Here is a 70,453-nt window from a genome sequence, read left to right on the forward strand (position 1 = left end):
AGAGCTCTCGCGTTCCATTGATGACGCACAAGTGGGGCGAATTAAAAGACAACTTTCAACAACAGAGACATCGAAATTTAGCGCCAAAAACTTTCGGCTTTTTCTTTATTTTTATTTGTGATGTTTTTTAATTTGTTTTTCTTGTTTTTTTGTGTGAATAATTTTAATTTTTTACTATTTCCTTTTTATTTATCATATTTTTTTAATTGTGGTTTTAATTTGTTTTTTCATCCTTTTTCGTGTTTATTATTTTGGTATTTTTTGACTAATTTTAGAAGGTGAATGTTGATTACTTTGACACACAGAGACACAGAGTGACGTATTATTTTTAACAAATCTTTAAAAAACAACTTCACGGCATTAAGGTGTCCATTCAATACAGGGCGCATAAACTACACTCAATCAACAATCGGTGTTGGTGTTAATCGCTTGTCTAGTGAAAGGTTATTTGTTCAGGATTCACCGAAATCCCGTCGCTCGATGCGCATTGTGACGTCATTCGAAGTCCATTGTGACGCGAATTAAGTAAGCAGATTCCAAAGATTGAAGCAAATGAACTCGTGGTTGAAACACAAAGTGGATTTAATAAATAAATAAAGACCTAAGATTATAAAAGTATAGAAAACAATTAAAATATAAAGATGTATAAATAAAAAGCGAGGAAATGTTGATGTTCAGTTTTTCTTTGTGCTTTGAATATATGAAATGAAAAGGTGATTATCCCTCCTATCGCTTTATTGCCATTTCGGCTTATGTGTTTAATTTTAAGGTATTCTTTAACGTAAAGTGGATTTGCAAACTAAATTATAAAATGTTGAACCCCATTCTTGATTCTTATCTTTCAAGTGAGGCTTGTTATCGATGCAAAACGATATAAGATTAAATGTTTCTACTTCTGAATTGCGGTCTCAACGTTTTCAAACTAAACTAATATAACCGAAAAATATGATTTTTTCGCAAATAATTTTGTACAATTTTTCTCAACAACAATTTCTGGCGCGAAAACAATCCATGGAAAATAAAAATAAACCAAAAAAAAAACTATAAAAAACTTAAAGACGTAAGCTTTCTATGTTTTTACCACTTTTTGCGTGAATAAATATTTGTTATCAGGCCGGAGAGTCGTGTATTTTGCCCAAAAGTTGACATCGTGAAGTCCTGCTTTTAACTAAACTTTCCTGCTTTCTAACAAAATCTACAAAGTTCTACAAATGTGGTTGAAAATGTTGTTTGTCCTTTTAATACAGAAGATGGACGACCCATATTCAGGTTGCATCCGTAAACAGATTTAACTTGATTGAACGCAGCAACGTGAAGAGTGAAAAAGATGCGCCGCTCTGATAAAATAGAATTGTGGCAGCTTTTAATCTTTTAAATAAAAGTTCGCAATGTGTTGTAAAATTTTCCCTAGTGAGAATAGCAAAGCCCATATGAAAGTAGGTAGCATGTATCTTTATTTATTTCAACATGGTAAGAAGGCACTGATTCTAAGCATATATATGTACACATAGGCTACTTAATATTTATGCCTCTGAGAAGCGATACGTTGTACCAAATCGCGGCGGCCCTATAACAGGGAAACTTCGATGTGCAGTTATTAGGGGCCAGGCAAACTAACAACCCACTACTGAGACAACTTTATAACACTTCAAGCTGTTGCCAAAAAATAGTTTTGAAAACGTCCCGACGGCCACACGTTTAAAATCTCCGGTGTAGATCCAACAAGTGTGATGCGGGAAAGTTGAAAACCATGAGAAAAGTGAGCTTGGCAACAAATTATGCAATTTGATAATATCGAGCTTGGACTACAAGGAATAAAATAGACAAGAAAAAAAGATTCATAAATGACATAATTTGGGTCGAAAAAAATATCAATTGAAAATAAAAAAGCAGATATTTCGAACCCAAACTTAAGAAGTTTGGAATCACTGGTTTGCCTCTTTGTCATCATCTAGCGGAAGCATAATTTGACGCAAAAATCTCTTTTGATCGTAATTTCTTTCAACCCTTTTGCAGTGTTTTTTGACTTTTTCACTGCCTCTTTTATAAGTATAACAGAGCAGACCAAACAAAATTAGCATTAATAAGTTTAATTTAATTTATAGAATCCGTGTTTCACTATGGCTTCCGCAATTTTCTCAAATATTGAAAAACGTGCTGAGAACCAATCTCCGTAAATAATTCTAGCTATTTGAAGCTTTTGCAATCGGCAATTGAACCAAATGATTTGACCAAATCAAACCCGACCCAATTGTGGCTTGCGACCCTTCAATTGAAAGACACTGGTGAGCAATCATTTAAGATCCTATTTTCACCCTAAAACCGATTTTTATTATATTTTTTTCACAAAATATCTAGTAGCAGTAAATTAAAATTGGCAGATACAAATTTAAAATTGTACCAACCTGTTTTTAATTGGTCTTTCATTAAAATAAGCATTTGTCTACATTTCATAAAGTCGTGAATATTGTTCTCTAATTTGTCGCCTAAATTCCACGCTTCAATAGTTTTCAGTGAGCCCTTTATTTTTTATTGATCAAATTTGTCAAAAATTTTCCAAAAATTCAGGCGCAGACATTTTTAAACGAATATTTGCGCGAATAAATAACAATATTAAGAACATTGCTAACAGCAAAAACAGCTTTATAATTAGTTAATCCTTCGACAACAAAATGAAATTTCGGCGCTTGTCTAGAATCCTACCACAACGAACATTATTAGGGCTAGGTTGTGAGTTTGGGTTTGGTTAATTAAATCAAGATTATTCAATAATAAATATAATAATACTTGACCCACCCTCACCCAAACACTAAGTGACACCCCAACCCAAATATTATGCGTTGATTTAATAAGTGTTTCAACGCTGTGGTAGAATTCTAGACCAGCGTCCTATTTGAAATGCCAAATTGGAAACTTAGGATATTGCGCTGGGAGATGTTTAGGCAGTTAAATATTTTGCAGCTTTAATAAATGTACCTATAAACTATGGCTAACTTAGACCGAAAACATGACTTAAGTTTTGCACATTTGATCGGCTTATCCTGAAATGTACAGCTACAGTTGCAGCTGAGAGTACAAACGTATTGGAATACATCCCCGTGTAGAAATGAATTGAAATACATCCCATGCCTAGTCTGCATTCTTTGGCAGGTGCTCACCTGAGAATTTTCCAAAATAAATTTGTGTGCACAACTGAATTGGTATGTTGTGCACTCAAGTTTCAACCTAGAATGTGCAAAAACATAATTGCACACACGCACATCTAAAAGTTTGGCGCTGCAGTTTGTGTAACACATGAACTCATGTGGAAAGTATGGCAGATCAGACAAGATCTTGTGGTTGCATGCTAAATTCACTGGGACAGCAATATTTTACGACAAATGACAAACTTACATGATTTTGTGCAAGAAATATTGGACCTTTGATTTTTTGTAGGTTTGGCCTAATAGTTTCTTGGTTGAGAAAACTAAAAACATGATCCATATTTTCAGCATTTCTATGAACACCAGTTGTGTTATTTACCAAATGATCTGCATTGTGTGTTTTTCAAATCTTTATTTATTAACCAACAAAGTGTATTGTTTTTTCTTTCTATTTGCAAAACTTTTACTCAGATTCAACCATCAATAAAAATTTAAAAAATTTAAGCTTCATAAAAATGTGTATAAAGTTAAACATTATTGGTATACATTATAAACCATAAACCAATGGCTATAATTTTTTACAAACATATTTTGAATAAAAATTTAACCTGGTGTATTTTGTTTAAATCCATAAACGCCTTGTCCACTATTTTGATTTGTTTCTGTCAGTAATTTTGTGATAAAACTAGTAATAATATTTAATCGGTGGTATTTTACTTCCTTGTAAAATATAACTCATTTGAAGTTATTGTATTACACAAATAAAAATTTGATGAAGTTAAATCTGGCACTTGGTAACAAAAATCTCTGGATGTAATTTTTAAATTGTGTACATTATTACAATACTGTTATGTAACAATGGAGTTGTGTTGTTTCCAAGGTAACCAACGGTAGCATTATTTGAATGAATTTTCCTGAATGCCAATATGCCCCGCTTACACAGCCTGAGGTAAGTGATTTACTTCCTTGCTTGTTTTTAGTTTTAATAACTTATTAATTCACCCAATACCAGTCATTTCCAACCTATTTTGGCTTTTTTTTTTGAATCATAGGCATAGGGTTATACGAGGGGACCAATTGAGGCAAAATCAGATGTGTAGCGATTATATAATACCTCTTGGCACCCTTGAGCATTATAAATGGCGCCCAGCCTAGACAAATACACAACACTAATATCCAATGTTGTATGTTTCTTGTTCAACTCAACTTGTCAAGTTTTTGTGATTGCTGATGAAAAAACACATGTGGCAAATGTTTTGTTACTTAATAGGTTTTCTTTGTTTTTTGTTGTAATTTTAATAATCATGGATGAAAAGATTTTTCAAATCTTATATTTTTTTTATTTTCGGGTGATGATTTTTTTTTAAATTTAGTTTGAAATTATGACTTGTAACAAAAGTGTAATTGGAATCAAAATAATCCTATATATGTTTGCTATGAAGTAGATCTTGTAGTCTTTTATTTTGGCATACTTTTAATAAATTTAACTTTATTGGATAAATATTTAATACATAAGCATTCAAAGTTTTTTCAGGATTTTCAAAACTGATAAAAACGTTTAGTAGACTGTTTGACCCTGTTCTTGTAAAGTAAAATCACTAAAGTTTTAACGACTCGTCTTATAACTCTTGTTGTTTGTTGTCACAAGAGGTGCTGTCGAGTGTTAGCAGGTAAACAATGCAGTTAAAAATATTTCTGCGGTTTCTAATCACGTAAACTATGTAATGCCCGGGGCAATTAACGCGCTAAACTTTTTGCAGAATTTCTGTTTTTCTGCAGACAGATTTTCTACCGTTATGTGCATTCAAGCAATCACTCTTAATTTGCAAACAGTCTTTGTTTATGGAAGGTTGCCGCATAGTTTTGAAATATTTAAAAGTCTTCGATTTGCAGATTGAAAAATCTTTAAAAGGTGTTTTTTATATAAGTCTTTGAACTTACTTTTTGTGCAGCGTAAAGTTATATGTTTAGAAAATGCAGTAGTAAAAAAAACTTTTTTAACATTTTTTCTGTTGACCAAAGCATTTATACTATTTGTTTTTGAATTCTGTTTAAAACACTTGTTAATTTTTTTTACAACTTCTAAAATACCATAGAGACAGAATTTCCACAAGTCTTTGATTTTATTTTATGACCAGCTTAAGTTATGTGCTAAAAGACACAATTAAAAACTATTAGTTATTGAGTTACGCTTGGCATTTATACTGTTTTTTTTGGAATTGTATTCAAAACATGCCAGTTCACAAAAAAGTGTTTATTTCCTTTTAAAAGTGTTTAATGTTCTGTCATAGAATTATGTGGCAAGCCTGACAGACCAGCTTTTCTTAATTATATTTCCTCCAAAGCAATGCATTTCAATGCACCTTCCACGAGTGTTGAGTGATGCATTACCTGCGCATTTCTGTGGCGCTTAATTCAATTTACAGGAAGCAGCTTGTAACAGTGATTAGCGTTTGACAGAGCACATTGCTCCTTCCACATTCCTACGAATCAATCAACCCAAAAACAATCCTACATTTGTCAACACTTTTGTTACTCTTTGTCACTAAACAAGGTTACTTGATTGTTAGCCTTTGTTAGATCACCAGTAGCCTTTGTTACATGGTCAGTAGCCTTTGTTATTGCATGATAAGTGTTTGTTTAAGGTTAAATCAAGCTGTCTTGTTGAGTTTGGTGTAAACAACTTCATCTTGAGTTCCAGCCCACTTGAGAATCGTTGACGCAGAGCAGACTTGTGCAGCTTTAGTGGCTTCTTGCATTAAGCTTCTGTTTAGTGTTGAAGGTTGGATGCCATGCTTCTGTCAGTAGCAGCTTGCATTTAATGTTCACATTAGTTTAAAGTTTTAGTTAGTGTTTCTATGTCTGGAATTTATAAAATATATATAGGTTAAAGGTTTTATAAACCAATATAAAAACGGGCAAATTTGCAAAACTATACAGAATAAGCATTGTAAATATGGGACACCCTTGGTTACTATCTAAGTGGTTTAATCCAATCCAAATGTGAAAGTTACACCACATGTATTTGTAGTTGGCAATCCTTTGGGATTTAGTTGTAATCTAATTTGTACAACATTAACCAGACAAGTTGCAGCAACTAATCTCATCTGCTGTTAGGTTAAGTAGTTAGGCAACAAACTAGTAGGAAATTGTTTCTTAGCAAGCTATTTTTGCTGTTTCTTGAAAATTAATAGGTTGTCTTTAGAAATTACTGATAACCTAAATATCTTAAAGTTTACTTTTTTATATTTTTATAAATATTTAAAACCAAACAAAGCCATTAATTTAAAAATGCATAGGTTTTGCAATAATTTTTATTGCAGAAAATGGTGGTTTAAAACAATTTGTGTGAATCTTTATTAACAAATATTTATAAAATATCTGGCCATTTGATGATTATATTGTCTGCTAACTTTACAGGAACAACAAATTAGTTGTATCAAAAAATTTATATGTTGAAAAATTTCTATAAAATATCTAAAACCACTAACTGAAAATAAATGCAATATTGTTATGTAATTATCTGGCAAACCGTTTGTGTATCTCAAAACTATGAATTTTTTTTGAGGCTTTTTTATCTTAGCTCAATGTATTTTGTTTTTTTGCTCATTTTTTGTTGTAAGAATAAAATAAGATTGTTTTTAAAGATCTAACCATGACAAACAATGATATTGTTGCTTCTTATAGCTCTCTGCAACTGGTAAGTTTACTCTTGTTGGTTTGTTTTGTTGTTGTTTTTCTTCTTGTTTGTGTTGTTGTTTTTCTTCTTGTTTTTGTTGTTCTTTTTCTTGTAACTTGTCTAACCAGATTGTGGCTGAAATACGTTGCAGATGAAAAAACGTAGCCCGCAATTTTTGTTTTTATTGAGCTTTAACAAAATAAATTTTGCATCAAAAGAGTTGAACATTTGATTTTTCTTCATGACATATGAAATCGTATTTGTTGGCAAAACCACCGACCATCGTGACTGTTTTTTAGAAATTCTAGAATCCACTTGCAATGGTGGACTTTTTTCAATGTTTTTTTTTTTTCATTTTTTTCAATGCCAGATATTTTAAATCATGCGATCCGTTACGTAGTGTACTGTGTATATATTACTATTTACTGTGCTTAATCATGATTTTAGGCAGAAATTTGTTTTAGAGTCAAGAAATTTAGTTGCCACCAGTTGTTATCCCACTGTTTTAAGTTCGCAAATCAAGGCAGGATTCCCTATATTAATCGCATCGGCACCGATACAACCCTAGTGATACTTAACATTGTGCATTTGTCCATCCTGAAATTATCGGACATCTACTTATAAATGCTCTTGATTTAAAATACTTTCAAAATAATGGTAATCCGATATGATAACTTCTCAGTTTCAACAAATTTTGTTGTTTTTATGACAAAGACTCATTAAATCACAAACCATAATTACATACACTGCATGGTTGTTGAATGTAGTCGTCTGATGTCTACTTGCCATTATTAAGCTACAAACCATAATGTTACCATAGCAACAAGCCATACTTTAACTGAAGTTGTGACTCAGCATCCTTGCGGTGACTGATTGTTTTCTTGTTGCTAGGTAACAACTGGTTGTTTCTTGTTGCTAGGTAACAACTTTTTTTTTCTTGTTGCCAGGTAACAACTGGTTGTTTCTTGTTGCTAGGTAACAACTGGTTGTTTCTTGTTGCTAGGTAACAACGTTCCACGAGGACGAGAATGGTTCGAACCACCTGAACGTTTCCGCTTCTGGGACTTCCCCCACTGAGTTGGAGACAGAGGTTTTGGACGCGGATGGACGAGCAGTGAGTTGGACACGCTTCAGCGAGTTTTAAGCATGTGAAGAGTTATTCAAGATGGCATATGTTGTTTCTAAATTCAAGGGTGTTATTTTCTAACCAGTGCAAAAAGCTTATTAGTCACATAAATAATGTCAATCTTGGTTTGTCGCTGTATTGTCTTATTTAAACTCTGAAAACATCTGGGGACGAGCTTTCGAACGGCTGTTTGAGCACTGCAAGTTATTTATGTTGGCATATTTCAAGATTAAACTCGGTCATAAGCTTGAAACTTAAAATTCCAAGGCTTTCTTTAAAAGCATTGCAAAAATGCTTATTAGTTATAATGTGACAGCTACTATGAAGATAGTTATTTGTACTTTATCAACAGGAATGAACTAAATAGAAACAACAAAAATGTGATGTTCCTATTGTTTAGACGCACTCGTACAACTACAAGCGGCCCCGCTGCTGGGGTCGGGTTCCGTGTCGTCGATTATCGAGGACTTTCACCAACCGAGAGATTGTCCTTTGTCTCGTCATAATATGTCTTCTCTTTGCTCTTGTGATGGTTCTAGCTTTTCGAGGAAACGAGCGTGAGTAGATATAAACAAATAGGGAGGTTTTTTTTTTAATAAACACTTACAATTTAATTTTTATATTATCAATATAGTTTTTTTATCTATTGAAACAGGGGGAATTACCAACCTTCGGGGCATAAACCATTTTCATTTTTTGCCTACTGCACAAAATACGGTATAAACTTCCTGATGTTTGCTTTTAAGCTCATCAAATAAATTCCCATAAACTATTCCAGAATTAGATCAGCATAGCAGAGTATGGTTCGCTTGCTACTTGCTTAAATGAGGGCCAGTGCTTGTTTTTTTGAGTAAATGGTTTGCTTAAGATTTCCTGATATAACCCGGAGTCGATGTCAAACGTGAACTGCTGTAAAACCAAAAACTTACAGATGCAATAAAAAGTAACCGACCATAATAAACAAATTTTAACTTATTTATGCTAATGGCTTATGTTTTGAATAAAAATGAATAAGTTGTTTTTTATTGGAATTTTTTTAAAGTGTTTATTCTACCAACAGCTGTTCCAAGTTGTTCACTTGAGGTCACAGATGATACACCATGTGTGACTCGGTCGTGCGTTGAGGTTTCCAGTCGCATTTCACTTTCGATGGATGAGACGACCGATCCGTGCGACGACTTTTACCAGTTTTCGTGCGGAGGTTGGGTGAAGCGGAATCCCCTTCCACCTGGACACGCGAGGTAAACTGATCATGATACATTAAATAAATACATGGGGTTAATTAAAATATACACAATAAAACTACATACGTGCAAATATTTTGACTGAGGCCTCAAAATCTAAAACCTGTTAAACAAACAACCTTAAAGCTATACGCAACAATTTTGTCAGGTAGTCACGCATATTTATTCAAGAATATGTTAACCTTTCGTCAAAAATTACCTTTCCTTAAAAGGTTAACTAATAGTTCAAGGTTAAAGTTCAACAATATAAAAAAGCATGGTTCAGTTTGCATATTTATGCACCAATTTGTTGTGGGTGTCTACTCTTGCTTAAGATTATGATTTTTTATTCTTTATTTTTTTCAGGTGGGGAACTTTCAATGAGCTTTGGCAGAGAAATCAAGCTTTCCTCAAATCAATCTTAGGTTAAAATCACCTTTTTTCAATTATACTAGGGATGTCCGATACTTGACGGTTGAATCAGTTTTGAATCGCAAGAAGTTTTAGAGCAAATTTTGCTCTAACATTAAGTGTAGTTACTTACAGTTGTTCAATCACTATTATTTGATCAATTTAAACATAGAAATTACTGCATTGTATTGCAAATTATCGTTAAAGTTCCTAAATCATTTTATTATCGTATCGGCATCGATACCAGCCTAGCATCGGGCAAGTCACAACACTCCCACTTGGTATAGGGTAGCGGGTGTCGGACATCCCTAGTTAATACTATTATGTTGCTATGTACTATAAATATATACAAAATAAACTTTGGTACTCCACTCGATTACGTTAGGAAAATTACTATCATTTTTTATGAATAAATTAGTTGTTACTGGTAATCAATCTAGGATCCAATTTGTTTGTAACAAATTTGTTTGTAATGTTTTTAATATTATTATGTACTTATGATGTAATAAAGAGTTAAGATTTGTGATAATTAAAACACTACTTGATCTAAAATGAGAAAATGACTTTAGTAAATGAACTGCTTGTTATATTTCAGCATAACATAACATAAGGGCCGATAATTACTGTTACCAATCTAGTTTCCTAATTAAGGATTAATTATTCTTAATTTTAACAAATTCTTGAAATATTAGATTTTAATAGTTTTAGTATTTTAAAAGTTTTCTGGTGTTCGAATTAAGATTACAACTTTTTATTAACTAATTACTCACAAAACTTGTCTTTTGTAATATCCCTGTATCATGTTTTTAATATATCAACAACACTGGTATAATAAGTGACTTTTTTGTGATTAGAAAGCAACTCGACCAAGTCAACAAGCTCCGGTAACATTTCAACGTCGGAGGAAAAAGCGAAGTTGTATTACAAGTCGTGTCTTAACATGGATGGGATCAACAAACTTGGTCCGAAGCCACTCGTTGACTTAATACAGGAGGTGACCAAGTAATAATATCCCCTTGGAATAACATGTTTGTAAAAAAAGTTTACATTGTATAATATCAGTATTGCTGACTTAAAATATGCCCAAAACCACCAATATAAGGTCAACCTTGTGTTGTTTAGTTTGGCGGTTGGGGGATTTGGTCGACGTGGAACGAATCAACTTTCAATTTCAACGATACTTTGTTGAAACTCGCCCCGTTTTCAATCTTTCCGTTCTTCAGCATAAATGTGGGAACAGATTCGAAACATTCAAACACAAATGTCATTATGGTAAGCTGCAAGTAGTTCACATAAAAATAGCTTTAGTAAAAATTAGTTAAAAACAATAGTACAAATTATAAAAGAGTTTAAATAAAAGTTAGTTTATAAAAATTATTTTGAATAAAATTAAAAAAACATAGTTTCAAGGTAAATTTAGTTTAACCACTTACTAAACGTTCCTGAATAATGCAACCTGTTATGTTCTGAAATGTTGGTAAAATGCCCGAAGTAGTGATTTTATAACAGGTGAAAATTATTTGTTATATTGTTTTCCACAATTTAACAAAACAGGTTCAAATAACACCCTTTTTTGTTTAAACAGTGATGTTAAACAGTGGTTGAGTTATTTGTTTTATTGACAGGTTGGTGAGTCAGGGTTGGGCCTTGGTTCAAGAGATCATTACATCAACAAGACTGTTAAAGATGATAAGGTAAAGATAACTGCTGTAAACAAGGGTATAATATAAATAAATTGATCTAATTGTTAAATTGTTATTGCTAAATTTGGTTTAAAAAATTTTTTTTTTTCTAACCGACCCGTCAAGTCCCAAGCCAGCATAGAAATGCTTTACTTAACGTCCGTCATGCCCTCTTATTTGCAGATCCTTGGTGCGTACGCGTTGTACATGACTGAGATCGGGGTTTTGCTTGGTGGTGAAACCAACCACACGAGGCAGCAGATGCTTGAAATCATTGACCTGGAACGAGAGATCGCTGAAATCACTCTACCGTTGGAAGAACTTCGTAACGAGGAGAAAAATTACCACAAGTTCAACTTCAGTGAACTGCAGGTGAATATACAAGTGTCCACAGAAACTAGGATTGTTGAGACATAAGAGGTTCTTAAACTTTTTGATTTTTTGGGGTTCGCGTTGAGACCAGGGTCGGGATATATATTTTTTTGAGGTGACGTAATAAATTGACGTTATGAATCAAGTAGCGTTAGGAAACCTGATGATTCAGTCGAACTCGTGGGGTTGGCCGAACCTTCTGCTCCAATATGCACGAAAAAACATTTTTACTAAAGATACTCCGCACAAACTTTTTGTTGTTTAGGAAGGTAGTTAATAGATGTGAAGAAAACAATAAAATGATTAAAACTATTTCTTTGTTTAATGTATAAACTGTTGCTACCAGGCATAATATTAAATTAAAAAACGATCCTGTGGTAATTGTATTTCTTTTCCAACATTCCAGCGAACTTTCTTCTTTAGGGTAAATGGCGTCCAACGCTCCTACTACAACTTATGGCGACTTTGTAGGTTGCCGAACCGTTGGTGAACAGTTACATTTACCAAAGGAGCTGTTTTATATGAACTATTTGTTACTTTTTTGTTTTTGTAGAAATCAGTTATATTTTGTAATGTCGACCAGCCCGTTTTTTTGCTAAATTGCGTTAAATTGTCAATATCAGGAGTGAAGGGTGATAGTTAGAAGTCAAAGGTCACCCATTGTTGCTCTTTCTTCAGACAATGGCCGACGCGGTTGACTGGGTTCCGCTGTTCGACAAAATGTTTGGAGAAATCGCGAATCTTACAATTTCGGCGAACGAATCGATTATCACAAGCTCGCTGGATTATGTCAAGAAGTTTTCAAGCATTGTGAGAAAAACACCAAAAAGGTGGGGACAATAGTTTGATAATAAGGTAAATAATACAACTATTATATGTAATAAAACTTGCAAGCAATCCCGAAGAAATACAGGGGCGTAGCGTGGGGGGGTATTTAGGAGTCTTGACACCCCCCTTTGAAATCTCAGTAAACAATGATCACAAAAATCAAACCGTAATTGCTGCGATGTTACATCGGAAAACATTGCACCTGGCATTGAAAACACGTCGGCCGCCTAATCAGGTCGGTGATTATCGCCGTTAATCACCGCTTGTTATCGTTGTTTCATTTGGCATTTCGCCTGTCACCGACTCAAGTAATCTGAAACAGGCCTTTTAACGCATATGTATTTTATTGGTAAAACGAACAGACTTCTCAACGACGTAGAGAAAACAGGCGTGTAAACTACATTTACGTGCAATAATTGCCTGTACGCCGTTAAATTTTCCGGACATATTGGCGGCGTCGTCGTAACCTTGACCACGCATATTGTCTGAATTTAAATCCCACCTGTTTAAGCTGTCTAGCGAAAGTTGCTCGATGTTAGAAACATTACTAGTTTCGTCAGCTAAAACGCTAATATAAAAACGAACTTCTTGACTCGTGCAATTATTTTTTGACGAATGACATCGCCGACAACATCAATAATTTCATTCTGGATTTGTGGACTGTAATACATGGCAGCCCGATTGGATTGAGCCAAATAATCTGTGACTGAAGTGTCCCCAGTTCGAAATCTTAAAAGTGCGCAAAAATTTCCTTCGTTTTCTTCAGTTCGAAAGTTTGCAGGAGCAGTTAGCTGACCAGAATCGCGATGCCCGCGAAGGGGAATGCCTTGAATGCCGCAGAATATTATACTCTCTACCACAGAGACAAGAAAGTCATTTTTTAGAGGAAGCAATCGTTGTTGATCTCTATCCATTTGTTCCAAAACGTCTCCCCTCTCTAATACCTGAAGAAATGATTCCGCTTTTACGGTTGCTGTTTTATGATATTCGAGCGACGCGTGATCTTTCAACAACGTAGTCCCTTTTACATATTCTGCCGCACTCCGTGGTGGAGTTTTGACGAGCTGCTTTAGGGATGACCCTCCTGCCTTTTCCGGTGCAACAAAACGCAATGTTTGCAAAATGCACCTTGCACTACATCGCTGTAAACAAGCCAAGGATGCGCTTTAAGCCATGATGCATGGAAGGACACATAACAGATTTGTTTTTTTTCATTCTTTCTAGTCTTGGGAATACGCAAGTTTCGTCTGGCATCCACGGATTTAACAAAAGTTTCCGCTTTGTCTCCCTCGAAATATTAGCTCAAACGAAATTTCCAATGTCATTTGGAGACCCAATTCCAGACGATTGTTGTTGAGGTGACACTATACTCGCTGATTCGATTTGTGTTTTTTTTTTCATGGGTCGTTTCTGGCAATTCTAATCGACCACTGACACTCCTTGTGTCAAAATACGATATGATTTTTCTTACTTTTTGCTTCTTTCTTTCTGGAGATGTCATATTTTTGGATAAAACTCGTGCTTTTACTGACAAACTTTCAAAAACACTGTCCACTAGAACAATATTGCTATCGCTTCACTAACATTTAACTCCTTTCGAATCCACGCTGTGCAATCGATTTATTTTTTATTAATGACCTAGCTACTTCTGCCTCCCTTCACGATGAATCGTCTACATAACATTTTCCGCTGAGGAGATATATTATTAAAACGTCGTCGAACTATAGCTTCCTGCTTAACTGATAATAAATGGCCATCTTACTTGTTTGTTTTCGTTTTGTACAGTTTCAGCTGAATAATTTACTAATTATACCGAGTTTAAAACTAAACTACAAATATCACCAGATTTGTTGATAAGCATCGTTAATTTTGCTGACAACGAAGTGCAACAGTTTGTGATTGACACGTCACAGAGCCTGTTCTGACACCACAATCTAATAATTTTCGCGCACAATTGAAATCACGGGCCAATCGGACGTGAATGAGTCAAATAGACAAATTTAAAAAGCCGTAAGCTCCTAATAATCGCCGTTTTTAGCGTCTAGAATACATGAAACGTAAAATTTTTCGGGCTCCGCCCGTACCCGCTAAGGGTGTTCATACGACGCACGTGTTTGCTTTTGCTGGACGTTAAGTGTTTCTGCTTATTTTTTATGACGTCATTATTCATTGCAGTCAGACGGAAAATAGGGGAATTCCCTAAGTTGGAATTGCGGGACACCCCCCTTTGAAATGGTCACGCTACGCGCCTGGGTATACATTAACTCACTGGTCTCCAAAATCGTATTTTATGTGTTAACTTTAAATGCATGTGTTAATTTAAACTTCCCGTTTTGCTGTGACATGTGTAGCCACAGTTCTTTGGACTCTAATTTAAGCATATTTCACATAAGTCGAAGTTTTTAGGTTTTTCCTGAACAAGATTTTGACAAAATTGTGATAATTGTAGTTTTATGCAACTTTTAACTTGTTTCTAGAGTTTTATCCAACTTTTAACTTGTTGCTAGAGTTTTATCCAACTTTTAACTTGTTGCTAGAGTTTTATGCAACTTTTAACTTGTTGCTAGAGTTTTATCCAACTTTTAACTTGTTTCTAGAGTTTTATCCAACTTTTAACTTATGTCTAGAGTTTTATCCAACTTTTAACTTGTTTCTAGGGTTTTATCTAACTTTTAACTTGTTTCTAGAGTTTTATCCAACTTTTAACTTATTTCTAGAGTTTTATCCAACTTTTAACTTGTTTCTACAGTTTTATCCAACTTTTAACTTGTTGCTAGAGTTTTATCCAATGTTTTAACTTGTTTCTAGAGTTTTATCCAACTTTTAACTTGTTGCTAGAGTTTTATCCAACTTTTAACTTGTTTCTAGAGTTTTATCCAACTTTTAACTTGTTGCTAGAGTTTTATCCAACTTTTAACTTATTTCTAGAGTTTTATCCAACTTTTAACTTGTTGCTACAGTTTTATCCAACTTTTAACTTGTTGCTACAGTTTTATCCAACTTTTAACTTGTTTCTAGAGTTTTATCCAACTTTTAACTTGTTGCTACAGTTTTATCCAACTTTTAACTTGTTGCTAGAGTTTTATCCAACTTTTAACTTGTTTCTAGAGTTTTATCCAACTTTTAACTTGTTGCTACAGTTTTATCCAACTTTTAACTTGTTGCTAGAGTTTTATCCAACTTTTAACTTGTTGCTAGAGTTTTATCCAATCTTTTAACTTGTTTCTACAGTTTTATCCAACTTTTAACTTGTTTCTAGAGTTTTATCCAACTTTTAACTTGTTTCTACAGTTTTATCCAACTTTTAACTTATTTCTACAGTTTTATCCAACTTTTAACTTGTTGCTAGAGTTTTATCCAATCTTTTAACTTGTTGCTAGAGTTTTATCCAACTTTTAACTTGTTTCTAGAGTTTTATCCAACTTTTAACTTGTTGCTACAGTTTTATCCAACTTTTAACTTGTTGCTACAGTTTTATCCAACTTTTAACTTGTTGCTACAGTTTTATCCAACTTTTAACTTGTTTCTAGAGTTTTATCCAACTTTTAACTTGTTTCTAGAGTTTTATCCAACTTTTAACTTGTTTCTACAGTTTTATCCAACTTTTAACTTGTTTCTAGAGTTTTATCCAACTTTTAACTTGTTTCTACAGTTTTATCCAACTTTTAACTTGTTTCTAGAGTTTTATCCAACTTTTAACTTGTTTCTAGAGTTTTATCCAACTTTTAACTTGTTGCTAGAGTTTTATCCAACTTTTAACTCATGTCTAGAGTTTTATCCAACTTTTAACTTGTTTCTAGGGTTTTATCCAACTTTTAACTTGTTGCTAGAGTTTTATCCAACTTTTAACTTGTTTCTAGAGTTTTATCCAACTTTTAACTTGTTTCTAGAGTTTTATCCAACTTTTAACTCATGTCTAGAGTTTTATCCAACTTTTAACTTGTTTCTAGGGTTTTATCCAACTTTTAACTTGTTGCTAGAGTTTTATCCAACTTTTAACTTGTTGCTAGAGTTTTATCCAACTTTTAACTTGTTTCTAGGGTTTTATCCAACTTTTAACTTGTTTCTAGAGTTTTATCCAACTTTTAACTTATTTCTAGAGTTTTTTCCAACTTTTAACTTATTTCTGGAGTTTTATCCAACTTTTAACTTGTTTCTAGGGTTTTATTCAACTTTTAACTTGTTTCTAGAGTTTTATCCAACTTTTAACTTATATCTAGTGTTTTATCCAACTTTTAACTTGTTGCTAGAGTTTTATCCAACTTTTAACTTGTTTCTAGAGTTTTATCCAACTATGCAATATGGAGGGTGACTCAGCTTTTTATTAGTGTGATGAGTCAGCCGTTTATTGATGCTGAATACAAACTTCATAAAACGAAATACGGCGCAGATTTGGTGAGTTTTTGGATGTTAAATTAATTTTCTTATTTTATTGTATTCTGCCTTAAATACGAATTTTAGAAACGAAAAAAATATTATTTACTGTTTTATTTTTGCCTACACTAATTTTAATGTTTTAAAAAAAGGTTGTGTTTGTAGAAATATCTGCTGAGGCTTAATAAATCATTTTTGTAAATTTATTTAAATATTTTTATGATACAAGTTCATATAAAAACGTCTTTATTAAGAAAATGTCGATCTACTCGACCTATTTGGCTTGGTCAGTATTTTCACATTTTTAAACAATAAGTTGCAAACACACAAGTGGAATAAATGTTGATTGTCAGAGTTGCTGGGAGCGATGGTTGGACTGCGTTGGAACAGTCGATATTTCGCTTGGGATGGCGCTCGGGAGACTCTTCATCGAGAAGCACTTTGACGCGAGCAGCAAGCAATCGGTAAGACCCTCAATATTGTTTTTATATAAATAGTTTAGCAGCCAAGCACACAGAACGCGAATCTACTGCATACCTGATAATATTACTACGTTAGTTGCAGTAATTGAAGCTTTTGGTTTTGTAAAAGTGTGCCGTGAACTTGTTTAAATATTCTTTGATTACCGCAGGCTAAAAAATTGAGATTTCATTCTTGTAACCATTAAACGCACACAGTTATAGGGCTACGACCGAAGCTATTTTAAGTAACGTAAATTAGGTGTAGTTTAACATGAGGACCAATATTGTCGTTTAATGTGACCCTAACCCTAAAATAATTGAACCACCGCAACTAAACCTAACTCTAATCTTCTCAAACCTTTTAACTTGGCGTACCTTTTTGCTTTTTTAGAAAATTGACTACAATAATTTTGTTATTTTTTATTTAATCACCCATCAATAAATCTTCTAAGGCTGAATCCCCACCAGTTAGACAAAAACGCTTTAAAGCAGTCTGATCGCGACTAATGAGATGGAACGCTATTTCTTTTGTTGTCGCGTCTCCACCGACCAGACTTGACGCAAATCTTACGCACAGCAGACAGACACGACTAAACGCGTTTTTAGCGAGATAGCGCGTGCACTACTTTTTTACCGTGTCTGAAGATGCTTTTTGATAGAAACGATTATATTTTACAGGTTTTTGTAGGTTTTATATTAGAAATGTTATTTTAAAAGGTTAAGCAGGTTTTTTTTTTAATTCCAATAAAAATATATTCCTGGAAAGGTCGAAAATCCTTTTAATTTGTATCTTTCTTTTCCATGTATGATTTTACCAGCTTGACTAGTTCAAAAAACAATTTTGAAGACACCCTTGCATACTTTTAAAACTTATCTTCATGTTTTAATAAAGTGTGAAAAAGTACATGGAAAGAAAACTCTCTATACTTTTTTTCACAAATAGAGTATACCCACTACTTGTGTTGTCGTATAAACTGCTGGTTACGTTTCCAAATACACATTTCTTCCAAAATTTCACGTTATATGCTTCCGCCATGATCACAACTGAATTATATCGCCTAGCTTTGACCAGTTCAAGTTTTCGCGCGCTTTGTCGGTGGGGATTGGACACAGTCGCTTTCAGGCACGACGCGACAAGTCAACAGACAGACATGTTTCGTCGCGTCGTGTCTGAGGTCCGGTGGGGATCCAGCCTAAGATTCTAATCAGAACCACACAAGCCCCTTAAATTTCCCTCTAACTCCAGTCCATAAACCGCTGTCAGGAAAAATCGTTCAAGTTCCAGTAAAATGAACTTGCTTGCTCGCAGCCCCAGTTTGACCCTTCCCTTACTTATTTATTACCTTACTTACTTATCTAGGCTGCCAACATGGTACACGACATCAAAGCTGCTTTCAACAGAACTCTCGCCCGAATAAAGTGGATGGATGCCGCCACCAAGGTCAAAGCGTCGGTCAAGGTCAGTACACGTGGGAGATATTTCGAGTAACAAAACGTCAAGAAAGTAATTGTATTCTGAGCACCTTCAAATTGTGAATTTAGAATCACACAGAAAGTCAAGGATTTCTTCTTGATTCTTCTTTGGACGCATCCATCCTAATTCGTAATGTTATATATATTTATAATTATATATACATTGTAATTTTATATATATTTATCATTACATTGTAATTATATATATATTTATAATTATCATTACATTGTAATGCTGCATATATTGCAATTAGAGAGGTTGTCCAAATTACCAGCCCACGATTTCACCAAGTTTATTGTCGCAGGCGCAAGCTGTTGAGGATATGATTGGCTTTCCCGATGAAATCCTGAACACAACTTACGTAGATGAACAATACCATGACGTGAGTTGATAAGTAGCATCGTTCCTGTTGCACACATGCATGCAATTGACAAATAACATTGTTTTTGTCGTTTATTGGCATTATTATTTACTAACACCTGTACTTTGTTGCTAAATATCATTTTTTGTTTTACACAGACACCTAGTCAAGAAACAGCATTGTTTATCTCCTAAAACATTCGCGTAATTTAGAGTAAGCATTGTTTGTTGTTAAATACGCACCTAGTTGATAAATAACACTGTTTGTTGTTACATACACACTCAGTTGAGAAACAGCATTGTTTGTTGTTACATATACACCTTGTTGATAAACAGCATTATTTGTTGTTAGATACGCACCTAGTTGAGAAGCAGCATTGTTTGTTGTTAAATACGCACCTAGTTGAGAAGCAGCATTGTTTGTGTTACACACACACCTTGTTGATAAATAGCATTGTTTGTTGTTACATATACACCTTGTTGATAAATAGCATTGTTTGTTGTTACATATACACCCAGTTGAGAAGCAGCATTGTTTGTGTTACACACACACCTTGTTGATAAATAGCATTGTTTGTTGTTACATATACACCTTGTTGATAAATAGCATTGTTTGTTGTTACATACACACTCAGTTGAGAAACAGCATTGTTTGTTGTTACATACACACCCAGTTGAGAAAACCATTGTTTGTTGTTACACACACACCTTGTTGATAAACAGCATTGTTTGTTGTTACACACACACCTTGTTGATAAACAGCATTGATTGTTGTTACACACACACCTTGTTGATAAACAGCATTGTTTGTTGTTACATACACACCTTGTTGATAAACAACATTGTTTGTTGTTACATACACACTCTGTTGAGAAACAGCATTGTTTGTTGTTACAGACACACCTTGTTGATAAATAACATTGTTTGTTGTTACATACACACTCAGTTGAGAAACAGCATTGTTTGTTGTTACATACACACTCAGTTGAGAAACAGCATTGTTTGCTGTTACATACACACCCAGTTGATAAATAACATTGTTTGTTGTTACATACACACTCAGTTGATAAACAGCATTGTTTGTTGTTACACACACACCTTGTTGATAAACAGCATTGTTTGTTGTTACATACACACCTTGTTGATAAACAGCATTGTTTGTTGTTACATACGCACCTTGTTGATAAATACCATTGTTTGTTGTTACATACACACTCAGTTGAGAAACAGCATTGTTTGTTGTTACATACACACCTTGTTGATAAACAGCATTGTTTGTTGTTATATATACTCAGTTGAGAAACAGCATTGTTTGTTGTTACATATACACCCAGTTGATAAACAGCATTGTTTGTTGTTACATACACACCTAGTTGAGAAACAGCATTGTTTGTTGTTACACACACACCCAGTTAACAAACAGCATTGTTTGCAGCTGGATTTCCGTCCCGGTCAAAGTTACTTCGAGCAGCGACTCAACTTGATCAAGTTTATCACCAAGGACGAGCTGACGTCACTCCGTGAACCTGTCGACAGAAAAGAGTGAGTGCGGGTTCGAACCCGCGACCCTTGAAACTTTAGACTCGTTGCAATATGTTGTAAGGTTACTTTAAAACCAGTGGGCTTATTTCTTCCGTCCATATTGCCATAATTGCCAATAACTTGAGAAATATTAATATTTTTTTGACGAAAATGTTGCTCGGATGTAAATGTTTACAAATATTTCACGAAATCACTTACTAGCATTTTCGCCACGCGGTCTACTGTGATGTCACAATAAGCAAAATGTAGCACACATCAACTTTACAAATGGTAAGAAAACATTTTGTCTTGCACTTCAACCGTACATAGTAATTGTATCAAGAATCTTACCAATCGATTAAAAAATAGATTCCAAATGTTTTAAATATCTCGACACCCTTGAGCGTTAGAAACCGCCCCGGTTCGGTAACACTTATGGATTCTTCCAGAACCTTGTGTCGGTTGTAAGCCTTGGTATATTATTACTTGCTACATTTGTTACGCTTATGTTCAGGTGGGCGATGACACCACCCACAGTAAATGCATACTACTCTCCAAACAAGAACGTCATCGGTAAGTTAACTTTAGACATAATTTGCTAATTATGCTTTGTTTTATTGCCACCCGAACAAACAGCGGTAAATTAGGCGATTAACATCAGATAAAATCACATTTTTAGCACTTCTGCTTATTTAAACTAGTTAATGTTGCCTTCTGCATTTCTTATGGTTTAATATAGGAAAATCCCCAATTTTTGAAAGTATATTTTTTTCGGAAAAGTGTTACTCTTAATGTTTAACACAGAAATTAAAAAAATATTAATTTGTTGGAAAGAACCGCAATAGCCATAGTCATCAGTGTTGTAATGACTTAAGTCAATAAGTATACTTAAGGCATTGTTTTTTAATTTGGACTTAAGTCATTGAATCAACAATTAGTTTGCAATATTTCGGGTTTTGGTATTATTTATAGTTTTTATAGTTTTATTTTTCTATCAATGACTCGACTGGGACTTTTTATTTCAAAATGACTTCTTTGCAACACGGCTGTAGATGAAATATATTATCCCACTTGGGTTACTTTGCAGTGTTTCCTGCCGGGATCCTACAACCGCCATTCTACAGCAACTTGTATCCCCAGTCTGTAAACTTCGGTGGTATCGGGATCGTTGTTGGCCACGAACTCACGCACGGATTCGACGATCAAGGTAATTAAGCAAAGCTGCAACAAGTGGGTATTCCTTATCCAAAAAATACGTAGAACTTGGTTTGGTCGCCGACTACAGTAATTAGCATGGTTAGATTTATTGAGATTGGTTTTGAGCAAGATTCCGCCAATACTTAAACAATATTGAAAGCAAGAAGACACGGCTTCTATTAATCAAATTTGAACGGAACTGGCTCATGCTAATGTCTTATGTTTTGTTCGCCTACAAAGTTCACGAAAGAGAATTGAGTCCCAAAGTTTGTTAACCTTACGCTTAATGTTTGGGTCTCCGCGGAAAAAGGTTGAGAAACCGTGAATTAGATTAATTATCGTGATTTTTTTATTTGGTTCTTCGTTATTGCTAGGTGTAACACAACTTTAGAAGTCACGAGTCTGCGATGGCTTTTCGGTGTACTATTGATACGGAAGCCGTAATCGTTGGTCATAAAGCAACTTCCGAGGGGCTAGATCACAGATGTTATTAAACACATATGTTTGTGTGTGTCTTTCATTGATTGATACGGACTGATGATCCCCCAGTGTGAAGTTGCTTGTACTAACAAAATGTGCAAGTATTGGCGCATGGTTGTTTCTCGACTCGCTCCTCTCTGAGCCTGCATAGCTCAGTTGGTAGAGCGACGGTCCCGGCTTGACCGGAGGTCGTGAGTTCGAACCTCACTGCAGGCCAGTTGTTTTTCTGGCTTGCTCTGCTTGCATCATAGATCGACAGATTCGGCGAGTCTGCGATGGCTTTTTTTCGGTGTACTATTGATACGGAAGCCGTAATCGTTGGTCATAAAGCAACTTCCGAGGGGCTAGATCACAGATGTTATTAAACACATATGTTTGTGTGTGTCTTTCATTCAACTTTAGAAGCACTGTTTTATGACGAGCATAGAACCGATATTCGCCAAATATTTGTTGAAACCACTTATTTTATTTATTGCAAGGTCGCCAGTACGATAAGGACGGCAACCTGAGAAACTGGTGGCAAGAATCGACTTCACTCAACTTCAACAAGAACGCAAAGTGCATGGTTGACCAGTACTCGCAGTACACCATTGCTGGGAAAAACGTGAGATATTAAATATGTGCAATACCCGATATTTTGGACAAAGAAGTATCACGGTCATACCCAAGACCTAAGGCGTCATTACTACGCTCAAACAAAATACTGAAAAGTTAAAAAACTTTTTTTGTCCGGTTATCAGGCCAAAAAAATTCTTTAGCATTCAGAAGTTTAGCTACCTCCAGTTATTAACCTATTTTTTTAATGTTTTTTTTTTAAACACATCAATTTACTTGGAATGCCTTTTAACTTATTCATGATAATTTGCGGCAAATCTGGTGGATTGTGTTGCAACGTAGGAATCCAACTTTTTCGAAAACCCACAAAACTGAAATTTAACCGAAACCACGTGGTTAATGGGCGGCGCCATTTTGTGTCTAGCTCAACGGCAACCTGACAATCGGTGAGAACATCGCGGACAATGGTGGACTGAGGCTTGCTTTTGAGGTGAGTTTGAAAAATAATGGCGAGATTTTCTTCTAAAAATATATTTTCAACTTTCTGGATTTGAAATAACGGATTTTGAAAACTTGGATTGAAGAAATCTGAAACCGATTTACAGGAATGGAATTCTCACCAAACTTGTGGTTATGTTTATTATTTGCTAATATCCGTATTTTGTTGAACAAATTTTAAATTTTAACCCAAGGTATTTGACAAAATTACTTAATTCCAGGACAAGTAAATTTATTTGACCAAAAGACTTGAGTCAAGTTATTTGAAAACAGTGGCTTAAGTGCACTTAGGTCAAGTCATTGACTTAAGTCATTACAACACTGACTGTCATCCACTAGTAGATCAGTGGATATCTGCTATACAGCTTCAAGGCTAAGGTATTGAGATTTTAAAGCCAACCTATTTTTTCGGTTCGGCTGGCGAAAAAAGACGATTAAATTAATTCCGCAACAGAATCAAAGAAATCAAAGTTCGATCCCGTGATTACTTTTGTTATTTGCTATTAAAAAATGTTTTTGAAAAGACACTCTGAAAATAAAGTTTGATGTAAAAATATGTAAAATTACCGAAACGAATGTCAGATGCAACTTTTTCTAGTCGCGGGACTTGGAAAGTTCTTTTTGTTACAGTTTAAGGCAGGGGTTCCCGACCTTTTTACGATCTCGTACAACTTGGACGCCCTGTGCTGCCACGCGCACCACTTCTTTTAGAACAGTGGTTCTTCACCTTTTTTCTACCGCGTCCTCCCTTTGGTAATTGTCCTGTGTCTTGAACCCCCTTAGATATTAACTATAAATACTAAAAAAGAAGCGGTATTTTTCAAATACATATCAATCAGGCAGCATGAATAGAAAAGTTAACTCTTCGTGGCGCGAAGCGCGATAAAAATGCGTTTATTTGGTTTGTATTGGCTAAACTTTAATTTGGGAGACACACAAAAGTTGCTCGTGCCCTATATATTGGTTTACAGCGAGCTGATTTTGACAGACATATTGTAAAAAAAACATTGAGGTAATAGTGTTTTAAAAGGGGTGATGACACACAATGCAAAGGCTATTTACTGCAAATAACATTCAAAATTGGCGCAATAAAGTCTAAGTTCCCCCCAATTAGTGATGCGCAAAAAAAATATTTCGTAGTTTTGTTGTTAAAATTGGCAAAACACAGTTTGTGGAGAGGGTAGCATGTTGCACAACTTAGACCTTCCTCAACCATATCATACTGTTGTGACTAAACAAGTAGCAAATATTGTCCCAATATTGCAAAATATTGTCCCAATATTTGATATATTAAACATAAGTAGCCTCAAAGTTCGCAATTTGCAAAATTATGAATTTATTTTCAGTTTTTTTTCTAAACATGTGTAATTTTGATGTTATACATAGGGCGGCATATAAGCAGATTTTATAACTAACGCAACATGGAACTGATAAAATCATTATAAAAAGGTAAATATTGGAAGGTAGACCTTGCGCCCACTTAAGAAATGCTGCCCCCCTAGGGCCCCACGAACAGCGTTGTACGGTTATCCTTGTTGACAATCGACATGACCTGTATTTTGAAGATCGTAAGGGTACGAAACAACAGGGATAGTTACGTAACAATGAAAATAGGCTTCAGGAATTTTTTGTAAACAAAACAGATAAATAAAATATAAAGTTGTGAATCCAGGTTTTTTTTATCAGATTGTCTTAAACTTTTTTACGAGTGTCAATTTGGGTTTGGGCAAATAGAATGATTCTACACGCATTTTGTATATTCTGTGAAGCTATTCTGGAATCGTACTGGCCAACGATTACGGAATACTTACCCCCCGAAATGCCCCCCCGAATATAATGTTTAAACTACATAAAATATTTCATGCCCTCCAAACAAAATCCTGTTCTTGTGCATTTCTATTTATGATGTATGTGAAGTTATTAGTAAGATGTTGAAGTTATACAGCGGAGAGGAAACCATTGAGTTAGGGCAAAAAATAATTTTCATTTTCATTGAGTAACTGGTTTCAAACGTTTAGAGTTACTCTGAATGGCGTCGAACAAACTCTTCGTGGAGCGAGTCGGACCCGCTTCTACCTTCGCTTAACTACACCAGAGACCAACTCTTCTTCATCGCCTTTGCTCAGGTTCGAACCACCGACCCTAGGAATAACACCTCAACACGTTTACCTATTACGACGAGTTTAATTTTTGTTCCGACAAGTTTAGTTTTTTTTTTATATTATCTCTCGTTATGATAAGTTTAGGTCTTATTCTGGCTAGTTAAGGTCCTGTTCCGGCGATTTTAGGTCTTACTCCGGCGAGCTTCGTTCTTGTTTATCTCTTGTCCTGGCAAGTTTAGGTATTATTCCGGTAAGTTTAGGTTCTATTTTCGGCGACTTCAGGTCTTATTCGTCCTAGATATTACTGAGTATTTGACTTTATTACATGGTTGGTCTTAATACCATGGTATTATTCCGCTTTAGGTAGTTGCTTTATTATTCCGCTTTAGGTAGTTGCTTTATTATTCCGCTTTAGGTAGTTGCTGTATTATTCCGCTTTAGGTAGTTGCTGTATTATTCCGCTTTAGGTAGTTGCTGTATTATTCCGCGTAGTTGCTGTATTATTCCGCGTAGTTGCTGTATTATTCCGCGTAGTTGCGGTATTATTCCGCGTAGTTGCGGTATTATTCCGCGTAGTTGCGGTATTATTCCGCGTAGTTGCGGTATTATTCCGCGTAGTTGCGGTATTATTCCGCGTAGTTGCGGTATTATTCCGCGTAGTTGCGGTATTATTCCGCGTAGTTGCGGTATTATTCCGCGTAGTTGCGGTATTATTCCGCGTAGTTGCGGTATTATTCCGCGTAGTTGCGGTATTATTCCGCGTAGTTGCGGTATTATTCCGCGTAGTTGCGGTATTATTCCGCGTAGTTGCGGTATTATTCCGCGTAGTTGCGGTATTATTCCGCGTAGTTGCGGTATTATTCCGCGTAGTTGCGGTATTATTCCGCGTAATTGCGGTATTATTCCGTGCAGCTTTGGTACTATCCCGTGCAGCTTTGGTACTATCCCGTGCAGCTTTGGTACTATCCCGTGCAGTTATGGTACTATCCCGTGTAGTTATGGTATTATTCCGTGTATTTATGGTAATATTCCGTGTAGGTATTTTATTATTTCGTGTAGTTATGGTATTATTCCAGGCATGGTATTATTCCGTGTAGTTATGGTATTATTCCGTCTAGTTATGGTATTATTCCGCGTAGTTGCGGTATTATTCCGCGTAGTTGCGGTATTATTCCGCGTAGTTGCGGTATTATTCCGCGTAGTTGCGGTATTATTCCGCGTAGTTGCGGTATTATTCCGCGTAGTTGCGGTATTATTCCGCGTAGTTGCGGTATTATTCCGCGTAGTTGCGGTATTATTCCGCGTAGTTGCGGTATTATTCCGCGTAGTTGCGGTATTATTCCGCGTAGTTGCGGTATTATTCCGCGTAGTTGCGGTATTATTCCGCGTAGTTGCGGTATTATTCCGCGTAGTTGCGGTATTATTCCGCGTAGTTGCGGTATTATTCCGCATAGTTGCGGTATTATTCCGTGCAGCTTTGGTATTATTCTGTGTAGTTATGGTACTATCCCGTGTAGTTATGGTACTATCCCGTGTAGTTATGGTATTATTCCGTGTATTTATGGTAATATTCCGTGTAGGTATTTTATTATTTCGTGTAGTTATGGTATTATTCCAGGCATGGTATTATTTCGTGTAGTTACGGTATTATTCCGTGTAGTTATGGTATTATTCCGTGCAGCTTTGGTGCACCACCAGCACCCCGGAGTCGGACCAGCAATCGATCCTGACCAACGTGCACAGTCCGGGGAAGTACCGGGTCATCGGAACCGTGTCCAACTCGCCCGAGTTCACCCAGGCCTTTAACTGCCCCAGGGGAAGCCCCATGAACCCCATCGACAAGTGTCGCGTCTGGTGATTCCCCTACAATTGGTTTGTGACGTCACACTTGAATTTGCTCGAACCAAAGAAAATATTTATTTAATCTCTTTTTATTTTCTTTCAAACGAAAAGTAAATTCACAAAAAAACCTCACCTTTCAAAAGTAAACAATGATTGTGACGTAATAAAGTATGCTTTTCACACAAGTATTTCGTCACAATGCGTTATCGATGCTCTCACAATCGCGTTTTTGTTGTATTTTAACCCACTATTTCTTTGCTTTTACCTTCCACTTACATTTACGTTTTTTTTTATTGTTTTTTAGCACATTTCGCGCACACAAAAGTCCTACTTGTAAATATCGCTACATTTTTTTCGACCTTTTTTGTTGCTTGGGATAATAATTTTTTAATTTGGCGTTTTTTAAGCAGTCTTTTGCTGGGAAAACATTTTTGGGAATGTGTGTCAGACCTCGTTATTTTTTTTTATTTCTTTCGCCTACCAACATTTTGCACAACCAACTTTTCAACAGCCGTTATTATTTTAAACGCGGGGTTATGACGTAACAGATACCTTTCTAAAGAAATCTTACTCAGCATTTTAACTTTATTTACTTAAGCAGTATTTTGTAAGCCAGTCACAAAAATGTAGATTGTATGATTCTTCTTAATGCAATGTGTTTTTACATTTGTAAATCACGCAGTAAATGTTGTCAAATATATTCCACGCTATCGTCACAAAAATGTTGCCGAACATCTCGTTGATAGGCGACGATCCAAGAACTTCGTTTGAGGACAGCGAAATGTATTTTATATGTGACGTCACATAGTTGCGTCATACCGTGACGTCATAAAGGATTAACACACAGTTGGTCTCTATTGTTAAAGTTCTTATGTTGATAGGCAGTACAAAACATACATCACAAAGATGAAATTGGTTCGAGGAAAGCGTAAAAACGCTTTTCGTTTAAGTTGCCGAAACTTCTATTTTTTATGGTGCGAAAGGCGCGCAACAAAACAAAGTTTATCAAAATGTGGTTAGGACTTACTGACAACGTTGTCCGGTATTTCACTCATTGTTTGCGATCAGACGGATGACTAAGGCCTGGCCATCGCGGGCCGGGTATAAAACATTGTGACGGGCTTCATTAACTTGATTGCAGTTAAGTAAGAATAACTCTTGAACAAAAACTGTAGTGAACTTTAATAAACTGCTGTTCAATTAAAAAAAAATAGTTTCAAGTTGCTTTCGACAACATTTTCACTACACTTAATCTTCGTTAAGGTAAGACGGCGCAAGTCGGTAAAATTAACAATGAGCCATTGTGACGTAATTACTACAGTATCTGACCCCTCCGCTGTAATGCCACCTAGTGGAAAGTACACTGTTTTTACACTCTGGTTTAAAATTCATGGAAAAGGATGTTTAGCGCTTGCTGGAATAACTGAACCATATTTCAAAACCTTCCACCGTCGAAAAATTACAAACGCTTATAAATCATTGGTAGAATTGACATATTTATGGTGTTTATTAAATGAAGTTAAATAATTCCAGAGACTTTATCAAAGTTTAAATTGTTGCATTTTGACTTGTCTTGGAAGTGACATGCTGTAGTTATGACTTGTAATTTAATGAAAACGACTTGACTTGGACTTCAAAGTTTTTTTTGCAAAGCTAGAAAGGATTATGAGTCATTAACATGAGTTTTTATAAACGAGAAGTAAACGACATTTTTTGTCAAAATAAAAGTACGATTTAAAAAACAAAAACAATATTGCAACTACTTTAAATAAAAATGTGCAAGTGAAAAACATATATATATTATTTTAATCTTTTCCAAATGGTTTGAAATGTTTTAAAATTAGTTTTAGTTTACTTAATCAAATTCACCGACGACTGACAAAATATGTCTTCCAATTATCAGCTGTGTGACTTGCAGAATTGCATGTTGGCAATGTCACTTTATTTTCTAGAAATGTTCGTGGAACATTTTAAAAGAAATGCACAAATTTTAAACTTGTCTATTTGGTAGCAGTTAAAAGTTTTTAGTGTAATCTTTAATTGAGCCACATTTTAAATGCAAACGCAAGCTTTTAAAGTAAAAAGTTGAACAAATTCTACGGTTGAATTGGATTGGGTAATACTAATTTACGGAATGATGAATGGTCGGAATGGTCGGAATGGTCGGAACGCACACAGTATTATTATTAAATATAATAACACTTGACCCACCTTCACTCAAACGCTAACCCCCATCCTAACTCAAATATTGTGCGTTGGTTTAATAATTGTTTTATCGTGGTAACACTTAAATTAGTGAGCTTTCCGACCATTCCGACCATTCATTATTCCGTAAATTAGTATTACCCATTGCATTTGATCAGAAGTTTATGTTGATGAATTGTAAAAGTTTAGTTTTATAAAGAATTTAATGCAGTTCAGCTTTTAATACCTGCTGGGACACAAAATGTTGTCATGACTTTAGTCTAGAATTCTACCACAGTGTTCAAACAATTATTAAAAAAACTTACACAATATTTGGGTTAGGATTTCGGTTTGGGTGAGGGTGGGTCAAGTATTGTTATATTTACAATATTGCTCAACCCAACCCTGTGCTATCCAAAATAATGTTCGTTGTGGTAGGATTCTAGACCAGCTCCCTTTTTGCTAATGTGCCAAGATTAGACGCCACATTTTTGTCTGGGCATTCATATTGCCAACATTATTTGGTTTCGTTGAGTCAAGCATTTATTATTATATTTATTCTCCCAAATTTATTTCCTCCTTGCAATTTCAATTTTGACAACTTGTTTCGTTATTGTAAAAATAAGTTTTAATTTTAATGACTTAAAAGGCTTAAATAAATGACTCGAACTTTTTATGTTAAAAAATCCATTGTATTGGAAAACTTGTAAAGTTGTGTGTTTTCATTAAATTGAAGCAAATTATTCTTTTGTAAAACATTGTTGAGACGGTATAAGTAAATATCAAACCTGACATTAAGAACGCCAGGATATTACAAATTAAAAATGATAACCCGATGGTATTGTCACATCAAATTAACTCTAAGAAATTAACATTAGAAAAAGTTAATATTCATAAAGACATTGGTGCTTTATGAGAACGCTGAACAAAATGATAAGGTTTGCATTCCGACCCAGTATCATAGAATACCCTTAGTAATAATGATCAGAATTTAGCACGCAGAATCTCTCTCATACGCAACAAAACCTTTTAATTTGTTTTATTAGAATAATGCTGTGGCCGTCAGGAAAAATATTGTTGCTGACTTCTGCCGCAGCGTCGACCTTTGCCCTTTTGTGCTGGAAAATATCCCGCAGCGTGAAACCTCATCGCAGAAATGCCTTTCCGGGATTATTAAACGTCGGAAATACTTGCTTTATGAACTCCGTGCTTCAGTGCCTTGCAAGCCAGTCACGGTTTGTTGCTCACCTGGAAACACTGATGTCAAACTGCAGAGATAAAAACGTTGTTTTGCTCGCCGAATCATTGATGGGAATTTTAAAGCAGCTATCACATGGTTCTGGCTGTGAGGATTATTTTGACCCGTCTGGCCTCTTGTTTGATTTGAAGTCTCGTGGTTGGGAAATCCCCTACGACGAGCATGATGCCCAAGAATTCCTCAATGTTATTCTCACCACTATTGATGATGAAACGCGACATTGCAACAAGCACCAGGCGGGACTTGAACCGGGGACCTCTGGGAAAGTGCGTTGCAAGTTCAACCGGAACCCTGTTATTCACAGATGCGGGGGAAATTTGTGCGAAACCAGTAATACCTCAGCTCTGTGCTGCCACCTACAAGTGTCGACCTTCCGAGGTCTCATTGCCGCGAGGTTGAAATGTTCTGCTTGTGGATTCTCGAAGCCGACCACTTTCGAGGGATTCGATTGTCTCAGCCTCCCAATCACGACTTCGGGTACTTACCAGCAAGCTGGTGTCACGCTTGAGCGATGCTTGCAAGCTGTCCTCGGAACGGAAGTCGTCAGTGATGTTTCATGCGAAAATTGCAGCCGATCAAAGAAAAACCATCAAGACAATGGCTTTTGTGTGTTGAACAATAAAGTGGTCGATTCGGAAATTTTCCGGAGCTTGTTTCAAGCGTTAGAAGCTTTGCCGAAACTGACGACGAATATAAGTTTAACTGATAAATCAAGTTTTGACGACATCGTAATAAAGCGGTCATTTTACAAAGAAACCCGTATCGGTAAACTTCCGACTTGTCTTTGTATTCACTTGCAACGATTGACGTGGAAGTTTGGGATGCCGCTTAAACTTATGCACCACGTGAAGTTTCCTGAGGTGCTTGACTTAAAGAAATATTGCTCGTTCCGTCAAACTAACCAACATTTCCATGAAACTAAAACAAAGTGTGAGTATAAGTTGACCGGTGTTATCGTGCATATCGGCAGCTGGGATAGAAACGGACATTTTATCGCTTATCGGAGATTCTCTTCTCTGAATAGAAACGGGAATAATGTTACGAGGTGGTATTTAACGTCGGATTCGTTTGTGCGCAAAGTTTCGATCGATGAGGTGTTATGTTCACCTGCTTACATGCTTTTTTATGAAAAATCACTTCCTAACACTTGATATTTATTTCTTCTGGAACATATATCTATGCAACTGAGGTTTTCTTTAAATCTTCAAAATTGTTGTAGGAATAGACAATGGATGCTCATGTTATTTATGACATTATTATATTCTCAATATTATTTTTATTTAAATTTTTAAAGCTACTAAAAGCAACAAAATCTCGTTGTTGCTTGTTCGTACTTAAATCAGTGGTTCCCTAACATTTTTATCATGCAGCACCGTAAAAATATCTTCAATATTTCGTGGCACACTTTTAACAGAACAACAATAGAGTCATTTTACAATCACACCCTTAACACATGACAAACAGTGGCGTATCCGAGGGGGGGGTTTGGGGGTTCAGACCCCCCCCTTTTTTTGTAAGTGACATTATCGTTTTTTGTACGTTTTTGTCAGGGTTTTACACACCGTTCTAAGCGGCAATGTTTTTAATGTAATTAGGTCATGCGTCTTAAGGTAATGCAAAATTAAAATCAAAGGAAAAACGCCGTTTTTCTTTTTTTGTTTGGTCGACTGTAAACGCTAGACAGTTTTTCTCTTTCGCCTTTCGTTATTCGTTCGGGTTGGCTGATCAGCAAGTGTGTGTTCGACAATCAGCAACAATAAATCAAGCAGTCTCCGCCCTTTTCTCGCTAAAAACGTCGAGTTAGGCGGTGCTGATGTTTCTCGATGTTTGCTGTCAGAGTTAATATCAAATGTTGGTGTGAGACAGGGGTCGGCAACCTACGGCCTGCGGGACGGATCCGCCCACCGCCTCTTTGACAAACTATACAAAAGTCCATTTCAAACACTTTTTGGCCATTTAACTACGAAAGTGAAAAAAATTTTCGCGATTCGCGCGAATGATCTTTCTACTTCCGCTTTGTTTACGTTTTGACGGTGTCTTTGGAAATAGATCATCGCTTCTTTACCGTTGCGCCATGAAAGGCATATGACGTCATTACAATCGCTATATTATGATTTCATACCCGTCGCTATATTATGACGTCATTAATGGGGAATTCCCTAAGTTGAAAATTCGAAACCCCCCCCTTTTTGGATTTCTGGATACGCCCCTGATGACAAACTATATGCAAATCTCTCAATATTTTTAGTTTGTAATGGGTATTGTGTATTTAAGTCGAAAATGTTTGCATGTTTGCCATTGGTAATATTTTCCAAAAGTGCAAAAAGTTTTGTGGAATACTTGGCAATTTCTCGAGGCACACAGTTTGGGAATCACTGATCTAAATGTTAAAATATGTGCCAGAAAATGTATACCTATTGTTTCAAACCTAGTATATGTGTAGCCAATGTCGATTTTTGTTAGACAATATTTCTTTCCTTCCTTTAATTGAAGTTTTTTTTAATTTTGGTTAAAGGCAGCAGTTTTAAATTGTCGGTACAAATATATTTTTACCTCTCCTTACAAAATATTGAAGCCTAGAAAGATTTTTTTAATCCTTTTTATTTCAAACATTTGTAAAATGGTAAATATTGAGTTATTATAATTTAGCAATAGAATTAAATATCACCATTTAACATGACTTTTGATTTGTTTGTCATGTTGCTAACAATATTATTACATAATTCAACTTTTTTATTTAAAAAGCAGTTGAAATTTTTGTTGTTCTTGTAACTTGTGTGCTTTGATAAATAGTAAGTTATTTTTTACAGGTTTGTTTTTAATGTCTTAGGGTAAATGCTGATTCTGTCTCAAGTTTGTTAAAACAAAATTTACAAATCTAATCAGTGCTGTCGAATTATTTCACACAGCTTCATTTCACAAGTTTTTATCGAAATGTTGTTAATCTTTGGTTCTATTAGAATGTAAACTTTTGTGTTGTTTCATGTCAAATTCTGATCTAATACCTTCGAGAAAGCCGAAGTAATCTTCTCGTTTACGATTCTTGCATAACAGTTCGTGAAGCCACACATTTATTATTTATTGACTTCATGCTTTGGACTTTTTATATTTAGTCGTATTTTCAGTTTGTTTTGACAACTTGTAAATTAATATCACAAAAGCTTGTTTAAATACTTTTATAGATCCCAGGGTCTTTCTTACTATAAAATGCAAAACTACTTTTTATCCGCTTTATACAATTTACTAACTATTTGGCATTGTTATTCAAAATCAATCTATTGCACAGTAGCCAACCTAGTTCCTTGTTATTTTCATTGGGAATAACTTTGTGCTAATTCCATTAAAACTTCATTGTAAGTTGAACCACATTTAACCCTGAATGAAAAATAATTAAACATTATTTTAATAATGCTCATATGGGTGAAATACATTTATCTTAACATCCAAGCACTGATTTTTGGTTTCAAGTTTAATCACCAACCTTGCGTTTCCTTGCACCGCCCAGATTGCCTCCAATTTAAAAGAAAATTACCTTTCCCAGAACCTTAATTTCCCTGAAGGCAGCTTGCAGTACATTATCCTGTGTGTTCCCAGAAAATCACATGTCTTGTTATTTTGTGGTTATCATAATTACAATCTCATGTCGGTTTTAGATCAATGTGATTTGGTTCAAGTCAGACCAAGCCTGTTTTGACGGAGATTTGGTTTGCGACGCCAGATTGTGGTTTTTAGAAAAGCTCTATTCTTGTAAACTGGTGGTTTTATTGTAAATCAATTGCAAGTGATTTAGTTTGTATTGCTATTTAGTGGCTGGATGCTTTTAGAAACTATTGTGTTTATTTTTTCAATTTTAACTAAGATTTTTTAAAAACAAATAATTTCAATGCAAATACATTTATCAATTATCAAGCAAGATTATTTTCATTGATGCTGTTGGTCTTTTGTTTTGTCCACTTATAAAACACAGTAAAGATAAAAATTAGGTAGCCAAAGATTGATATATTTATGCTTGGTATTTAGGACGCAGCGGAAAAAAGGTTGAGAAACACTGTTTTAGTGCTCTTTATCATTGTTGTGCTAAACACCAGCACATGTTACATTGTCCTGGTTGTTTAGCACAGTGCTTCTCAACATGTGAAGCACACAAGCAATGAAAAAGTCTTCTACTAGCAGTGAAAAGTTGTATGAAAAAGTAACCTTTGCTGCCTCAAAATCATGTTGACACTACATTCAATGTAAATAAGGTTCGCATCATAAAACTTTATGTCCATACCACTTCCTATAAACCTAATTTGTGTCAGTCAACATATTTCTGCTGAATTAGGCCAGATTGAAGATTGTGGTGCTTCCTTGCAACTCTGAATGATTGTTTCTTGTTTTTGAGAAGTGGTTTCTTACAAAGCCAATTTCATTAAGTTTTGCAAAAATGACTTTAATGGTTTAACGATTGATATTGGGATAATTGTTTTACTTCTAATAATAATGATAATTATACTTGCTTGAAACATAGTAAATCATATTTGGTTATTTCTATCAATGTGTTAAGTGTGAAGTTTTATAATGTATCATCATTAGAAAGGTAAAAACGTGTTTTTGTCATAATCTTACATTCTTATGCCATATTACCTTCCGAAAGGCTTACAGTAATCACTCGATCCAATTAGAATTAGACAACTCCAGAACGGCTTGGTAACAGGTTGCACACATATTGTATATCAATGTTTCAGTTTATGTCTGTTTTGTTTTTTTAATTTTGTTTACAGGTAACCTTTGTTAGAATTGAAAATTACAACTTAGTAACTCACCAAGGCTTAAATCTTTGCTTGTTAAGCAATTGCTTGTGACCAAAACATCGTCTAATTTCGTTGTTTGCTGATTATAGTCGGTCACATGATTTTTATTTTTTAGTGATTTTGACTAAGCCTAAAAATTTGGCTAATTTGTAAAATCAAAAAACCCTTTTTTAGTGTTTTGTCTACACTGCTCTAAATCATTGATTGTTTATTGTTTTGGTTTTGCATCGTTTGCATGTATGTTGGTGGTTAAACTAAAAAATCAACATAAATTAGACACACCAATTATATTTTTTTATTTTTTTTTTTTTCAAGCAGACTGTTTTCCATTTAAATCACTAATGTTTTATTTAAGTGATTTGCCCAAGTCAAAGTCAATTTTGCCCAAAAGGCTTGTCAAGTCAAACCATTTGAACATTTGAAAACAGCGAATTAAGTGCACTTCAGTCAAGTCATTTGAAAATGGTGACTTAAGTGCACTTACATACAACACCAAAACAAACTTTTTGTTCCAAGGTAGGATGTTTAGCCCTAAACTTTTTGTGCGCCGACCCGTGACGTTGTGTTCATTCAAGCAAAGTTCGTCGTTGTCCCAAGAATTAATTAAGAAACCCATCAACAAAGAAATATCGGGGAAATGCAACTTGCCTTCCGTCGTTATCCCAAACGCATTCGTTGAATCGGCAAAAATGTTCCTGCGAGAAAAAGACACTCCCACTGTAACTGCAGTCGCTGAGCGGCTCGTAAAGTTTCTATGGTCGCGGCGAACTGTGCTTGAGCGAGATAAAATTGCTCGTATTCCAAAGGCGCTCGAGCGTAAACTTGAAAAGGAAACGATAAAGGACTCGCTCGGAATCGCTGATCCAAAACGTAAGCGCTCGGCGAAAGATCACCCGATTCTTGCTGATGTTTCAAATTACCAGTGGAAGCAAGTCGTGTATGATGACTACGTCTCATCCGCTTTCCTGCTCTCTCGCGCCCCTGGTGTCTACGCTGCAGCTCTACGAGTTTTTTCCGAGATCCAGCGACTTGACCCGGACTTTGAACCGACTTCGCTGCTTGATTTTGGCTCCGGGGTTGGTTCGTGTGTTTGGGCAGCCAACAGTTTGTGGCAGGAGAGCTTGAAGCAGTACGTGTGCGTGGATTCGTCCAAGGAGATTAACGCGCTCGCATTCTACTTGTTCTCGGGAGGAGATTACTCAAAGCATCTTCCGGGGATGTTCATCCGACGGTTTCTCCCGATATCGTTTCGCTCAACGTACGACGTCGTTGTCAGCGCGTACACGCTCAGTGAGCTTCCAACCGAGAAAGATCGACTTGCGCTCATAAAGATCTTATGGCAGAAAACGTCGCGCTACCTCGTTATCATCGAGAATGGAAACTTTTTTGGTTATTACATCATACAGGAAGCAAGAAATCTTCTAACAATGGGGATTGAGGGAGCAAACCCCAAGAAGTCACGCAAGTGGTCGAAGTTCCGTGACGACGCATCTGTAGTTTCTCCTTGCCCCCACCAAGTGGCGTGTCCGAAGTGGGGAATCCATACTCCTTGCACATTTACACAGACGTACCAGCAACCTGCGTTTCTGAAGCGCAACGATCAACAATCGACCCAAACAGAGAAGTTTTCCTACGTTGTGTTCGATAAAAATAAGTCGATTCCGAGCGATGTTTGGCCTCGGATTGTGAGACATTCTCGGTCGCCCACGAACAATGTCGTTAACTGCCAACTTTGCACCAACGATGGGAATTTAAAGGAAGTTAACATTATCAAGAAAAGGCACGGAAACAAATTGTATAACTGTGCAAGAAAAAGTAAACTTGGCGATACTTTTCCTTTCCAATTGAACTGAAATTTAAAAAAATCTCTCTTAATTCAACATTTGCTGCCAAACCGTGTTCGCTTTTTCAAATCTCATGTTTGTCTAAATGTTTTGGCTTTTTTCTAAATCAAGTTTTTTTTAGGATATAGGTTATAATGGTAAATATGTGTAAAGTTGACAAAAACAATGGAAAACTGTTTTTTTAAGGTAAGTTAGAATATTTTTTTGTTTATTTGTTGTTTATCTTCAAAAAACTGTTTTTATGGTGGCTTTTTATGTTTGTAAATTGATAGAAATGTGACATTTATTATCTGGCAAATATATTGCGAAGAATTTTATTTACAAATGTAGATTTCACCAATATTATTGGGAATATTTTGTTTAATTTATTTCGTGTTTGTTTTAAGATTACAAATTCACTTCAAACCATGTATATAATTATAAGCTTATATGAAACTTGCACAATTGTAGTAAAAACATTGACATAGAGTTCTTACAGCAAACCTGGGCAACTACGGCCGACTCAATTACAAGGAAACTTTTTAAACAAAAATAAGCCTTAAAATTTTATCATTAAAGATAAAATATTTTATTGAATACATTACACTTGTAATGCATCCTCGCTAATTCCTACTCTTACCAGCTTGTCAAAACAAGGATATTCAAAGATTCTCCTAAAAGAAATCAAACATAGTATAATGTGTATTTAAGATCCCCATTTTTGACGGACTGCCAAGACATTTTCTGTTTCTCATGCGGCCCGCTGTTAAAAAAATTGCCCACCCTCCCTTCCAGTGACATTATTTTAAATTAATTTGCTTGTTTTGTTTAATACTTTGTTTTTCTTTCTAGATAAGAGTTTACTTTTTTGCCAAAAGTCGTGAATTGGTCGGAGCTCGCCAGTCGACAATTGAAGTTCCTCCCGAAACAACAGGATTAAACCTTCTACATCTGCTCTACAAACATTTTCCCAGGTTAAACTTGGTTGGCCAGCATTTCAATTAGTTCTACAGATAGACAAATATATCGGAATATCAACCAATGGTTTGCTTCAATATTTTCCATCGAAATATAAGATATTTTTTCTTGAAATTAGACAAAATTTTAATTTTTTTTTAATTTTATCATAGCATTTTTTCCTTTTCTGGTGTAATTTACCCAGCGGGTCGGATCTGGTTCACAGGTTGTAGTTTGTTAACTCCTTCATAGATTATTATCCCTATGCTTTTTGCCAAACTATATCGTGCTACTATATATAAACAATTTCTTGAAATAAAATTATGCCACTGGTTCCCTTAATATCAATGAATGGAGTCTGACATGCTAATGCGCTGTACCACATTTTAAAACTGCTATGGCCGCCAACTGGAAATTGTGGAATAGCATATGGTAGAATATTTTCAAAGGGTTATTTTAAACTGACTCTGTAGCCCTGCCTGAGTGTTGTTCAATACAAAACTTATCCGAACTAGAACATATCTTAAAAAATTGCACGTTTTTTTCAAGATGATGTCAATTTACTTGACATTTCCGTGCATTGTGTACCTAAGTATATTGATGTCCATTACGGTACAGCATTCAACTTCAAATACAAAATCTAGAACATTTGTAAATACAAAATCTAGAACATTTGTAAATACAAAATCTAGAACATTTGTAAATACAAAATCTAGAACATTTTGTAGTTTGAATATTCCCTGAAACTTTTCTTTGATTTCTTGTCGCAGACTCTCGGAACTCGACGGTTGTTTGGCGCTTTCTGTCAACGAGGAATATATCGACCACCTCAACCATTCCAAGGTCATATTCAAGGGCAACGAGGAAATAGCGGTGATTCCTCCGTTAAGCGGCGGTTGATCGGCATAGAAATCAAACTGTGAAACATGAACGACATCGTTTTCAGCGAAGAAAAACTCGTGCCACAAGATTGCATCGACAAAGTCACCGATAAATGCTGCGGCGCAATTTCAGTGTTCATTGGTGAGTTCATGGTTATTAAAAAGTTGAAACTAGTTTAATTTATAAATTGCAAATAGTTAAGATTTTGTTATGGAATTGTCAAATGGCTCAGCAGGCGTCAACAAGAAATCCTTTTTGTTTAGAGTAGTCACCAAACTTTCATAAAGGGCCGGGTAACCGCCAGGCCTGACCATCGCGGAACGGATAAAAATAAATTGTTGCACTTTATTAACTTAATTATTGTTATATAAAGGAAATATAATTAAATATTTAACCAAAACTGTGGTAAGCCTTAGTGCATTGTCGATCACTTAAAAGTTTTATCATCAACTGAGTTTGAAATGACATCTGAAAAGTAATCAGACCTACTGGACTCAATTTGTTGATCTGCGACAAATATGTCAAACTTACAACTCAATTCTGAATATTTTATGAATTGGCTTATGATACACAGGCCTTTGCGTAGGCAGTTGGTAAACATTGCAACCTTTAGTTTGTGGTTGATTGGTAAGTAAGAAGTAGTTTTAGGTATTTTAAATTTCTGCTCCCGAAAACCCAGCATATCCAAAAATGCAGGATTCTACTGAACTCGGCAAAACATCCACAGTGAGCCATCTCCTTTAGAAATAAATATTGTTCAAGGTACGACGCGCGATGTGATGAACGGTCGAAGTGTTGCGCAACTCGATTACGAATGTTACGAGGAAATGGCGGTTAAAGAAGTTCGGAAGATTTGTGGGCAGATCCGTGAGCGCTGGAGCGGAACCAAGCACATCGTCATACATCATCGACTCGGGTTGGTTCTCCTTGTAACAAATGCCTGATTGAATGCACACCTTAGATGGCTAATTACTTAAAGTATAAACCTTGTCTGGCTGTAACAGAATATCCATGCGCTAATGTGTATACACACGGTCTGCTCATTAAAGCTAACAATATAATCTCCTCGCTTTCACAGGAAACTCATGACATGAGTACGATTGACCACTTTCCTGTTTTAAGCAACTGACTTGAGATATAACAGGAAAGTCTGAAGAACATTTGCTTTTGTTCGGTGTGCCGCAACATTACTTTAATTCATAATGTGTCTTGTCGCTAAAAAAGGTTGAGAATCACTGCAGACCCAACAATACGCTAATATGTCTGTCCGTCTGTCTTTGTGTGTGCTGGTCTGTTTGACTGTCACTTTCTTGGCTTGTCAGGTGCTCAGGACATAAAGCTTTGGAATGTTGTGAGAGTGAAATGTTCAAAGTCCTTCAATCACTGTCATCGCAAATAAATATCCGCCCATTTAACGCGATAAAATCTTCCGCACCTGTTTCGCATAATCGACAACAACTCTTTTGGGCGTTCTTACATAACACACAAAATTGCAGTGAAAATGAAGCACACTGTATCTTTTCTGAAAGGTGTTGGGGTGCTCAGGCTTTTAACAAAACTTGCCAGTTAAGCACTTTTACTGTCAGCGACATCGCATTGATACTCTCATGTGTTTCCCCAGCACGGTTCCGCTCACCGAAGCGAGTATAGTGATCGCTATATCCTCACCTCACCGCGCAGACTCGCTGGCCGCCACTCAGTTCTGCATCGACACACTTAAGGCCGCAGTTCCTATTTGGAAGAAGGAAGTTTACACCGATGGAACGACTGAGTGGGTTGAAAACAAGGAGTGCGGGTGGAAAAGTGAAAACAAGACCTCATGAAACTTTACGAAACCGTTTGAACACGTTTCAAATTATTGTGCTGTGTCTTAATTCTGCTTAATATTGCAAAGTGAAGGCTTTCAAACAACGAGATTTAAATTAACAGTTTAACTAATTTTATTGTTTTTTTTGTGTGTGTCGTTTTTGTCTATTTTTATTGATTATAAATGTTACTTATCGTGTTATAATTTATAATATTAGTAATTTTTTGTTTTAAATTGTGTGAAACGTCTATAATGCATCTCTCCAACGTTTAATATTACAGGTTTGATCTTTGCCAGTTAGATTATTTTTGCATTTTTTCGAATTTTTTTAATCACAGTAAACTTATTTTACTTGCTTTTATGGCAATCTTGTCGTCGGTGCTAGAACCAGGGCTGCGGAGTCGGGTAAAAATAACCAAGACAACAAAAATAAACCAAAGTTCGACTCTGGTTAAATGTGCGATTTCGTCGAATCACGACTCCGACTCTACATCATGTATTCTACCCATTAACGTAACTAAAATAAGGTGGTCGATATTAAGCAATCCACTTATAGGAGTGTCACATAATTCACTCACCCGCATCAAATATAAAATATTCCACCATTTGCTATTTCACCTTTACAATTTACAGTACTATCCGACTAGCAGTTTTTTAATCTGTTATTACCCACTTTGGACTCCGGACTCTGGTAGTTTTTGCGTTGTTTTACCAGACTCCGCAGCCCTGCTAGAAACATACATTTTGGTGCCAACTTGTTACGGGTTAGGTAGTTTCTTGTATCTTCTCACTTTTTTTGCGATTTTAACATCCGACAAGAAATGTGCCTTTCTCTGCCGTGCTTAATGCTTTGGAATGTTAGTTGAAAAAGCAACTGTGTTTTGACTCAACTCCTGACTTACCTATTTGTAAGATATAACATAAGACGTGAGCATGACTAAGTTAATTTGATTGATCTGCCTTTCTATTGCTTCCGCGGTTTTTGGGAATTGTTTGCTCAGAACCTATCTCAATAAACTAACATTGTGAACCAAATCAAACGGCCACCCAGGGGTTGAGCGCTGACTTAAAAAGTCACTGGTTTCAAATGATGTTACTTGGCTTCAGCTTAATTGTAACAGCGAAGCTTTGAAATTCACTGAACGTTTTGCAAGCTTTAATTAAGGGGTGGGAAACTTGCAAGCCGCCTTTTTCAAACTGGCAAAGAGACAATGTCCCATATGTTTTGTGCAATCCTTGAAATCAGACAAACCTATTTTTCGCGCTTCGACCGAATACTGGTTCGCCAGTTTTACTGAACAATTTTGTCGACTCTTTAAATTGCATAAATATCCTGGATTGGTTCAACAAAATTATTATTGGTAATCTATTACTGCTCGCCGACACCTTTCTGAGTTTGGTTTTGGCACTCGACTAGTAAAAGGTTACCGACCCCTGTTTTAAGTAACACAAATAGACAATCGCTTTAATAGATTTAAATTTAATAAAACTATGGCCTATGATTACAACCAAATCTGTAAATTGCTTCTGCAATTTTCTTATAGTTAACCATTGTTTTTTTTTTACATGACTTTGTAAAAACGGTCTTCTCAGGTGGAACCCTGAGAAAACAAGATATAATTAATTTTTGCGAGAGGTGTAAAAAATATTCTTTGAACTAGCTCACAGAAATAAGTTAAATTTATTCTAGGAGTATTTTTCCTTGTATAATAATGCCCCACTGGAGTTCCCCATAATACAGGGGTTCTTCAAATATTTTAACCCGGATCTTATAAAAATGATGGCTCGCGTAGTCAATTGTTTTATAAATAAACTAAAAATTTTGAATACGTACTTGATTCCGCCTGTTGAGTAACATAATTTCCATGATAAACATAAATATATATATATATGAGTGAAGAATACTTATTTAAAAGACGAAAAACGACCAGAAAGTGACAATAGAGACGGAAAATGTGTTGGTGTCAAAAACGACTTAAATTTGTGCGCTAAAGTTTCCCACAAGTGTTGTTTTCGATAAAAATGTTGTTTTGTCAAAAATGTTGTTTTTCTGCCTCAAGGCTTTTGTTCCAAGTGTTTATCCTCGCTATAAACGTTCAATTAATACTTTGTCTTTGTTGTATAGATACTGACTCGTAAACGAACTTTAGGAAGTGTTGTTAGTTGAATATTGTCAAGGATTTAAATTTACTAGAACGTTTAGATTTCAGTTTATTTCGATCAAAGAATAAACTGGGTAGTTAAAGTAGCTAAATAACTAAGTTAACAAGACTAAACCAAATAAAAATAAATTTAATGACAATATGAAACATCTTACTTAAAACAACAGCGCTGGAATAGAATCTTACACTTTTTTTTAAAGTAACAAAACGGGCTGTAAAAAGGGCGCTCGTCTAGAATCCTACCACAACGAACATTATTAGAGTTAGGGTGCCGGTTAGAGTTTGGGTTTGGGTGAGTCCAGTAATAGTGTGAAACAATATTACTTGACCTACCCACACCCAAACACTAACCCTAACCCACGTATGGTGCATTGCTTAATAATTAATTTAACGTTGTGGTAGGATTCTAGACCAGCGCCATAAAAAGTGTAATTGTATGGATAATAAATATAATAATATCACTTGACTCAACTAAACCCAAACTTTCACCTTAACCCAAATAATTTAGCAGTACAAGAACGAAACTGCTGTCTTGTTGATAGAACATTCTAATAAAGGTTACATGTCAAAAAAAAATATATATATATTTATGTAGTGTTTCTTAATAAATCCAGAATCCTGATGTTTTGCTTTACCATAATCACACTGCAGTTTTAATAAGGATTGTAAAATCACTTTTGTGAATTGGTAATTGTTTTATTAAGAACTGAGTGAATTAGTTAAAGCTTCGTTAATTGACCGAGTAAATAACTGCTTTAAAACCACAATTATCAAACCTGTTTCTTTATTGCTGGGCGATGGTTTTAATTTCTTTTGGATTCAGAGTTGGAACTGACTCTGTACTTCGTACAGACAGAGTCCAACTCGTTTTTAACTCACTCTGTAGCCCTTCTTTATTCTAAAAAGATCTCTATAGAAGTGTTTTTAAACATTTTTTGCCTTGAACAACCTACCGGCTATTTTCTGCCGCTGCGTACAACCTGGTTTCAAATTTATAGCCAAAAAAATGATCATAAAAACCTCGCTAGCCAGAGGTGTTAAAGTGACATAAAGAGAACATAAAATAGTATTTGCCCACCACTAGTGACACCACAAATTGGCAACCACTGACCTACAGTGTCTTTGATGTAAGACATTATCTCTGACCATTAGGTAACAACCCAACCCAAATAATTGTGCTGACTTTTCTAAGTTGACTTGAGTGAATTGTAAATAGAAAAGGTTGGTTGTTCCCCTTTTTTGCTTGGAAGCTTGCTTTACTCACGAATGTCTAATTCTTGCATTTATATATTTTGGTAAAATTAAGACCATTTTTTGTACATATTCTTACAATTCCTTTGCAGCAAAATGGTTGAAGGTTTTAAAGCTGATAAAGAAGTAGGAAGCATTTTGTGAACTTGTAGAAAAATCTCTAATCACTTTCAACACAATGTTCAAAAATGTTACCTACTTTTTATTGCCTTTTACTACTTAAAACAAATAACTTCTGTAAGGTCAATTCTATTGTGAGTTGTGTATATTACCAACAAGTTTGCTTAAAACTTGTTGGATGTTGCAGAAGTTTTAAGTTTAGTTAGTGATGGCTGAGAATGGAGAGAAGGGAGAACAGACGCCAAAAAAAGTGACAAAAAAGAAGCGCGAAGATTTCCGCTTCGGTCCAACTTTGGGCGAGGGTTCGTACTCGACCGTACGACTCGCTTGTGAGAAAACAACAGGGGTCGAATATGCGATGAAAATTCTAGAAAAACGACACATTATTAAGGAGAAAAAAGTTCCACAGGTGAAATGTTTTGCTGTCTTTATCTGTGTAAAACAAGTGTTAATTTGTTTAAACTCTTACTATTTGATTTTGTGGTTTTATTGGCAAAGTGTTTAATTGTGACTCGTCATATTTTTTCCAGGTTGAACGTGAGAAAAAAGTGCTGAGTCGCCTCGACCATCCTTTTTTTGTGAAACTCTTTTTCACTTTCCAAGATACGGAACGACTTTACTTCGGTTTGAGCGTCGCAAGAAAAGGAGAATTACGAGAAAAAATAAAAGAACTCGGTAAAATGTTTATTGTTCACAAGATTCTTTCGTTATTATATTCAAAAAGCATAGGTCCAATTATAGGTTTTTGTAAACATACCAATTTTATTTTAAAAGTATTTAAATGTTGAATTGATTTCACAAAAACATTTGACAACATATAATGACAAAGTCTTTGTTGACAAAATATTTAAATATCTTTCAACATCTACACATATGTCCGTCATTGCTAAACACAATTCTTTAGGTCATAATTTGGTGTATTTCAGAAAAGTCCGTTTGTAGCTGTCACCTGCCTGTCATCCAATTCTTGTATAGCAATTTTACAACAACAAAAATGTCAGGCAAAACTAAAACCTTACAAAAAGGATGAAATCCACGAAAGGCCGTACATTTGTGATAATATGTTTCTTAAAGCTGTTGTATTTTTGCAGGAAAGTTTGATCGAAGTTGCGCTCAGTTTTACTCAGCTCAGATCGTCTCAGCGCTACAACACCTACACTCACTCAACATAATCCACCGTGATTTGAAGCCGGAGAACATACTTTTCAATGACCGGATGCAAATCCAGGTCACAGACTTTGGGACGGCCAAGGAGATTCCAGCGGATGAGTCGGCCGACCTGCCCCGGACGTCGTCGTTTGTCGGCACGGCGCAGTACGTTTCCCCCGAGCTGCTCAAGGACAAGAAAGCTTGCGTGAGCTCTGACCTTTGGGCGCTCGGCTGCATCATTTACCAGATGCTAGTGGGGAAATACCCCTTCCAAGCCCCCAACGAGTATTTGACCTTCCAGCAAATATTGAGCTGCCAGTACGACCTTCCCGACGACCTTGACCCAGACGCCGTGGATTTAATTTCAAGGTTACTCCAGCTCGACCCCATGCAGCGGCTTGGTAGCGCCTCCTGTGGTGGGTATGAAGCGCTCATGGGACATAAGTTTTTTGCCGGCACCGATTGGTCGAAGTTGCACGAGGCCGATGCCCCCGAACAGATGCTAGTCTACAAACAGTCGCAGGACAGCTCGGACGATGATGAGAGCGCCGAAGTAACGGAGATAATCGACAACATCGACCAGGCGTCAATCATCAACGACTTCAAGAAACAATTTTCGGAAGCGCAGCAGAAAAAAGGGGTCGGTGTATGTGCATTCTATGTTTGAATAATAGTTGGGAAATTTTTAATCAGGTATTCAGTTGTTGAATGTTTAATAAAGCCGTCTTAGAAGAAACCAACAGTTAAATCATGTATTTTTGTAAAAGAAACCGATCCATTGTCGCCTTCTTTAGTATTATGCGTGGATTTCATTCAAAACTTTTACAAGAATTTATTATTAAATGTTGGTTAACACCTTTAAGTACCAGCCAGGCATAAGGGTTAGTAATTGAACTGCAGTCAACAAATCAAATGTATTTGACTTCAAAATCGCAATCCAAGTTTTGTTTTTACTTTTGCAGTCTTGTGAAGATCTGACCCACAGTAACCCCAATTACGAGGAGTTGACCCAGAGTAACCCCGATGATGTCACAGGCTTTGGACTTGACCTTCACTTGGGAAAGGTCGACAAGCAGAAGTGGCTCGCTGTTCAGCAACGAACCGAGTGGGATTACTTCGCGAAAGGAAAACTTATCTTAAAAAGAAGTATGACCAGTAATTCACAAAAAATGTAATGAGTTATTATTTTAATAATTAACTAATTAGATTTTGAATTACTTTTACCCAGTATGGCAGAATGCTGGCTGCTATGTCGGCTGAAGAATCAACGATATAACTCAAGAAATTGGTGCAAAAAAATACTTTTAAAAATATGTTTTAAATCACGGAGTCAGACTGCACCAGAACCGGAACTTTTTTTCTTATGATTATAAGAAGCCAAATTGATTATTTTCATTCTGTTTAACCCAGTTTGTTGATTTTTACCCCCTTTCGTCATGGCAGGCCAGCTTGAGAAGCGGCGGGGCTTTTCGGTCAAACTTCGTGAGTTCCTTTTGGTCGAGGGCCCCCGGCTCATCTACGTCGACCCCAGCAACATGGAGGTCCGGGGGGAAGTCCCCTGGTCGGCCGAGTTGTGGACGGAACCGAAGTCGTTCCGAGTGTTTCTAATCCACACACCCAAGCGGACGTACCACCTCATCGACAAAACGAACAACGCCATCAAGTGGTGCAAGAAGATAGAGCAGGTCAAGAACTTCTACTTCGCTTCTCCGCACTGAACCCTAACCTCAGTGTTTACCCCACGTGTCAGGGGGTTTCCCATAAATTTACCCCGAATTCGGGGTAAACCTTGAACCTTCGCCCCACAGTTCAGTGTTGACCCCTCGTTTCAGGGGGTTTCCCATAAATTTACCCCGAATTTAGGTTTTTTCCCATAAATTAACCCAATATTTGGAGGGGTTTCTGATAGATAAGTGGGCACCGTGTTTTGGGGAAGCCCCATAAATGGCACCGTATTATGGGGTTTTCCCGTAAGTGTGCCCCTCATTCAGGGGAGTTTCCCCAGATGTGTGCCCCTTATTGTGGAGTTTAACCATAAATGGAACCTGCATTCTTTTTCCCCATAAGTTGAACCAGTATTATGGGTTCAGTTTCGCACAAACCAGGGTTGCGCAGTCGGTTCAAACCGATTAAAGTCCAGTCTAGAAAATAAACTCTGCTTCGACCGGGACCGAATCTGAACCCTGCTTCACAGACCCCACATTTCGGCGATTTCTTGAAAAGTGGGTTCCGTTGGACCCCGTTTTATGGGGAATCCCCTCATGGATCGCTTAGTTGTAAGCACTGTAGCGTCGAGTTTTAACTTTCCCCAAAAGCTCGAAGTTTTGCTGCTTTTATTTGCGTTCAAGAATCTTTGCGTTTTTTTTTTTTGGCAGTCCGGTGCCAAACTTTAGTTAATTTCTGCAGTAAATAAATATTTCGTATTTTTTTGCGTTTTCTCTTCTTTTGAATTTATGTTTTTTCCAGGAAACTTCAGCCGAAACATAAATCAAGTAAATAATCCACTTTGTGGCCGAATTATTGATTTTAAACCTTTTAAAGTTTCACTGCAGTGTTTATTTTAGCGCCACCATTGTTATTCGCGCTTTATATTGACGTCATAATAGTATCGACAAACAACTCTGTTCGAAATTTCGCGCCGAATAAATTATTTCCTTTATTTTTGTCTTTCCACTCAAATTTAAAAAACTTTGATTTATTGCGAGCAGTAAACAACAACAACAATGTACCGTGATAATAATATGACGTCATGGTGTTTTTCTGTGTGACGTTATGTGACGTCATTCTTCCACCCAAGAGCGGAACCAGTCCTCGCATTTTTGCCGCGCTTTAGGGATTGTGATGTCATAGTAACACCGCGGCGTAGTGTTGTGACGTAATAATTGAGGCCAGGTGAATTCCCGGCGTCGCGACGCTTCCACGATTTGTTTGTGACGTAACACAAAGGCTTGATGCGCGGAAACAATTGTCGTGGGTCTTTGTTGACCGCGCGGGTACCGAACGGGGATTTCCCAAACCGACTCGGCGCTCCTCGACAAACGCGGCAGTGACGTCATATTACGTGACGTCATGCTGTGTGATGTCATGTTGCGTGACGTCATCGGTATACTTGTACTTTTCAAACTCTGATCCCAGAACACCGGTGGCGCTTTACTGCCGCTAGTGTCTGACCTGCGAGACACATGGTTTGTGACGTCATCGCTTATGACGTATGCATAAATATTTTACCTTTTGTTTTGTTCTTCTGGATTCCAAAGCTTTGTTTCGATTGTTTCCAAACAATGGCTTCTTCGATTTAATCGCTTCTCGCAAGGAACGATTAGTCGCTTGGTGTCGCTACTGCGCTCTTCTACAAATCGTGAAAAAATTGTGAAATTTTAAACATTATTAGAAAATATTGAAAGAATGTCGTAACATTTGCGAAAGTGCGACATTCGCCGCGCTAAATCAGAGAAACTGAAGTTTATGAAATGTCTCGTTAGCTGATTCAGCTACAAGCAGCAATTTTATGTGAAAGAAACGAAAGCTTGTTTTCGCTCTGCACTCAGTTTATTAGTGTGACGTCATTGTAAGGAAAACGAAGTACATAAATCGTAATAAAACAGCAGGAATGTGGTGAGTTATGGCGACCCGCAAAAACCCGCAGGTTGGAAACACTGGCTTATGCTTCTACCTTGATCCATCGTTTCAATCGAAATATTAAGTTTTTATTTTTATATTCAATCAGCAAGTTGTTCAACCACGAAAACATTTTCTCGAACCAAATGTATTATGACGTAATAACCTCTTTTGTTTAACAATCTTTGTCTCTGGCGCCAACACGTGGACAACATCACCGGCGTCCGTTGGGTGTCGCTCTTGCGCCTCGATTGCGATTGTATCGATAGTGACGTCATAGTACCAGTTGTTCCAGACAATTGGAGAACTTAGTTATTTGTTAACGTCATAATAGCGGCTGATTCACCTGTAAAAATAAATTTTGTAAAAAAACAATAAAAGTGACGTAACAATGTGCGTTTTTTCTACAAACAAATTGAAATTTAACAAATAAAGAATTTACAGCCTGCTTATATTTATAATGGCCTCCGACAAACGGTAACAATGAAGGCGTTGTTATTCTACTGTTACGTCACAGGTGATCTTTACTGGTCAGTGCTCCCATTGTTCGGAGCCATTGTTTGTTGGTTGTCATGGCGACGGCGGTTGGTCGATAAATTCCAACGATCCAGAAATTTACGACCATTGGTTAACAATTTGTGGTTTATTTACAAATTAAATGTTGAACTGCGGTAAACGACTTGCATCTCATATCGAACTAAAAAAAGCTTGAAATTCACGAAATGGACAATTTTTGTACAAGATTAGTAAACATAGAAATAGTATGATTCTGTCATGCTAAAGCAACAACAAAATAAGTGTTGAAACATCAAAAAACAATTAAATCATTCCTGCTCGACCTAATTGATGACAACTAACAACCAAAGTAACTCATTTATAGTAATTGTTGCCCGCGGAGTTATTCAATAAATAATATTTATCTCGGATTTCACAACTTTTAGAGAAACCACAGGGATTGTTTAAAGAAAATTGCTGTATAACAATCTGTGTTGTAAACAAGACATTTGAAAAGGATTGACATGAGTCATTATACACTAACAATAACACACAAATTATATTGACAGAAAATGCTAATTGTGTCGTATTCATAATTATTGCTAGTTTCAAAAAACAAACTTATGGGGGATAATTGTGCTTATTGGCGTTGACAAATGTTTTTAAATTGACGTTATTGGACACATTGTGCAGGAATAGTGAGTTCCAATGCTATCTTACAATAGTTTGACTTGTATGAAATACGTCAGTGGTTACCAACCTTTTTGGGGGGCTCGGGTTAAGATTAGGGCCTCTAAAAGGCATGATCACTTGCGACACCCCTTATAAATACTTGCGACACCCCTCAGAAATAATAAATAGATTGTGGCATCCTAATAAGAATTTTCATTAAGTATAACTTGCTATAATGTCAAACGGAAGCGAAACAACACTCATCGACCCTACGTAATGTATAGGGAAAATATCATTTAAATTTTTGTTGTCCTTCACTAAGAGCTGTAAGAGGCTAATTGAGCAAACCTCAGATTTTGAACGATTCTTACATAACACTGCCGTAACCAATTAAAACAAAGCATTTTATTACACCTGTAGCCAGTGGTGGGATTCAATTTTTTTGTCAGCCGGTTCTATCACATAAGATAAGTCATATTTTTCAGCCGGTTCTGTTACAAAAAGTCAAATTTTTCGGCAAATAATTAAGGTAGTTGCAATAATAGGATGCAACCCCAGGTTCCAGCGTAAGGTTAGAACCGGCAGATCGGCCATCACTGCTAACAGCCACACCAAAAAAAGCAGTAGTCGTCTCATGACTTGTACTTACGACGCAACAATGCCATTTTCAGACAAACTATCACAAAGAAAAATTACTACAATTATAAAATTAACACTATGTTACTTGGGAACTTGAACATTGCACATTTTGAAAAAAACACGTGAACTACTTGGATCTCTTGCAAATCGGTTGACAGTAACCAGTAATGCTGCTAACCGGTTTGCTGATCTCATAAAATGTCGTGAGATGGTTCTATAGAAGCGGTGCGAGCCGGCTGAATCCAACCACTGCCTGTAGCCCTTGTAACTAACATACAACCACAATATATTAACAACTCATCAATCATAAATAAACTCCATTAGAAATTAGAGTTTTAGCAACCTGAACGAAGTGTTGTAGATGAAACTGGCTTGTAATCAGTGACTTATTTCCGAACAGAAATGTTTTTTTCACAGTAGGTTCGAAAAACAGCTCAAGTTTTTAAATTTCTGCGTATTTTTGTTCAACAACTTCAAACAAGTATTTCTAGAATCGATTACAATAATCAAGTCGATTGTTGTAGTAACATTCACTCGGTTGTTACAAAACAATCATCAATCGAGTGATTAAGTGCGCTCGAAAAATATCGGTCGCAATAATTACAGTTTCAAGTGGAATTGGTGCTGTGTGCGCCCAGATTTACCACAAGAACATTGTTGTGCAGTGTGCTTTTATTTGATAATGCTGTCTTTGGTTCCAAATGAAAGGTTAACAAACAAAAAAGGCTCACATACCGGATTTAATAAAGAATTGTTTGTATCCTAGGATGCAAATGCAAAAATTGTTTGTATCCTAGGATGCAAATGCAAAAGTTACGTTTTTAAGTTTAAAACGAAACAAAAATTTTACTTTAAATTTTTTGTACTTTTTGTCTAATTTTTTTTAATCTTACAGTAAAGTTTGACCCAACTTTTTTAAACGGGAAACGGTCGCCATTCCTTATAACTACCCCCCTTTTTTAGATAAGTTGCTGACCCCTGAATCATGAAAGGTTTACTGACCGTTGCCCTAAGGGTCACCAAACTTTAATTGTAAATCCACTTGATATAACCAGGTTACCGATTGCAACTTTAAATTCTTATTAAGTTCCAGGCGACACTTGTAAGGTATCTCTTGATTATTATGTAACAAAAGAAATACAAACTATATGCAACATAAACTGTAGTTAGCTTCAATAAAGTGACGATCAGTTGAAAAACAATTAGTTTTGACTGTGTTTCATCTTTATAAAGGAAATAGGCTTGAGTAGAAATAACTCGAACTGGACATTAATGTGCACAACTAATATTCCAGTTTTAATAAGCAATAAAACAAACTAAGAGTTGTCCAAAATAAGTGCGCCCAACGTGGGGCTCGAACCCACGACCGTTGGATTAAGAGTCCAACGCTCTACCGACTGAGCTAGCCGGGCACGTTCCAATCAGGGCGAAAATAGACTTATATTCTTTTCTTAACTTCTCGTAATTGCTTTTGCAAAATCAGTCTAATTTTGCCTAAAAATATGATATAGCGGTACGCAAATTTAGCAAAATTAACAACAACGTTGGATCAATATAAAAAAAATAATTGTCTATTTTAAATATTAAGCGAAAATTTCGTTGAAAAGGTAAATTTCAAATAATTACCACAAAGCCACAAAACATTGACCTAACTTTTATGTTGCCAATATACATGTAAAATTTGTGCAATAAGTGATATTTAATCAACACAAACATTAAATGGTAATTATTCTCTTATAAATGTCATGGCAAACTAACAAAAATACATATTTTAGTTCACACAAAATTCTTGTTAAAATTAACGCAAACCAAATGACCTTAATTTTTCATGCAACAAAAATCAATGAAAATACAGTTAAGGAGTTTGTAAACTTTTCCTGGCTTTCACACACATTATGTCGAGCGCAAACTTTAAATCTTTTCAAACAATAAATCACCTCGACAAACTGTATTTAGTAAAAACAACCAACATTTTTTCCTCCAGCATGAACTTCGTATCTAAACATCTAACTTCAAAAAAATAAAAAATAAGTTTTTTTTTCCAAATACCATATTTTGATACAATAGTGTTAAATAGAGAACTTTCGTGACACATTTTTCCATCTTAAACCAATGCAACATTGACTTGCTTCACTTCTGCCTGAAATCCACCAAAATACAGGGCGTCGCGCGGGCTCATTATGACGTCACTTAGCCTATTATGACTGCTGGCAAATATTCGGCACTTGGCGAATATCTCGAGGGTCTTTTTGTTACATCACAAAGGGCACCGCTTAAGCTCGCGGAACGGTGACTATTTGCTAACAATGACAGGCGATGTATACTTACCACGGCGATATTCTGTGGTTTGCTCCTCAAACAGTTGCGCGAATAATGTATGCGCCTGCTCACCATCAACCTTATAACGAATTGCTACAACTTAACTGATTCTTTTCAGCCTAATTATGTCGGTTTGGTGAAAACGTTGCAATTATATTCAGCTGTTGCACTTTTGTTGATATCATTGGTTACCTAATGATTTTAAAATATCACCTTGCGAACCCCTTTGCTTTAAATAATAAGGACACCCAAATACAACTTTATACAAAGGAAAAAATACAAAATACTTGCTGTACACAAAATCTTTGACTACCGGTACTATCACTAAAACTCAAAAAATGTGCCTTGGCTAACTTTATCAGTTACAATTTAAAAGAAGTTGCGCTTAAAACTAATTAGATCAATGTTCAAGGCCAACAAACGATTGGTGAGATTGGAAATCGCAAATTTTGTTCGTTAATAGTTGTTTGGTGGTACTACTACTATGCAACAAACTTTGATTGTTACAGAATAATTGATCCTTTATGGGAGCAGGGCTGGATTAAATAAGCACGTGCTTAGGGTACCAAGGGAATGGGGTAACCACAGAAATTTTTATCCCAAAGTCGAATTTTCTATGGTGTCTTAGTGTTTAATGAAATAGTTGGAGTTGGTCAGTCGACTCAGGCCTCAATAGTGCCCCGGTTGAACTCAAGTTTGCTATATTTCTTTTTAATGACAGGTGTAGGTGCGTTTGGCCTCCAACGGCAAGATCCGGCCTTGCTTATGCGTTGTGGTTAGTACAGGATCAAGATCGGAATAAAAAAAATCGCCAAACACTTGTAAGTCATGATTCAGAAATTGAACGACTACATTTACCTTGACACGGAGTAACCTTAAAACAGATGAGAGTTATCATATATTAACCTTAACATATAGTAACATTGACCAATAGTAACCTTGATTGATAAAGTTGCACCTTGACCCATAGTAACCTTATAACGGAGTAGCCTTGACACATAGTAACCTCGCGCACATCGTCTAGTAAAAATACTTTTCGTATAATTCCTTAATATTTTATAAAGACTATTCACAGTTGATTATTAAGTTTACTTCCTGTAAATCTATTGATTAACTTGAAAGAAAGAAACGGTTAAAAAAACGAAGAAAGCTGCTTCAAATTGTCGCTGAACGAAAATACTTTCCCGAGCGAAGCTCACGCGGCTACAACAACAACTTTGGACGACCGCGACCCAAAGCGGTTTGTTTGTTTTGTCACTCGAGAGAAAGAATGGCCACTCGTGACGTAACAGTGACTATTGTTGACATTTAATCTGACCTCACAATAACAATAACCCCAAAACCTTTAACTCGATTTTTAAATACCGTTTGCCATTTTTAAACAAAATATTGATTCAAGCATAGTTTTCGCAATTAAAACAAAATAATGCAAATCCATGTATTTTGTTGTTGCTCTAAATTTACCTAAACTTTTACAAAACATTTTCTTCGGTATTTGCGAACCAGTGGTTTGTTTTTAACCGCTATAGGAACCTTATTTGCTCAATCCAACCAAGAAGTAAAACCATAGTTGTCTGGTAAAAAAAAAAAAAAATTAAAACCATAGTTGTCTGGTGACACCGGATCGAAGCTGATCCATTGTTTGTAATCCAATGCATTGGTATCTTTTTTTGAAAAATTCTCGTACGTCTTAACTCCATTAACTTGTTGTGTTTTTAAATAATGATCTCGTTTAAACCCAACAAAAATCAACACAATCTATCACTTACAGAGCGCAGAAAGATAATCAAATCCACCAAAATTCAAGAGAACTTGCAGCAGCGCACAGAATTCAATCCAAGATGAAGGTGATTCGCAAGAATCCATCCGTCCTGTGTCTCACCTTTTATTTTCTCCGCATCTGTAAGCTGCTCTCGCGCACCACTAGTGGTACGTGCACCACACTTTGAGAAGCTAAACTGCTGCCACCTTCTTGATGAGATTTAAACCAGTGGTTCCTAACCATGTTTCCCAACCCCCTAACTAACTAACTAACTAACGTCATAAAACAATATACCCACTATAACCTCCACTGGCGACATTAAATATGGCAAAGAGAGAATATAACATATTAAAACCGCAACATGATTAGTAATTTCCCGATAAGAATGTTTGACAACTAAAAGCAGCTTGCGTAGGCTACCACCTGGAACACCTTTACGTAGCGCGCGGAATGTTTCCGTGTTTAGTATAAATAATACCTTTTTTTTTGAAACCATAATTAAAAAAACGGTAGTTTTTAAACTTTACTTTAAACTAGATAAAATACAAATTAACTTTTTTCCGACTATTTTTCTTCACTTTTATGTAATTGTAGACTGACTATTTTCAAAATGCAGTTTTCTATCTATAATCTAGTAAAGTAGTCTTTCTATTGAAAGTAACACATCTCCAAACTGGAACAAAATGACATAAAACATCAAGGCTGCTTTTATGGCGTCACGTTCAAATGGAAATTTTGTGACGTTTAAATAAAACTTTGTGGCGTCCGAAAATTTTGAAAATAAACTTGCTATAAACTATAACATTGGAGCCATGTTTGATATGTAACAAAATATACAATCACAACACACGATTATTTTTTGAACTATTGAAAACTTGAATAAAAGGGGAAAAATCGCCATTTAATAAGTAGGTAGGTTAAACTCGTTATAATTAAGCGGAACAATGTAGCTATGGTAAAAAATAATTTACTCTAAAGGTTTCCGTAACGATTTCCGTAACGCCACAGGAATAAAAAAATATTTTTTGCGTTTTGTATAATTTCGTGTTGATTTCATCTTTGCTTTCTGTCAGGTTGAGCTTAAAAATTATTGCCTTGTAATTGATAAATAGTGCAAAATTAAATTCAAATAAGCTAACCCTGAAACAAGGCCTTGTTTTTTACAACGGCGTTACATAAACTAATCTGAACACAAATAACTTCTTTGTAAATACCAAGGTCAAGTTTGTCCCTATTTTTAGAAAATAAATCTGGGCATTACGTGTAAGGTCACGGTCTGCTACGCATATGAGATGACGTAGTTTGGCACTTATGACGTCAAGTTTTTCAGGAGGTTTTAAATTTGTTCTTATAATTTCTCAGTTTTTATAATAAAACAAATAAAAAAAACTTAAAAAATTGATTTATACGATGTTAGTGTTTCATTCTCTAAGTGATTTGACTTGATAGTTCCAAGCATTCTATTTTTTCGTTGCTTTGCAGAAAAGCCTACTTTACACTTCACTAGTTTTCTTACATTTCTTAAATATTTAACGACAGATATTTTTTTGTTTAATGAAAACATTTATTTGTGATTTGTTAATATTAGAAGTTACTAGGTTCATGTAAGCTAGTTAAATGCAATTTTTGCCTTTACCTGATTAAATTTAATTTTTTTTTAAGACATTTTTATAATGGATAAATTTACTGAGGGTTAGTTAATAGGACGATGTTATATTTTTGGCGCTGGTCTAGAATCCTTCTACATTTTCGTCAGGATGTTTATATTGCTAACGTTAATTGGGTTAGAGTGCGTGTTTTACGTTTTGGTTGGAGTGGGTCACTGGTTTTGTTCCTGTTTTTCGTTCTGTAAAAAAGATGGCAGGATTAGACCAGCACCAACTTTTCAGAAAAAGCTTAAATGAATTACAGTGTTACTTTTCTCGGCGCTCTTTCACTATTGTACGTGAAAAGTTGAGCAAAAAAAAATAATAATACCGCATACCACAACGCATATTGTTTGGGTTAGGGTTTGGGTGGGTCAAGTAATATTATGTTTATTATTAATAATAACTTGACCCACCCTCAACCAAACGCTAACCCGCACCCTAACCCAAACAATATGAGTTAGCGGCATTTAAAGAAAAAAAATTTTTTATTAATTTTTACGTACAATAGCGAAAGAGCGCCCTTTTCTCTTGTTTTTTTTACAAAGTAATGGATTACATCTAAAAAAACGCGTTATATCGCTACTTATTATTAATACTGAATGGAAGAGCAATTTGCCTGGCTTGACCATTTACTGAATTTCAAATTTGCACTACTGTAATCTGCAAAATTGCAATATGATTTATTGCTAAAGCCATTTACTTTAAATTTCCAACTTCTAGGCCTAACTCATTCTTCCATATATATATTGTAAATCGATCAGTTACCACTTTAAATTTCGGTAACGACCTTGCCAGGCCAATAGCCTTTTCCATACTGTTAGTGCAGTGAATCGCAATTGTATTTATAGGACTATTTTCTCGCAACTTTTTTTTCTTCGCGTATTCAAACTCGTATATTGCTAAAAAGGGTCGGTCTCTTTTTATAACCACTTGTGGTTCAAGGCTAATTCTTCCCCAAATCCGGTAACATTATTTACTTTTCTATTTTGCGTGTGTATGTATTAAGCATGGATGGGGAGAAAAATCAAAACTTGAAAAACTTACAAAGCACAATGCTCAATGCATAAATATTCATTTGTCTAAACACACAACAATTGTATTGCAACTGATTAAATATAACCTGTTGCAGACTAAAACAAGTTTAGTGATTTAATACTTGTGTTTGCAAAACCCTTTTTTTTTATTGAATTGTAATATTTACCTTAAAACATGAACATGAAAAATAATGCAAGATTAAGGGCTTTAAGTTTATAACGTTAAAATAAAAAAAGTTTCTCAAAGTATTTATGATGTACTAGTAAATATACTAGTTTCCAAGTTTCAAAAGAGAAATTTTGTGTTTAGGTTTATTACTGTCAAACAAATGCTCGGTTGCTAACGACTCGAAACATGTTCAAGCTGATCCTGTTGTGTGTTGCCGTGACAACCGTGGTTGCCATGCAAACGTACCAGGAGGGCGACGCGGTTGAGATCTTCGTCAACAAGGTCGGTCCGTACTTCAACCCCCATGAGACGTACCACTACTACTCGCTGCCGGTGTGCCGACCCGACACTATTAAGCACAAGTCGCTCACACTTGGGGAAGTCCTCGACGGAGACAGGATGGCATACTCTACTTACAAGGTCAAGTTCAAGGTCGACACAGCCAATGACGAGCTGTGTGATGTCACAATGCAGCAGAGCGACCTTGAGCATATGCGTGAAGCGGTTGAGGAGTTGTACTACTTCGAGATGGTAGCTGATGACCTCCAGATGCGGAGTTTTGTCGGTCGGTTTGAAGAGAGTAGTTTCCTGACGGTTCCTCATGTTCATAAACTCTACCTTTACAATCACCTAACCTTCACATTCACATACAACAATGACAAGGTAATAAACACTGCTTCTTAATTTAAACCCAATTTTGCCGTTTATTTTGGGTAATTGGAACCGATATAACAACAACTACAAGGTAATAAATTAGGCTTACTTTTCCCATCACAGGCCTCACCCAAACTCAGAAAGGTCTTGGCGGGCCAGAATACATTCGAATATTTTTGTGGTTTCAGCATTTCATTTTTACAACTGTTAATCAAGGGAGGACCTAAGATTTTTTTGCATTTGAAAAAAGTTTATTCGCCTAAATTTATACAAAATTAATGTTTGTTTTATTTGGAATTCGAGGAACAGCATCATCCATGATCACAACAAAAAGGTGCATTAAAATATTTTAATAGGGAAACGCAATAAATCTAATTGTTAATCTAGTTTGTGGTGTAAATTTAAATAGCCTGTTAAACTCTTGAAATTAACTTTAATAATTATTGGTTGCAAGAACTAGTGCGGAGTGCAATAAAGTGCGAGAAACTCTTTAGTTGACAGTTCCCGTTTATGTAGGTGCCTTTAGGCTGAAAAGATTCGCTTAAAAGTTAAAACGCTAACAAACTACTTGTTTAAAAAAATTCACTTCAAAGTGTTTAATATATATTTAGATAGTTAAAATAAACAAAAATTATGGGGAATGCCCTTTTGCCCAGTTTGTAAAAGAGGTAATTGACCGAATAATTACATTTTTGGGCCGTAGGTCACCTACCTGCTTTATTTAATTCTCCTAACCTAAAGTTATCTTTGCTTAGGCAGTTTTAATATTTTTTTTACACAAAGGAGAGAAGAGAAACATTTTGTTTTAAGAAACATTTAGTTGAATCACTCTAATTTATTATTTGCTCATTGTAACTCACATTTCGATGTTGTCTTACTGTTCTATCAGCTACTTGTATAAAAATAACATTACCGTGGTTTGGTAATTTGAAAAGGCTGCAGCACGGAAAAAGTTAAGAAACACTGATCTTAAAGCAAAAGCCAAGTATGATTTGAACCTAACATGATAAACCAGTCGCCATCTTTGTCATTTGTTTTCAGATCGTGTCGGCGAATGTAACGACCTTGGGTCACGACCCCGTTTCGCTTGACACTGAAGCTCCCTTCAAGGTCACCTTCAAGTACGACGTCAAGTGGACCAAGAGCGAGGTCGACCCGGCCAAGCGAAACCAGCTGCTCAAGGATTACAGGTTCGAGCGCGACTGTTGGAATTCAGGCGTGAGATTTTTTGCAAGCGGCATAATTTCTTGATAAAGCTAATTTATGATTATCAAGGTTATTAATGAAAAAGTATTTAGGATGCAAAAATAAACTGAGGAAGACAATTTTGTAAAGGTTATAGATGCCGACTCCTTTTTAATGGCTATTCAAGATTTTTAGTGAAATATGACGTCATGCTCGCTGAAAATACGAGTTTACTTCTCAGTCCTGAATATCAGAAACTACTTTTGATTTATATATTCTAGGGGTCGACCGATATAACTTTTTGACCGATACTGTTACCCGATTTTTTACAATTTTGTCAACTGATACCTGATACCGATACCGATTTTGTTTATATACCTAAGAAATGTTCAAAATTTGAATAAATTGAAAATAAAATCCAAATAACGTTTTAGATTACATACCTTTATTAATTATTAAACTAATATTTTGCATATTAACTTGGTGTGATACTAAAACCCAATTTTTTTTTTGTTAAAAAAAGGGTAATTTGTTTGCTCTACAGGAAAATTTATATCATATTTTCATACTAAAGTATCAGCTCACATTTACAGATATCGATATATCGATAGAAGCCAAATATCGGCCGATATTTTCGGTAAACCGATATATCGGTCTATCTCTAATATATTTCATATTTTATAGTTTTTTCCCGAAGTCACTTGAGATCCACTGGCTGTCAATCATCAACTCTGTGATCCTGGTTTCACTTCTTATGGCTTTTGTTGTCGTGATTCTCACGAGGGTTCTAAAAAGCGACTTCACAAGATACAACAAGTGTGTGCGTTTAATATTTAATTAATATTATGCCTGGGAACAACATTTTATATGCTTTTGCCCGAATGTGCGAATGTGCAAAAAGTGTGTTTTACTTAAATCTGAACCTTTAGTGGTTTCCGCCTTTGTTTAGTGACATTACTCCGCCGACATGTTTGCGAGAAAACTTTTGAAACCCGAGTAACATACTGGATGCAACATTTGCTTAAAGTTGTGCCCCAGTGGTTTGCAACCTGTTGGTCGCAGGCATTGTCTGTACTGTTTGTTAGGGAAAAATTGACTAGAAAACAATGTAAACCAATAGTTGAGCAGTACAAACCACCAATCTAAAAATTATGTTAATAGCACTTCTTCAGTTTTCAAATAACAGATCGAATGTAGTTTTACTCAAATAGTTTTGTCCTATAAAATATCAACAATACCACATTTTTAAACCCTGAGCTGAAGACCCGTTTTGAGACGCATGATAAAACTCTAAGAAACAGCAGTTAAACACAACTGAACTATCTGTAACAATAATTTTCACCACTTAGATAATTTATACAAACAAGATTTAGATACATACATATTTTCAAGAAAATATCTTAATAGTTATCAGCATTTGTGACTGGGATGCAGTCGGCACCGGAGTAAAAATGCTGCAACAAACGAGGCTGTTAATTACGATTTATTTGAACAGAGTTGATGAAGAAGAAGACTTTGGAGACGACGACAACGGTTGGAAGATAATCCACTCTGACGTGTTCCGACCCCCCAAGTTCAAGTCGCTCTTCTGCTCGGTTCTCGGCGTCGGCTCGCAACTTCTATCGATCGGAGCCGGTCAGTAGCACCACAAATACAGGGGTGTTGCATGAGGGGGATATGTTTTAAAAAAAACACAGGAATACTGAAAAGACGCAGCTTTACACCAGTTTTGAATTTCTCAAAAGTAATTGTTAAACTCAAAAATCCAATTAGAACAGACATTAACTGCATTAGGCTAAAGCAGCGTTGTAGACTCGATTTAGGTTAGGCATTGTTGCGCCCTACCGCGACTTGTGTACTGGGGCCTGGCCCCTCACCCCCCACAGTTGCCCGGCGGGTCGCAACCGTGTGAGTTCTCATTGGTTGGCGAAGTTTTCTGGCTAGATATGCTACCTGTCAAAACCACAACTAAAATACCAATCAAAAGTATATTGTTACAATGTGAAGTAAAAGGTTGTCAAATAGCATTAATGAACCTATATTTGTTTCGAAGTTACTGTTACAGACACGGCCTATTGCCGCTGCTATCGCCTCAACACAGCGCGAAAAACCGCTAAGAAACGACATGTATATAGCCAATACGCATAGGAAGAAATAGCCAATAGGGCAACACGAAAGTTGCGTCGTATTTGGCCAATAAGACTGGCCGGCACTCTTTTAAGATTACTGCGGCCATTTAAGACTAATTTGCAGCGGGAGTCAGATGCCAGAAAATTAAGTGGTTTGTTTCGCAGAGCGTGCGAACACTGCCCGCAAGACTGACAGTTATAGATTAGTCTGAAACAACGAGGCGAGCGAACGCACTAAAACTCAATCGACGAATTGCTTTTAAAATATTATATTATGCAACCAATAATACATTTGATTATGCGAAAGCTGAAACGCGCTAATCTAAACCCCTATTTGTCAATAAGTAAAATAACTTAATGAAACAAAAAACTCTATGATTTGGCTTTATGGCAAATGTTTAACGTGGTTATAAACACGTAACAGACATACTTGCTTAATTTAACCTGTTTATGACGTCATTTTGTTACGTACCCACCCCCCCTGTTCAAACAGTAAAACTAGCCCGCTCCTGGCTCCATTTTAAAAATTTTCAGCAACAACATTTATTCCAAGCAAGTGGAAGGTTATTTTATTATTTCCCGGTAACTGGGTGGACAGTCGTAATTCCAAGCAATTGGAAGGTTATTTTATTATTTCCAAGTAGCTGGGTGGACAGTCTTAATTCCAAGCAATTAGGAAGTCATTTTTATATGTCCAAGTAACTGGGTGGACAGTCTTAATTCCAAGCAATCGGGAGGTCATTTTTATATTTCCAAGTAACTAGGTGGATAGTCTTAATTCAAAGCAATTGCGAGGTCATTTTATATTTCCAAGTAGCTAGGTGGACAGTCTTAATTCCAAGCAATTAGGGAGGTCATTTGTATATTTCCAAGTAACTGGGTGGACAGTCTGAATTCCAAGCAATCGGGATGTCATTTTTATATTTCCGAGTAACTGGGTGGACGTTCTTAATTCCAAGCAATTGGGAGGTCATTTTTATTATTTCCAAGTAACTAGGTGGATAGTCTTAATTAAAAGCAATTGCGAGGTTATTTGTATATTTCCAGTAACTCTTAATTCCAAGCAATTGGGAGGTCGTTTTTATGTTTCCAAGTAACTGGGTGGTCAGTCTTAAATCTAAGTAATTGGGAGGTCATTTTATTAATTCTAAGTAACTGGGTGGACAGTCTTAATTCAAAGCAATTTCGAGGACATTTTATTATTTCCAAGTAACTTGGTGGACAGTGTTAAATCCAAGCAGTTAGGAGATCATTTTTATATTCCCAAGTAACTGGGTGGACAGTCTTAAATCCAAGCAATTGGGCGTTCATTTTATTATTTACAAGTAACCGAGTGGACGGTCTAAATACCAAGTAATCTAACCCATTACAAAATGACTGTTAATACGTTTTTATTTAGGAATTATTCTCATGGCGCTTCTTGGAATGTTCAAAGCGCACCGTCACGGTTCAATAAACACGGCCGCAATTCTCTTGTACGCCCTGACGTCATGCATCGCTGGTTACGTCTCTAGCTCCCACTACCGGAAGTTTCAGGGAGGAAATTGGGTCGCGAACATCATTCTGACGTCATCACTCTTCACAGGTGGCGCTCTTGGGCACAAATAACTTTAAAACATATGTTAAGTTTTGCTTGTTGCTTCAATATGCATTAGTAACAAATGATGGAATAATTATTAAAAGATTGAAGTAGGTGTGTATGTTGTTGTAGGACCTTGCTTTGCTGTGTGGAGCGTCGTCAACTCGGTTCATTGGTGGAACGGATCAACACAAGCCCTTCCTATAACCACTGTACTCCTGCTCGGCTTCATTTGGGCAATGGTGAGCAACAAGAACGTTTAAAGATCATTTTCACGCTGCGTCAAACTATTTTTAGTTTTCTTGTTTGTGTTAAACCGGTTGTTTTCCTGACCTTAGTATTTTAAATTGCTGATCGATCGGCTTGGATCAGATCATTTACCTGGCGTTTTCAATTTCAAGTTTTTTGTGTTAATCGAGTTGCTTGATTGGCAGGTCGGCCTCCCGCTCACAGTGATTGGAGGGATTATGGGTAAAAACACGACCGGAGATTTCGACGCTCCTTGCAGGACCAAGAACATCGCCCGGGAAATCCCCTCGCAGCCCTGGTACCGCAACACTTTGTGCCACATGATTTTTGGAGGATTCCTCCCTTTCAGGTAAAACCACCTTCAAAGCAGGCTACCAATTAAAATTAGAGCTCTTTGGATTAGAATTACCGAATTCTTAAAATCTAAAGATTAAAAACTTATCGGGTAAACAAATAAATTTAAATTTGATTAATTTTTTGCCCCTAAAATTAAAACTTGTGTGCCAGGTCTTTTTAAAATTTGCTCTTAGATTTCTGGAATTTTTTTTTATTCATTTATGAAAATATTTACACATTAATCGTGCACCATTGAAACAAACCACTGTGTTGTTAAAAAGTTTTGACGTTAAACCAGGGAATCACCTTTTTAAAGCAAACTTTTTCACAAAGTGCCATTTCGGTCGAGCTCTACTACATCTTCGCCACCGTTTGGGGCCGCGAGGTTTACACGCTCTACGGGGTTCTCATGCTCGTCTTTTTCATCGAACTCTCCGTGTCGGCTTGCGTCTCCGTCGCTCTCACTTACTTTCAACTCAGCAGCGAAGATTACAGGTACAAACGCACAAATGCAAAAAGTGTAGTGCGATTGTTACATGTACAAACACACAAATGCGAAAAGTGTGCTGCGATGCTTACAAGTACAAACACACAAATGCGAAAAGTGTGCTACAACGGTTACAAGTACAAACGCACAAATGCAAAAAGTGTGGTGCGATGCTTACAAGTACAAATGCACAAATGCAAAAAGTGTAGTGCGATTGTTACAGGTACAAACACACAAATGCAAAAAAGTGTGCTGCGATGCTTAAAGTACAAACACACAAATGCGAAAAGTGTGCTACAATGGTTACAAGTACAAACACACAAATGCGAAAAGTGTGCTGCGATGGTTACAAGTACAAACGCACAAATGCAAAAAGTGTGGTGTGATTGTTACAAATACAAACACACAAATGCGAAAAGTGTGCTGCGATGGTTACAACTGCAAGTACAAACACACAAATGTGAAAAGTGTGCTGCGATGCTTACAAGTACAAATGCACAAATGCAAAAAGTGTAGTGTGATTGTTACAGGTACAAACACACAAATGCAAAAAGTGTAGTGCGATTGTTACAGGTACAAACACACAAATGCAAAAAGTGTAGTGCGATTGTTACAGGTACAAACACACAAATGCGAAAAGTGTGCTTTGATGGTTACAAGTACAAAGACACAAATGCGAAAAGTATGGTGCGGTGGTTACAAGTACAAAAGCACAAATGCGAAAAGTGTGCTGGGATGCTTACAAGTACAAACACACAAATGCGAAAAGTGTGCTGCGATGGTTACAAGTAGAAACTCACAAATACAAAAAGTGTAGTGTGATTGTTACAAATACAAACACACAAATGCGAAAAGTGTGCTACAATGGTTACAAGTACAAACACACAAATGCGAAAAGTGTGCTGCGATGCTTACAAGTACAAACACAAACGCACAAATGCAAAAAAAGTGTGGTGCGATTGTTACAAGTACAAACACATAAATGCGAAAAGTGTGCTGCGATGCTTACAAGTACAAACGCACAAATGCAAAAAGTGTAGTGTGATTGTTACAGGTACAAACGCACAAATGCGAACAGTGTGCTGCGATGGTTACAAGTACAAACACACAAATGCGAAAAGTGTGCTGCGATGCTTACAAGTACAAATGCACAAATGCAAAAAGTGTAGTGCGATTGTTACAGGTACAAACACACAAATGCGGAAAAGTGTGCTGCGATGGTTACAAGTACAAAGACACAAATGCGAAAAGTGTGCTGCGGTGGTTGCAAGTACAAAAGCACAAATGCGAAAATGCGAAAAGTGTGCTGCGATGCTTACAAGTACAAACGCGTGTTGTGAGTTGGGGAAATGTGCTTTAAAGGTTTTGTTTATTTGCAGGTGGTGGTGGAGATCTGTGTTCAGCGCTGGATCGACTGGAATCTTCGTTTTTATGTAAGTTTGCCAAACAACCATCCGCTGGTCGAACATTTCAGCAGCAAGTGTTGTTTTGTGTTGCAGATACGCGGTGTTCTTCTACGTGCGTCGCAGCAACATGTCGGGAATCGTGCAGAGCGCAGAGTTCTTCGGGTACTCCCTGCTTACCTGCTACGCTTTCTTCCTTGCTCTCGGAACAGTCTCCTTCTTCGCTTCGCTTAAGTTTATCCGCTACATCTACGTCAACCTCAAGATGGACTGAACACGTCACCAGTGATGACGTAACGCGTTTGCGGTCAAGATCCACGCGCGGCAATTTCAGTTGAATTCCGAAGAAAAATCAACAATTTATTCTTCGAAAGTTTTTCGATTGAATAAACGTTGAAGAAGTGTTCCGTTTAATCTACGCCGCCGCTTTGCTTTTGTATTTGTCCGATCGATGCACTTGACGCGTTGGTCAAACTTACAGCAACTGACCTGAGATGCTCGATCCCAGTTGTTATGTGCACAAGGCTTGAGCTTTTACTCTTGATATTATTACAGAGCTATTATGTTTTACCGCGTTTTGTGAAATATATGGTGATTTACTTGAAGTGTTTTGCTTGTTTAATCGGTTAATGTTTCTGCTTTACCACCCAAGGCTATCATAAGCATGTTGGCATACTCTGTTGGAATATGACTTTACTTACTTACTGTTTTCAGATGACCTGACTCGTGTTCCCAAAGGCGTGAGTTAGAATCCCACTTAAGTTTCCTGATAGATCAGTTGGTACAGCAGTGGTCGCGTATTCCCAAAGGCATGAGTTCGAACCCTACCTAAGTTGCTTGATAGATCTGACGCAATGATGTGAGATAGAGTGCAACAGATCCTTCCTCCAAGCAACATCAACATTTATCAGGAATCTGACGCATTGATGTGAGGTAGAATTCCACAGAGCATTCATCCAAGCAACATCAACATTTATCAGGAATTTGGCGCAATGTTGTGAGGTTTCAGAGCATTCCTCCAAGCAACATCAACATTTGCACGAATCTGACGCAATGATGTGAGATAGAGTGCAACAGATCCTTCCTCCGAGCAACATCAACATTTATCAGGAATTTGAATGTTGTGAGGTATCAGAGCATTCCTCCAAGCAACATTTATCAGGAATCTGACGCAATGATGTGAGGTAGAATTCCACAGAGCATTCATTTAAGCAACATCAACATTTATCTGGAATCTGACGCAATGTCGTGAGGTAGAGTGTGTAGCGACACGTCATCACATTGTTATTTATCACAGAGAATTTTTTGTTTTATCGCTGTATCACCGTTTAATGTTTCGTCATGGAAAGTTTTCGGTAAAATCCATTGCCGAAATTTCTAGCAAGATTTGCAAAGTAAGCCTTCTAACACAAATTTCCACTGAGTCAGGCTGTACGGTTTCTGACGTACATCCGTTTAATGTAAATGGATGTTTTAAAATTCGCCTTATTGTCAACAATTCGGGTTTGGCCAGTTACACGTGGCTGTGTCATTCGAAGGGCTTTTGTTGAAGCCATATTGGGACAAAAATATTAATTCCGTGTATAAGAGAGTCCAGAGAAACAGCTTAGCTGGAACCGCCCAATTATTACGTGATCCCTGCGTATTATATTGAAACAAATAACTATTTTATTGCGTAAGTACGTCTTGCCTTCTTTATACAGATTTCTTCTAAACACCTTTATAAGCTTGCGTTATATGATTCTTTATCATTCATTCTTTATCATTGTGATTATTATGAACATCCGTATTGAATAAGGTCTTGTCTGTTACTCAAGGAAACAATTGAAGTGCTCGTATGTTAGAAGCAGAGACAATGAACAATTCTATATGAATGCAGTATCTATCTTGTAGTCGTGAGGTTGATACATCGGGCAAAAGACAACTAATGATTCTCATATTTAACCCACTTGTACAAGTGCAACAGATCATTCCTCCAATCAACATGAACATTAATTTGGAATCTGACGGAATGATGTGAGGTAGAGTGCAACAGATCATTCCTCCAAGCAACATCAACATTTATCAGGAATCTGACGCAATGTCGCGAGGTAGAGTGCAACAGATCATTCCTCCAAGCAACATCAACATTTGTCAGGAATCTGACGCAATGTCGTGAGGTAGAGTGCAACAGATCATTCCTCCAATCAACATGAACATTAATTTGGAATCTGACGCAATGTCGCGAGGTAGAGTGCAACAAATCATTCCTCCAAGCAACATGAACATTAATTTGGAATCTGACGCAATGTCGTGAGGTAGAGTGCAACAGATCATTCCCCCAAGCAACATCAACATTTATCAGGAATCTGACGCAATGTCGTGAGGTAGAGTGCAACAGAGCATTCATCCAAGCAACATCAACATTTGTCAGGAATCTGACGCAATGATGTGAGGTAGAGTGCAACAGAGCATTCATCCAAGCAACATCAACATTTGTCAGGAATCTGACGCAATGTCGTGAGGTAGAGTGCAACAGATCATTCCCCCAAGCAACATCAACATTTATCAGGAATCTGACGCAATGTCGTGAGGTAGAGTGCAACAGATCATTCCCCCAAGCAACATCAACATTTATCAGGAATCTAACGCAATGTCGTGAGGTAGAGTGCAACAGATCATTCCTCCAATCAACATGAACATTAATCAGGAATCTGACGCAATGTCGTGAGGTAGAGTGCACCAGATCATTCCCCCAAGCAACATCAACATTTATCAGGAATCTGACCCAATGTCGTGAGGTAGAGTGCAACAGATCATTCCCCCAAGCAACATCAACATTTATCAGGAATCTGACGCAATGTCGTGAGGTAGAGTGCAACAGATCATTCCCCCAAGCAACATCAACATTTATCAGGAATCTGACGCAATGTCGTGAGGTAGAGTGCAACAGATCATTCCTCCAATCAACATGAACATTAATCAGGAATCTGACGCAATGTCGTGAGGTAGAGTGCAACAGATCATTCCCCCAAGCAACATCAACATTTATCAGGAATCTGACGCAATGTCGTGAGGTAGAGTGCAACAGATCATTCCCCCAAGCAACATCAACATTTATCAGGAATCTGACGCAATGTCGTGAGGTAGAGTGCAACAGATCATTCCTCCAATCAACATGAACATTAATCAGGAATCTGACGCAATGTCGTGAGGTAGAGTGCAACAGATCATTCCCCCAAGCAACATCAACATTTATCAGGAATCTGACGCAATGTCGTGAGGTAGAGTGCAACAAATCATTCCTCCAAACAACATCAACATTTATCAGGAATCTGACGCAATGTCGTGAGATATCAGAGCATTCATCCAAGCAACATCAACATTTATCAGGAATCTGACGCAATGTCGTGAGGTAGAGTGCAACAAATCATTCCTCCAATCAACATGAACATTAATTTGGAATCTGACGCAATGATGTGAGGTAGAGTGCAACAGATCATTCCTCCAAGCAACATCAACATTTGTCAGGAATCTGACGCAATGATGTGAGGTAGAGTGCAACAAATCATTCCTCCAAACAACATCAACATTTATCAGGAATCTGACGCAATGTCGTGAGGTAGAGTGCAACAGATCATTCCTCCAATCAACATGAACATTAATCAGGAATCTGACGCAATGATGTGAGGTAGAGTGCAACAGATCATTCCTCCAAGCAACATCAACATTTGTCAGGAATCTGACGCAATGATGTGAGGTAGAGTGCAACAGATCATTCCTCCAAGCAACATCAACATTTATCAGGAATCTGACGCAATGATGTGAGGTAGAGTGCAACAGATCATTCCTCCAATCAACATCAACATTTGTCAGGAATCTGACGCAATGTCGTGAGATATCAGAGCATTCTTCAAAGCAACATCAACATTTATCAGGAATCTGACGCAATGATGTGAGGTAGAGTGCAACAGAGCATTCATCCAAGCAACATCAACATTTGTCAGGAATCTGACGCAATGATGTGAGGTAGAGTGCAACAGATCATTCCTCCAAACAACATCAACATTTATCAGGAATCTGACGCAATGTCGTGAGGTAGAGTGCAACAGATCATTCCCCCAAGCAACATCAACATTTATCAGGAATCTGACGCAATGTCGCCAGGTAGAGTCCACTGAGTAATTCATCCAAGCAACATCCACATCTACAACGAATCAAGCGGATGGTTGGGAGCTTGAACCGAACCTAGGCTGCCACAATGAACAACAACATTGTGACGAACTAAGCACCCGCGATAAGCACCATAAACATTTAGCAAGAAGCAACGCGTTTTGATGCACATTTAATCCTTAGCACTTGATCGGTTTCCAGATTGCTT

At 36.5% G+C, this 70,453-nt stretch overlaps 7 protein-coding genes and 1 non-coding gene across 12 annotated transcripts; 6 read left to right on the forward strand and 2 right to left on the reverse strand.

The window, feature by feature from the left end:
- Positions 1–4,020: 4,020 nt before the first annotated feature.
- On the forward strand, positions 4,021–28,041 carry LOC146146472 (endothelin-converting enzyme 2-like). 3 transcript variants are annotated; one of them, XM_083389523.1, is made up of 22 exons: positions 4,040–4,092; positions 6,831–6,843; positions 7,826–7,936; positions 8,349–8,505; positions 9,009–9,189; positions 9,538–9,596; positions 10,437–10,576; positions 10,705–10,854; positions 11,208–11,276; positions 11,448–11,636; positions 12,315–12,466; positions 16,745–16,859; positions 17,192–17,302; positions 18,660–18,758; positions 19,078–19,155; positions 20,569–20,675; positions 21,169–21,227; positions 21,742–21,861; positions 22,811–22,935; positions 23,311–23,376; positions 25,403–25,510; positions 27,168–28,041. In XM_083389523.1, exons 1-22 carry the CDS (start codon positions 4,070–4,072, stop codon positions 27,342–27,344), a joined length of 2,409 nt encoding a protein of 802 aa, XP_083245649.1. In that variant the 5' UTR covers positions 4,040–4,069; the 3' UTR covers positions 27,345–28,041. The 3 variants fall into 3 exon arrangements, with proteins under 3 accessions (XP_083245647.1, XP_083245649.1, XP_083245648.1); XM_083389521.1 differs by lacking the exon at positions 6,831–6,843 and having other exon boundaries at positions 4,021–4,092; XM_083389522.1 differs by lacking the exon at positions 4,040–4,092 and having other exon boundaries at positions 6,772–6,843.
- A 2,521-nt stretch (positions 28,042–30,562) lies between these two features.
- Positions 30,563–32,209, forward strand: LOC146146473 (ubiquitin carboxyl-terminal hydrolase 30-like). The gene has a single exon (XM_083390773.1). The coding sequence runs from the start codon at positions 30,563–30,565 to the stop codon at positions 31,919–31,921; it is 1,359 nt and encodes a 452-aa protein (XP_083246899.1). The 3' UTR covers positions 31,922–32,209.
- Positions 32,210–35,889: 3,680 nt separating this feature from the next.
- Positions 35,890–37,528, forward strand: LOC146146474 (ribosome assembly protein METTL17, mitochondrial-like). Its single transcript, XM_083389569.1, has one exon. The coding sequence runs from the start codon at positions 36,085–36,087 to the stop codon at positions 37,414–37,416; it is 1,332 nt and encodes a 443-aa protein (XP_083245695.1). The 5' UTR covers positions 35,890–36,084; the 3' UTR covers positions 37,417–37,528.
- Positions 37,527–41,927, forward strand: LOC146146475 (molybdopterin synthase catalytic subunit-like). 2 transcript variants are annotated; one of them, XR_014498683.1, is made up of 4 exons: positions 37,527–37,593; positions 38,239–38,360; positions 39,114–39,366; positions 39,988–40,126. XR_014498683.1 is itself a non-coding variant. In XM_083389570.1 (3 exons), the coding sequence occupies exons 1-3, from the start codon at positions 39,270–39,272 to the stop codon at positions 41,046–41,048; spliced, it is 453 nt and encodes a 150-aa protein (XP_083245696.1). In that variant the 5' UTR covers positions 39,131–39,269; the 3' UTR covers positions 41,049–41,927. The 2 variants fall into 2 exon arrangements, 1 of the variants encoding a protein (XP_083245696.1); XM_083389570.1 differs by lacking the exons at positions 37,527–37,593; positions 38,239–38,360 and adding an exon at positions 40,847–41,927 and having other exon boundaries at positions 39,131–39,366; positions 39,988–40,141.
- Positions 41,928–43,821: 1,894 nt separating this feature from the next.
- LOC146146476 (3-phosphoinositide-dependent protein kinase 1-like) lies at positions 43,822–48,108 on the forward strand. Its single transcript, XM_083389400.1, has 5 exons — positions 43,822–44,974; positions 45,096–45,240; positions 45,657–46,354; positions 46,677–46,860; positions 47,158–48,108. Exons 1-5 carry the CDS (start codon positions 44,774–44,776, stop codon positions 47,430–47,432), a joined length of 1,503 nt encoding a protein of 500 aa, XP_083245526.1. The 5' UTR covers positions 43,822–44,773; the 3' UTR covers positions 47,433–48,108.
- Positions 48,109–48,425: 317 nt separating this feature from the next.
- Positions 48,426–49,632, reverse strand: LOC146146477 (uncharacterized). Its single transcript, XM_083390341.1, has 3 exons — positions 49,499–49,632; positions 48,943–49,063; positions 48,426–48,885 (listed from the first exon to the last, which is right to left on the reverse strand). The coding sequence occupies exons 1-3, from the start codon at positions 49,608–49,610 to the stop codon at positions 48,495–48,497; spliced, it is 624 nt and encodes a 207-aa protein (XP_083246467.1). The 5' UTR covers positions 49,611–49,632; the 3' UTR covers positions 48,426–48,494.
- A 2,845-nt stretch (positions 49,633–52,477) lies between these two features.
- On the reverse strand, positions 52,478–52,550 carry Trnak-cuu (transfer RNA lysine (anticodon CUU)). The gene has a single exon. It is a non-coding gene; the product is annotated as a tRNA-Lys (tRNA).
- Positions 52,551–58,218: 5,668 nt separating this feature from the next.
- On the forward strand, positions 58,219–66,698 carry LOC146146479 (transmembrane 9 superfamily member 1-like). Of its 2 annotated transcripts, none has more exons than XM_083389538.1 (10): positions 58,219–58,734; positions 59,767–59,915; positions 60,595–60,734; positions 61,408–61,545; positions 63,439–63,624; positions 63,751–63,860; positions 64,053–64,216; positions 64,537–64,698; positions 66,070–66,123; positions 66,190–66,698. In XM_083389538.1, exons 1-10 carry the CDS (start codon positions 58,258–58,260, stop codon positions 66,365–66,367), a joined length of 1,758 nt encoding a protein of 585 aa, XP_083245664.1. In that variant the 5' UTR covers positions 58,219–58,257; the 3' UTR covers positions 66,368–66,698. The 2 variants fall into 2 exon arrangements, with proteins under 2 accessions (XP_083245664.1, XP_083245663.1); XM_083389537.1 differs by having other exon boundaries at positions 60,595–60,726; positions 61,406–61,545.
- The last annotated feature ends 3,755 nt before the right edge of the window (positions 66,699–70,453 follow it).

Source organism: Ascidiella aspersa, chromosome 5 (genome assembly GCF_963924565.1).
Source record: "Ascidiella aspersa chromosome 5, kaAscAspe10.2, whole genome shotgun sequence".
NCBI classification, from domain to species: domain Eukaryota; kingdom Metazoa; phylum Chordata; class Ascidiacea; order Phlebobranchia; family Ascidiidae; genus Ascidiella; species Ascidiella aspersa.

Coding starts and splice junctions, on each gene's coding strand:
- LOC146146472 (XM_083389521.1), top strand. CDS start 4,048: ATGAATTTTCCTGAATGCCAATATGCCCCGCTTACACAGCCTGAG. Junction 10,855..11,207: donor CAAACACAAATGTCATTATG/GTAAGCTGCAAG, acceptor TTTTATTGACAG/GTTGGTGAGTCAGGGTTGGG. Junction 21,862..22,810: donor GCACGGATTCGACGATCAAG/GTAATTAAGCAA, acceptor ATTTATTGCAAG/GTCGCCAGTACGATAAGGAC.
- LOC146146473 (XM_083390773.1), top strand. CDS start 30,563: ATGCTGTGGCCGTCAGGAAAAATATTGTTGCTGACTTCTGCCGCAGCG.
- LOC146146474 (XM_083389569.1), top strand. CDS start 36,085: ATGTTTAGCCCTAAACTTTTTGTGCGCCGACCCGTGACGTTGTGTTCA.
- LOC146146475 (XM_083389570.1), top strand. CDS start 39,270: ATGAACGACATCGTTTTCAGCGAAGAAAAACTCGTGCCACAAGATTGC. Junction 39,367..39,987: donor CGCAATTTCAGTGTTCATTG/GTGAGTTCATGG, acceptor ATATTGTTCAAG/GTACGACGCGCGATGTGATG. Junction 40,142..40,846: donor GTCATACATCATCGACTCGG/GTTGGTTCTCCT, acceptor GTGTTTCCCCAG/CACGGTTCCGCTCACCGAAG.
- LOC146146476 (XM_083389400.1), top strand. CDS start 44,774: ATGGCTGAGAATGGAGAGAAGGGAGAACAGACGCCAAAAAAAGTGACA. Junction 44,975..45,095: donor AGGAGAAAAAAGTTCCACAG/GTGAAATGTTTT, acceptor TATTTTTTCCAG/GTTGAACGTGAGAAAAAAGT. Junction 45,241..45,656: donor AGAAAAAATAAAAGAACTCG/GTAAAATGTTTA, acceptor GTATTTTTGCAG/GAAAGTTTGATCGAAGTTGC.
- LOC146146477 (XM_083390341.1), bottom strand. CDS start 49,610: ATGACGTCACTATCGATACAATCGCAATCGAGGCGCAAGAGCGACACC. Junction 49,064..49,498: donor AAGATTGTTAAACAAAAGAG/GTTATTACGTCA, acceptor CACGATTTGTAG/AAGAGCGCAGTAGCGACACC. Junction 48,886..48,942: donor CCAGAAGAACAAAACAAAAG/GTAAAATATTTA, acceptor TGTGTCTCGCAG/GTCAGACACTAGCGGCAGTA.
- LOC146146479 (XM_083389538.1), top strand. CDS start 58,258: ATGTTCAAGCTGATCCTGTTGTGTGTTGCCGTGACAACCGTGGTTGCC. Junction 63,625..63,750: donor GACGTCATCACTCTTCACAG/GTGGCGCTCTTG, acceptor ATGTTGTTGTAG/GACCTTGCTTTGCTGTGTGG. Junction 64,217..64,536: donor GGAGGATTCCTCCCTTTCAG/GTAAAACCACCT, acceptor TTTTTCACAAAG/TGCCATTTCGGTCGAGCTCT.